Here is a 69,981-nt window from a genome sequence, read left to right as displayed (position 1 = left end):
GTGTGTAGTGGTGCATGCCTGTAATCTCAGCATTTGGGAGGCCAGGCAGGAGGATTGCTGTGAGTTCGAGGCCAGCTAAGGTTACACAAGTGATTTCAAGGCCAACCTGTGTACCACAGTGAGACTCTATCTCAAAACAAACAAAACAATGGAAATATCCATCATATTTTTTTGATCAGCCCTTGTATTAGGAAGCAGCTATTGGGCTCAGTGGAAGAGCACCTGCCTACCATGTGCAAAGTCTTGAGTTTGATCCTTAGTGATATATATATATATAAAAGGAGGAACAAAGCATGAATTTGCCTGTGTCTAGTTGCCACCAAATCATGCACATTAGTGCCTCAAGGATCTGCTAACCATTGAAGACTTGTTTGTGAAATCAGCACCCAGGCTTGCTGAATTTCTATGCAATGGGAACATAGCCCACTGTGAGAAGCGCTGAGGCCAGTCTGGTTCAGACGTTCAGTCAACGGCTTTTAACTGTCTTGATGCTGTTATCCCATGATATATGCTCCATCACACCCGGCAAATCCTTCTTCCCCTTTCAAAAGAGCAAAAGTGTAGGCCCTATTTCTAGCCCTTTAAATAAAGTTCCCTGTTCCTGGATTATTTATCATGGTTAGTGGTTGCCATCAGTCATGAAAAGTTAACAAAGACCTATTGGGTTTATCTATAGGCAGGGAAACAAACATATCTTGCTCTTCCGTTATCTTCTTGTTAACAAAGCCCTATCAGGATGTTCTAAACATCAGTGTTCACTGCCCAGTGGCCCTTTATCAGGGATGATATATAGAGAGCCCATCAATTAGTGGGGGGGTTGGAATACCTGCCATATATTCACGAGTATGGAGCCCCCTGGCCTCATCCTCTTGCCCATTGTGGACAACTTCCCAGTCTGGATCCCTGAGGAGTGTCCCTGATTACCTTTGGGGGCTTTGTTCAGCTCTGTGCCAATAACTAAACTGTCCCTGTAAAATGGTGACTTGGCAACAAGGCCAAAGAGCAGAGCTGCTCATCTCAACACCGCCCCCCCCCCCCACAGGAACTATCTTGAAGACACATGGAGAAATACCCATTTCATGCCAGTGTTGCTTTTACCCAAGCAATTTTGTAAAAAATTACTGTACACTTATTTGATAAACTTGGAGACAGACACCTTCATTCAGGGGATGTCCACGTGGGCAGAGGCAACCAGAATGGTGACTGTGCTCTCTTCACTCAGGCCCATGCTGGGGCTCCAGTATGTGAAGTTGTACCTGGTCCCCAAGGCCCACAGGACAATGCCATGTAGCATGACCTACAAGATGCCTCCCTGTGGCACAGACTTGCCTCTCCCACTCTGGGCACAAGGACTTTCTCAGGGGTTGTGCCACCCAGCCTGCCCTTGCCCTTCTGCAGTGGATCAGCTCTCTCCTCTGCTCCAAAAGCCCTGGGCAGCCACATCCAAGAGCCAGACCTAGCTGTCCCTTGACAGAAAATGCCCAGGTACTCTTTGGAACTCCCAGCTCCATGCTCACATACCCCCAGAGCCCTTCCTGCCTTCATCCTGTACTTCATTCCCCTCCCCCCTCCCTGCCCCTCCCCTCTCCTCCTCTCCCCTCCCCTCCCCTCCTTTGCTCTCTTCTTCTCTTTTCTCCTTTTCCCTCTTCTCCCTCTTCTTTCTTTTTCTTGTTTGTACCAAAGATAGTTTGAACATACCATCTTTGCACTGTTATATACTCAGCCCTTTAAACAAATTTTGCGTGTGTGTGTTTTTTGTTGATTTTTTTGAGATAGGGTCTCACAAAGTTACTAAGTTGCCCAGACTGAGCTCAAACTTCTGATTCTCCTGTCAGCCTCCCACAGTGCTGGTATAAGAGGCCTGCCCCGCTATGGCCTGCTATGGCCGCTAAGGCCATCTGTTGGCTTGCCTTCTCCCTCCTCTGTCTGTGGATAGAGAAAGCTTAGCAGGACACCAATCAGGAAGGCGCACAGGATGACTGGAGAGATCTAAGTGCCCTCAGCTCTATTGCTATGCCTCTGTGTGTACTGAGACGTGCTGAAAGGAGACAAGGAAGCATGGTGTCCAGGGTAACAGCTGGTGTCAGAGCCAGACAGTGTCATCTATAAAAAAAAGGGATCAAGTTGTCTTAGAAGATGTCCCATGCATTTAGTGAGATAATGCTTGTAACCTATTTAGTCTATGAGAGACAGGATTACTGTTATTCTATAATACCATTACTCTCTTTGGTGAGAGGGCTGCACTTCCAGTAATTTGAAACAGCTTTTGTCTTAGGACAGAATTTCCATCTGTTTGGTGATAGAGTGTGTGCCGCAGGGTGCCATAGACGGGGCACACTAGTCGGGAAGCTGCTGGGGCACCCTGGCCTGAGCACTGCTGCTCCCATCACCACTCCTGTGTGAGGCTCCCCGCACACCACCCAGCCTCCTTCTTGGACTTAGCCCTTCTCCAGCAGCCACTCACCCGAACTGGGCCTCCAGGTCCTGCTGTCTACAGTCCGGTCACCAGACACTGCATTGACCCTCCGACCTCCACAGTGGGCCAGGCCCAGACAAGAACTCTCTCTGCAGCCTCTGCCCCACCTGTGGTCCTTAGGGAGCATGACTCCCCTCCAAAGAGCTGGTTAGTCCTGCACATGCCCCACTCACCCCTGCCTCACTCCCCTTCTTGGTCTGTGCCCTGTCCCTGCCCTGGGGTGCTCTCGCAACCTGCAGGGTGATTTCCAGCTTACATCACTGAGAAGGGTTGTAGCTATAGAAAGGAGAGGACCACAAAGTTAGCTGGCATCCAGAGGGTCAGTCTCCTCTTTCCTTCTTTCTGAACCCCTCTGTGCCCACTGTCCTTGGTAGCATCCCCCAAGGGGATAACAGGTGACTGCCTGCCTGCAGTGGCCACGCAGTGGCTGCTCTCAGGATAGAGCGCATTCCTTTCTTTCTAGTGCCAGGCCACAGGTGACTTGGACCTTGGAGAAGGAGGGAGAAGCTCTGAGCCTTTTGGGCTGCCTTCCAACTGTCACTTATGGGTGCAACTCACACCTTGTAGACACCAGCCACTTTGGTCCTGATTAGTTAGGGACCCTACCCTAGTGTGGAGCCAGCTCCTTGGCTTGGTTCTGGCTTGTAGAGCCTGTGATGACAACATTGGGTGACCCAGAGATGGGTCTTTTTTTTTTTTTTAACTTTTTTTTTCTTGAATCAGGGTCTTGCGAGGCAGTTCAGGCTGTCCTTGAACTCATTACACAGTCCAGACTGGCCTCAAGCTCACAACAGTCTTCCAGCCTCAGCCTCCCAAGTGCTGGGATTACAGGTATGTAATCCCAACCAACCAGTCCTGGAGAGGGCATCTTTTGGGACATGCTTCTGGTTACATAAGATGGCACAAGGGCAGGACAGCCAGGGGGCAGTGATGTTCACTGGAGTAGAAGTTGGATGCTGACAGAACCAGACCAGACCACGGATGAGAGGTCCCCCACCCAGGGCCCAGGGGTCCACTGTTTTCATTCCAAAAAGGGAAGGAAAATAAAAAAGCTAGGCCGATGGCAGACACCTGTAATGTAATCCTAGAACCCTGATGTGAAATGATCAGGAATTCTAGCCCAGCCTGAGAAAAAAGGGTTGGAGATGAAGCTCAGTGCAATGGCCCGGGGTTCAGTTTCCAGGAAGGAGAGTGGGGGTGTTACAAAGTGTGGAAGGGAGGAGAGCAAAGGGGAAGAAGGGAAGACGGAAGGAACTGGGGACACTGAGGAGGAAACAGAGGTCTTGGCCATTAGTGACCTCTACTGGCCCCTCGATTTTGGTGGCCTTGCAGGTGGGCCATGTTTGTTTTAAGGTAGATGAGTTTCTTGCGATGACCCTAGTGGGTCCTGATCTTTCCACACTTCCCATCCACCAGCCTCACAGAGGCCCAATCCTTTGGCCAAGCCGCAGGTGGCTTATGGAGCTTCAGAGGGGGTCTGGTCCGCAGGGCAGAGCAGGGGGAGGTCTCAGGCAGGCAGGACTCCAGAAAGTGGGACTACAGGTGGCTTTAGTTTGGAAGGTAGACAGAAGCAGAGCTTCTTGAGGGGTGGCCCAGGAAGTCCTTTCCGTTCCCTCTTCTTATCCTGAGGGTTCAAGAGGCTCGGAAGTGAGCCGGACGGGATGGGCAGAGGAGTGAGCAGGGGGATCTTAGAGAAGCGCCTGCAGCTGCAGTCGGTCGAGGTGGGGCCGCACACTCCAGGGCAGTTGTTAGCCGTCCAGTGCAGGACAATGAGACCCCTGGTACAAGTGCAAACTAGTTTCTGTGTTGGGGGAAAAAAAGAATAAAAGTTTAATAAACGTGTGCTGTGTTGTGGATGACTTTGCGACGACCTCTGTTGCAAATGGCCTATGCATGCGGAATAATGGTCTCCTTGCAGAGAGGGAAATAGCTTAGTGCTATCATCGTTGCCTCGGTAACCATCAGAGTCCCCATCTAGCAAGAGAGAAATGAGTTATGAAAAGGCTTGAGTGAAGAAGGGATTAACACATGATCCCAGGGACAGTATGTCAATCAAAATCAACTGAGAAATTACACTGCTCTATTGGAGAATTTCTCCGGAACCCGAACGTAGTGTGGGTGCGTATTTCTCTCTCTTTTGGCTTTTTTTTTTTTTAATATAAGAAAGACAGGGGAATGTATCATCATGATTATTCCTCATGGCTATCACTAAGAATTACACTGAGGGGCGGGAAAAGGAAAAGCTCACCTAAAAACAGGGTTATAGAGGAGAGAGACGCCACCACTGCACCCTGCAGTCTGGACACCTGGCTCCGCGTCCCCTCTGTCGCTGTCCTTCCTGACTCCCGCACCCAGGCCCGCTCGCTCCGCAGCCCGGGTTCACCCGGCCGAGCCGCTGGCCTGGCGCCTCCGCCTGGCTTTGGCGCACCTCAGTGCCCCGGGTGTGGGAAGGGCAGGATGGAGCGGGATGGTGCGGCCTGCGTCCGGGCCCTGGGGACCCGACAGCAGCCTTCGAAGCCACCTCTCGCCGGCTGCCTACAGCTCTCCTTGGTCTTCGGCTCAGTGTCCAGGGCAACAGATCGAGTCTGGTGCCATCCCACCCCCCGGCTGGAGAGCCCCCCACCTCGCGTAGGCACACACGCCACGCAAGCAGACCGCACACGTGACACCCGGGGTTCGATCCAGAGAAAAGACCCCATACAAAGCGAAGGTGCGGGCTCGGGCTCAGCGATTTCAAACGCGGAGCGGGCGCCCCGCGCTCGCCCTCCGCCCAGCAGCTGCGTCTGCGTGGACTTCCGCCCTCAACTCCAGTGGGGAATTTTGAAATGAACCTCTATCTGCTCGCCAGCCCCAAAGCAGTGTTCTGTTTTGGATGCGCTTGAGGATCGGACGAGGGGGCGCCCAAGGCGCTGAGATCTGTCGCAATAGGGAAATTTGGACCTGGCGCGGATGGTGACCCCAGAATAATTTCCAGCGCTCGCGGCCACGGCACTGGGGTTTCAGTGAAGCCCTGGTGGCCGGGCTGTCTCTCCTGGGGGTCTGCCGGGCCAGCGTCTGCTGCCAGGCTCTGCCAGTTACCTGAGTACCAGGGTGACGCGCAGACACACCCCACGCCCCATTTCCCTCCCCAGGGGCCTTGCCATCCTCTTATCCAATCTCTCCATTAGAAGATGGGGAAACCGAGGCCTGGAGATGATACTGTTATTAAAGCTATGCATTGATAGGGCCGCACCACAGCGCAGCTTTCTATACTTGGGTTTAGAAAACTGGCCCTATTCAGGGTGGGGGGGGGGCAGTTTTAAGGGAACTTCCCTCCAACCGAGGGCTTTATCACTTTGCTGGGCTAGGAGCAGGCGCTGTGAGAGGCCAGCGCGGGGCTCAAGGCTGGCCCCTGGCTCAGCCCAGCTCTGTGTGCACCGCTTCGCTGTGCGCCCAGCGCGTCCGCCCTGCGCTCATTCATTCATTCGTTCACCGCGCGCCCTCCCCCGCGCGCCTCGCCTCCCCTCCCCCGCGGAGTCCCGAGCGCCCCAATGGTTAACTAAATCGCCTTGACCCCGGCGCTATTTGATATTTGCCTCCTTGACACTCATTTAGGAGCTCGCAGCGGTAACGCAGACATTGGACAAGTCCAGCCTGAAACCGAAGCCTCATGAAAGGGGGGAGACGGGGAGAACCTGATAGCTGGAAACTCGTTTTCTCCAAAGGCTTTCGGGACATTTTAGCCAGGCTCCAGGTCCGCGCAGCGCCAGGGCGCCGCCAGCGCGGGTGTAAACGTTAAATGTTAGCTATTTGTTCCAATGATTGGCATGAAAATCGACTCTTTCTTGTCTTCTTTTTTCTTCCTTCTCCCGCTTTCCTTTCCTTTCCCTCACTCCTCCCTCCGGATTCCCACAAATACCATCCAAACAGTGCGTCTTCCAGTCCACTGTCTCTCCTACATCTAACTAAGCCATCAAGTCAGAAAACTCCCATTTTGGAGAAAAATAACAATATTAACCAGGATGATGCCACAGCGTCGGTTTTTTTCTACTTCTGATGGTGACATTATTCGTTTGCCCCGGACTCACTGTCTCCTGGCCTTAATCTCTCGTGTCATGTTCTCTCTCTCTCTCTCTCTCTCTCTCTCTCTCTCTCTCTCTCTCTCTCTCTCTCTTCTTCTTCTTCTTCTTCTTCTTCTTCTTCTTCTTCTTCTTCTTCTTCTTCTTCTTTTATTTATTTTAAACTGTGCTGGAGAGAATGAAAAGTGTCAGTAGCATATTAGTAATGCAGGAGTACTGTGCTGTCTATGAACAAGAGACAGGCGGTTGGCCGGTAAGTTCCAGTTCCTGCTCAAGGAAATCAAGGGAGAAGTCTTAGGAGAAATTACTGCCCCTGCAGAAAGGGAGCAAGGTCCCACAGTTTAGGCTCCTGACTCCCCACTCTCCCCACACCCCTAAGCGCCACTCCTGGCGTTCGGAGCAGTAAGACCTGCAGACCCCCCCCCCCACGCCCTGCGGCAGCACCCCCCTCAGTTCCCCACTCACTGTATTTTCTGTCATTACCTACACCTTTTCCACTGTAACCTTTTCAAACTCTGATTAGTGGAACTTTCATTCTCCTCACTCACGATCTCCCCCACATCCCTTCCTTCCCTGCCTTCTTAAAAGATTTTGGAGCCGGGGAGATAAGATATGCAATCCTCTATCGGGAATCCTGTGATATTAAAGATCAAACGTGGCATCAATGGAAGACCAAATGCACAGGGAACAAAAGGGGGAGGCTGGGAGATGCTCATCAGCTAATTACAGCTGCAAATATTATGCAAATTTATCTTGGCACAGAAAGGAGAAAGCGAGTTTAAGTGCGGAGATAATGCCAGAAAATTGAATGTTCATCTGGGCATGGGAAACGGCCCAGTAGGCTCCACTGGTCTGTCTCATCTAGGGAAACCCCGTTCTTCTGCTCCTATCAGATCATCTGTATTTCACTGGTTGGGGCTAAGAAATTAATAGTACTTATAATTGATACTTAAAATTCTTGGAGTGATGTGTCTTGAAGAGAGAGAAGAGAAGCGAGGAAAAGGAAGAACAAGAAGAAGGGGAGAAAAGTAAAACAAGAGGGAGATGATTCAAAATTGGATTCAGAACTGAATCTAGAAGTCTGAAGTCCACTGTAAGAAGGCCAAAGTGAACTGAAAGAGGAAAGTAGCCCAGAGAATTAGATGTCTCTCTCTACCACCATCTAAAACCTGGTATATCTTTATAATCAGAATTCAAGCTTTTAAAGCAAGCTTTGCTCAAGAGTGTAGGACAGGCTCAGAAATTGAAATTTAAACTTGAGATAGATGGGAACCTTGGTGTTACCCAGAGGGAAACTGCAAGGTGGGAAGGGATGAGCACTCTAGGGCTCTTTGGTAGATCTAAGCCCAGGGAAAAATGTCTCTGCAGAGCCTCATCCCTGTTTCTGCCCCTCCTGCACCCCTGTTTCCTCCATGTTTATCTGCTCATGTTGACGCTCTTGTCTACTCAAGAATTGTCTAGGAAATTATGACCCCTGGGAACAAACTTTGAATTCTCACATTCTCAGCTCTTAAGTGGAGAGAAGGAAAATAATAAGAACAACAGTTAACAGAAAATAATTTTAAAAAATAACCAAGTTGTCTTCCTACCTCCCTGTACAAAAATGTACTGCAACCTAGAAGCATGTAGAGAAGTTCAGACAAGCAGTAGTCGGGTGCAAGCCGTCCAATTACTAAGAAATTATGATCTGACGTCAGGAGGAACAATTGGAGAGTGAATATGTATGAATTTGCTCTCACTGGTTTGCATATTTGCAACGATTGTTTAACCCAAGCAAGCAGAAAGTAATCAACAGGCACAAAAAGCCTACGGAGCGAATTATCAGCCTCTCCTGCCCCCTCTACTCCCCTCAACCCGGATGTTGCTAGTGTTGTCAAACGCTGGGAGGGGACTGCTGGTTTAGCCCAAGATTCTGAAATCTGTCCTGTAAAAGGCGAGAAAAGCCTGTTGCACTTAGATGGTTTTTGTTCTTTTGGCATTAGAACGAAAGACAAAAGAAACAAAAATGCCAATTATTGGAACTAATTAGCCATTAAATGAGATGTGTGTCCCCTTTAAAATGGAAGGAAGTTGATAGAGGAAAGGGGGCGGGGAGAACTCACACACCCCTTTTCTCTAAAAAAATTTAAACATATGCATAATCTTCATGTGTTAACAAAAAAAGCCAGGAAAGCTGAGAAATATATATCTAATGAATATCCAGAGGAATCTGGAATTGATTTTTTTTTCTTGTTTACTTGAAATGGTACTGGATGGGAGGCTGAGATGGGAGTTGTAAGTATGGGGGTGAGAGAGATGGTGAAGAGAAAGCTCAGAAAAATTAACATTATTGGTATCTTTCTATATAAAGATGCAAATGGCATTTTGTCTTAACTTGGCTCTGTGTTTTAGTCAGTGTTTATGATTAATTATCTCCTTTTTCATAAAAATAAATCATGGTAAAAATTAGGGTCTCTGGCACTGGGTAGAAAACTAAGAGCTACTTTCAGGTCGATCTTGTTAATTTCAGCCTGAAATTGACACACTAATTAAAGAGCAGCATGGTAAAGCAGGAGCAGGCAAGATTATACCCAGCTTCTTCTTCTTTTTTTTTTTTTTTTTTTTATTATCAGATCTACCTTATATTTTCCCAATTAAAAACTGCAAAAAGCAGTTTCATTGCCCCGGGATAAAAAATAAGGGCCCCCTTTTCACAACATTGGCCATCACTTTCTACCATCAGATTCATTGTGATGTATTAGATGCAATAAATTATCCCATGTAACAAAACATTGGGAGCTGAAAGGCAGATAATCTGGAAAGCAGAGATAAGGATTCATTATTCCAAATCATTATGAATCCAACGTTGCCTCTGACTTCTTTCTTAATCAGCTCCTCTGATCCTGGATATGTGAGCAGCACAGATAAGGAAAGAGTCGTTTATAATTCTCCACCTCGTCTAATATTTTAAAATAAAGTCAGAGGCAAGAAAACGCCATAAAACACTGGTGAGCAGGCAAGCGCCGAATGAAAAATCACTTCCATGTTATTATATCCACAGTAAGATTTAATTAAAATTCTCCACGTCCACGTGCTTTATTTTCAGATAGGATTTTTTCCCATCACGTAATAATTGATAGGAATTTGCAAACGGGGCTATTTATTTAGGGCGCCTGGGTGGAATAGGTCTGGATTTTTTTGTGTAATTTCCAATCGTTGCTTTTGAAACTCTCATTTGAGACATCGTTAGTTGCATACTACCGAGGCCCCCCCTGTCACCTGCTCCCCAGCCAGGCTGTAGTCTTTGGTCAGAAAACATCCTCAAAGTCACAGTCCTGGAAGTTGAGGTTAATAAAAATGTTTTACTTAAAAAAAAAAAAAGGAGAACAAAATGTAAGAACTGGGTTCCATGCCATTCCTCCTTTACATATTTACATATTACATTTCCCCTCCTCTTACATATTTACAATAAAATAAATTTCAGTGAATAGAATGAAAAGATTAGGACTTTTAAACCCAGGCTAATATTGAGTATGTTGTCCTCTGGCAGTGTACACTTTAAAGACCTAAGTCAATCTGAGAAGTAAATATAGAAAGGTTTAAAAAAAATTGATCAGGGGATGATGCTAAAGTCTGATGGGCAGAGTGAAAAATATTTCCTGTGAAAAGGAACACCCCAAAAGAAATACATAAGGAATATGGGACCCCGGCTCTACCTAGGAGATCTCCAAGGGACCTTCTTAGGAAGATTGGAGATGCTGCCAGTGGTTATCTCTTCCTGCCTCCTTTGTCCAACAGGTGAACTTTGTATCTCCGTAGCCATCACAGAGATCTGGATCCGCTGTTGCTGTTTTTGTTATCTGTTAGTCATTTACTGATCCATCCTGTACTTCCATGTACACAGTGACTTTCCCTTATTTTTAAAATCCAACCAATTGCCTTAGCCTGTGGCCTTGGCAAACTTACTAAATGTACCATGAGACTCATAACCATGTGTGCTGGTGCCAATTAAGACGACAATGTTTCTCCAGGAAGAGTCCTCAAGACAAGCTCTGTCTCAGGCCCAGAAACCATTGCATTTATTTCTCTGGCTGACTCAGCTGCACCTCTGAGAGGATACTCCCTGCTCAGGGTGAAGTGGCTGAAAGGCCAGCAGTGGGTGCTCCACAGAGGGAAAAGGGAACCAGGGAGACCTACAGCAGGGCTTGGGAGCGCGGGGTGCAGGCTGAAGTGACCAGTGCTAGAGTCTTCAGGTCTGAGTGGTCTCTGGCTGAGCCACACTTATGCCTTGAGCTGATGTTTCTGGTATCCTCAGATCACAAGGTTCATCAAAAAGATTCAGTGAAATCTTGGAAGTAGAACTGCCCTGTTTCCTCAAAGAGGTTAAATTAAGGGCAGGCTGAGAGCCACTGGGTCACCACCATCCCTTAGGGTGCCCCACACAGAACAGACAGTCACCCCATAGATAAGAGAGTGTTACTTTCCTAGTCCTCTCTCTCTCTCTCTCTCTCTCTCTCTCTCTCTCTCACACACACACACACACACACACACACACACACACACGTTGAGACTTCAGCCACAAATCAGCAAGCCAGAGTGGTAGCTTTTAAAATTCAGAAAGCACCTTATAGCTTCATTAAAGCAATATCTTTGCAGTGCACCGGGCTGATGTCCATGGATCGGGAATAAATCTTCAGTCCTTCTGCCCAGAAAGTGTGACTAAGCACCTGAGAGATTTCCCCTACTTTGTTTGCATCTCAGAATAAATTTTCTCCTTTTTTTAAAACCCCACTTCCTTCCTACCTTCAAAGCTCCCCCTGCTCTCCAAGAATAATTGCTCTCAATAGCATTTCCATCCCTAAGTCCACTCTCAGAGCCAGACAAGCCCAATGGGCTGAATCTTGCCTCTGTCTGACCATTACACTGGAAAATGATTCTATTTTTATGGACTCATTTGGATTTTCTTCTTAAGGCTGAGTCTCTTTGGCAGCCGAGTTGACTTCAGTTAAGGCTTCCTTTGCTAAAGGTAGAACTGGGGTGCTTGGGGGGACGGGTATATGCCAGTGTATGTCGAAGCTCCTTTGGAACTGGAGACAAGTTCCCGCATGGGCAGAAAAGAACTTGGAGCAAGGCCGTCAGACTGACCGGAACCAGGCAGAGCAAAGAGCACGGCAGGGATGGGGTGACATGGTGCGTATGGGAGGGAGCGGGAGCACAGAAAAGAAAGTCCGCCTAGGTCTCAGACTTTGCAGGATCCAGATCCTATGGGGGAAAGGCTTTTAACAGTCATAGGAGGAAAACTTGGGGTGGGGAGAGAACAGGATGAGGCCAAGGCGGATGGAAACTTGTAGAGAACCCGAGAGAGCGGCACAGGCTAAGGGAAATTTGGAAAGGACCTAAATGTCCCCGCAGGCCTAGTGGACTTTGAGTTGGGGTATAGCTAAACCTGGGCAGAGGAGGCAACTGGCGCCACCTGGGTGACAAATGCGCCCACCTCGGGTCTCGGTCCTGGTGCCTGCCCCGCGGCTTTCAAGGAGAGTGCTGGGAGCCTCTGTAGAGGTCCGGGAGGCCGGCGAGGTCCCCCTTCCTAGGTGCTGGGGCCCTGTGGCACTGCCCAGCCAGTCCCCACCCCATCCTAGGTGCGTCTGGGCAACAGGTTGAGCGCAAGCTAAGGAAAGTGGCCTTCTGCTCTGCGTCCTCGAGACCCGCGGAAGAGCGTGGCTCTGCCACTTGGTGGCGGCAGGCAGAAGGGACAAGGCAGGGACCAGGAGGAGGGGCTGCGATCGGAACCACGCGTGGGCTGGGGGCTTCCTAAAGGGCAGGCAGACCCACTTCTGTCCCCCGGCCAGGATGCTAAATGACAGGCTTCCCCAGTGGCCAAGAGAATGCGCAGACGGCGCAAAGCGGTTGGCAGACCCGCTGGCGCTGCTGAGCGGAGTGTTTCGGGCTTATGGGGCTACAAGCAGGCTGCGGCCCCAATCCGAGGGGCGAGAAGGCCCCTGGGGAAAGGCTCCTGTCCACTCTCCACTGCAGGCACTGCCCAGTACTCCCTGCGGGGCCCCACCATCCTGCAGCAGCTTTACCTCTGCGCTCCCTGACTCTCCCCCGGTTTCCAGGCTTCAGCCCCTACCTACCTCCCTCGCACCCCACCCCTCCAGCCGGAGGACCAATGGCCCGGTCTGCCCCCAGGGAGCTGCCGTCCCCCAAAGCTTGTCCTGCAGTACTGGGCAGCTCCTTCCTACCCAACCGGTTGGAGCACCTGAAAATTCTTGACTTCCTGGCCCAGTCATGAACAAATTTTGTTTTATTTCTCCCCAAAGATTGATTTATTTTAAAAGTCAGTTTCTATATTTTCATTATATAAATACTGCACAGAGAAAACTCTACCTGTCAAAACAAATGGACCCTGACCTTTCTACCCCAATGTTTATGGAGTTTCATTTTACTCTCGCCGAAATTTATTCAGGACAGATTCTCTCCATGATGATTTTGATCTCTGCCACTGGGGTAGGGATGGTAAGGGGTGGGGTGAGGCGATGAAGAGAGGAACAGCCGCACTGTACCCAGTCCTAGGTAACCAAAGCTATGTCATCGCTGGATGCTTTTGAGTCCTATGCCCTTATCTTGCTCTCTGTGAAAGGAGCTTTTCCCCTAGAATTGTTTTCAAAAGCATTGGGACCCTAGGGACCTCCCCACCTCTGTCTAACCTGTGTGGCCATGGACACCCCTACCCCCACTTTTAGCGAGGAAAGAGCAGCAGGTAGCAGTCAAGCCCTGTTTAGAGCCATCCCGCCTCTAACTTTTCAGCCAGCTTCAGCTGCAGAAAGATGAAGGTAGGTAGAGTCCACACATTCTGGAAACGTCCCCATAAACAGGACAGCGCAAGCGAGAAAGCCCTGAGGGGCGGAACAGGCGATGTTTGCTGCCTCTGCCAGCAATTGTCAGGGATTGTACTCCAAGGTGTTCCCCCTGGGTTCCCACCTATTCCAAAAATGGGGAGAAAGTGCTGAAAATGTGTTCATACCTACGGCAAACACCCTGCTGAACACTGATGACATTTATAGTGTTAATTCCAATGGTGCCAGAAGACAGTGGACTGGTTTGGTTGGCGCCAGGGACAGGTCACATTTCAGGCAGACTTTCTTGCCCCCCCCCCAGCACTCTCTCAGTTTCACACACCCCTGATGTGTGGCTTGCTTGTTTGCAGGGGGGGGGGGTGAAATCCATCCCTCCCTCCCTCTTTCTTCTTTCCTCCCTCCCTTTCCCCGTCGCAACCCGGAAGAGCTCCGCTCTCCACAGTGAGCGGGGGAAGGCGGAGGGGAGGGGGCTCCGGGGAAGGATGCGCAGCACCCAGGTTTTGCATCTCGCTGGAAGCCCGCCTGAGATGCGGTGAGCCTTCCAGCAGCGAGGACGCGGCGGCGGCCACTGGGAGAGCTCCGCCTGTCATTTTTGCCTTCAGATCTCTGCGGCAAGTGGGGGTAAAAATAAAAAACAGCTGGCCCTCAGGACCGAGCTGCCCAGGTCAGTGAATACACATCTCTTCCCTCTCTCACTCTGCACGCCTTCTCCCTGCTGCACGTGGAGAGAATTAGGAGGAGGTCTTGCTCCAAAGGGAAGGCTGCTTCTGGAAGAAAGTGAACTAGACCAGTCCTTATTGTGCTTTCCGGTCACTGGAAACGTTTGGCTTTCTGCAGTGACCTTGGGTGAGTGTGGTGTTTGAGTGTGTGGATGTCCTTGTTTGGGGGAAAGACTAGTAGAACCGAGAAAGCAAAGACAAACTGGGCAGATAGGATACAGCCGGTGGGAACGCTTGGGAGGGGCTGAACACACATTTCCCAAAGCAGGGAGGGCATAGGCTTGGCGAAAATAACCCATGTGCCCAGGAGCCTTCTCCTGGAGGTGGGTTCAGTGCTCAAGTGTCAATTTCATGTTTATTTTCCTTGCATAGGAGTGTGTGTTTAGCCTCATTGTCCCTGTATATAATTAAAGCAACAAATGTACACTGTAAGATAAAGTTGGAACGCAGATGTATAGGCATCTGGCCCCTTGGGCATGTGGTGGTTTGGAGGAGGCATCTTTACTTCCAGAAGCACCAGAGGTGGGTGAGAAAACCACAGAAGGTGGCCAGGGCTGTGAAGAGCTGAAGGGACAGTGGGAACAACATTTGGACTTTAAGGACACTGGACTCCAAACCTGGTGTGGAGGTAGTTCCTCCTATAGAGTGGTAATGTGAAACGTTGCTCGTATACACTTCTTCCTCTTAGTCACGACCACATGCCTGAGGAAACTGGTGTGGGTGATTCTGTCTAAAGCAGGGGTGGAAGTGAATCTATTTGCAGCATTTTTTCCCTCTGGATTTGCTTCCCATATTTTCTGGTCCTTCTCTCCTCCCTACACATCCCACATTCACCAGGACTCTGGGGTTGCAGATGGGAGAGGAAGAATCTGAAGGAACAAATAACACAGAAGCATTTTTCTGGTCCTTCTTGCTCATGTGTTGATCTCTGATGCCGGGCTGCAGGCCAGGAGTCCCAGCCGGGGAGGTTGAGTCCATTCAGGTGTCTGTAAATGAGATGTGTGCCACCCAAATTGCTCTTTGAGAGGGGGATGCTTACCCTTAAATGGCGTGCCACTGGAAGAATAGAACTGTTTTCTGCTAGTTTGAACTTGGGTCCAGATGTGGTGTCAGTTCAGACAGACCAAGCCCCAAGTGGGTGCCAGTTCGTGAGGGCTGTGATTACTGACTGACAGGGATAAAGCGGAGAGCTCAGCTTCCAGGTTCAAGCCAGTTGTATCATGAGGCCTGAGGTTTCTGGCCCAAGAAGGCAGCTGGGCTTGGAGGGTACAGTTAGTGGCTTAGGTCGTCAGCCCACCTTCCTTTCTATCCAAGCTACCTGTGCCAGCACCAGGATAGTGGTGCTGTGGCTGCTGTATCCCCACTAAAATACTGAATGCTGGGAGATCTGTATTTCTCCTTTTATTCTGTTCTCTTCCTCTTCTTCCTCCTCCTCATCTTGTTCTTCTGCCTCTTTTTTCACTCTGCCTTCTTGCAGAAGATCTGTGGAGTAGGGGTCAGGCAGGGGTGCACTGAAGGTGTGGGAGAGGAGCCCTGCACTCATGGCAGAGTTCTTCTGTTGGGATGCCAGGAACCACACAGAGTACCCGGGAAAGCCTGAGCACCCCCCTGACGGTTTGTCTCCTGAAACTATAAAAAGTGGCAGAGAGTTGGGGATCCTGATTACATTTGTGGGTCCAAGTGGAAGACAGTCTCTGTTCTCTAGTACTAGGTTATTTTAACGGTTTCTAGGCTGGGCCAAGGTAATGTCTCATTCTTGGTGTCTGAGCCATTTTACACATACACGTCTGTTTCTCTCCTGGACATTCTGTGTGCAGACCAAATACTTTTCAGCGTCTTTTTAAATGACTGGAATAAGGAGAGAGAGGTTTAGCAAATGTGGGGTGGGGAGCCAGGGGTCCATTCTGCTTGGCTACTGGGCCCATTTGACTTGCAGGTGTTCTTGGCTGGGTGCAATAGTCAGATAGGAAAAGGAAAAGGTTGCCAAGCCGCCCTGACTAAGTCCCCGGGATGTTCACGGCGGAGGGTCTGCAAGCGCTAGCGAAACAGAGGCAGATGCTTCTTCTTGGTGTTTTATTTTATGTAACAAATCACTAGAGATCCAGGAGGTGGCAGGCGATGGAGATGCTTCTCCCTGGCCGGAGAAGCAGCAGCCAGAGGACTGCCCCGCCGGCTGGATGGCCAAGCGAAGGGAATGCGCGAACGCTTCCGCTTTGCACCTCGGAGCCGCGCACACTGGCGGATTTTGTTGTGCGTCCTGCAGCGTGCTTAGAGACTGGCAAGATTCTTGCTTAGGAAAGCCCACCTGTCCTCTTTCCAGGATCTGCACAGCATTGCCCTCCTCACATCTCCCCGACCCCTGCTGCGAACACCCCCCACCAGACTCCAGATTCCTACGGTAGCAACAATCACATTCCTCTGGCTGATCTAGAAGAGTAAAAGCAAAGATACCCCCAAGACAGAGCCCACCTTTTCTGTCTGAGATGCCAAGTGAGAGCGGCTAAAGCTAGAGGCTAAGGCGAGCGCTAGAGGCCTTGAAGATGGGTAATCATGAAGTAGTGTGCTACAGCCTCGGAAGCTGGCAGGAGGTGTGTGGAGAGGCGGCCTCAGGTCCACGGGCACCTCCTTTCACCCGAAAAATGCTAGGACCTGGGCGCCAGGTCCACAGCCCAAGGTGCTCCCGCGGTTCGGCCTGACAGGCCTGCAGGAGAGGCCAGGTCTAGAAGAGCGAGTCCTGACTACTTGGAGAGGTGCGGCCGCCTGGATGAGGGAAGGCTCAGCATCCCACGGCTCGGGAGACAGGTGCCACTAGGACACCTCCATCCCTTCCTCTTCTTCTCAGGCTTCCACCTGTTCCCCAAACCTACAAGGCCGAGAGGGAAGGAGGGCAGGGAGGTGCAGCCTTCCTGCAGGGTGACTTGAATTCTTTTCAATCCACTCTCCAGGGGAGCTCTTTCCTACCCAACCCCGCCCTTCCCCCCCCACCCCCGCCCTTTCACGTGAGCATTGTTAAACCCTAAAGCAGAAATCCCCTGTCTTCTCTGGGTCCATCTCCCCCATTCTGCTATACCCCTACCTACCTAATTTTTTATCTCGCTATGATCAGGGGTTTTCTCAACCAGGGGGAAAAGGCGGTAGGGGAGGTGGGAGGGCCAGCATCCCTCGAAGCTGGGGACCCCCGCTGCGGCTGCGGCTGGGGGCGGAGTGCGAAGGGGTAATCTTCCAGCGCATCTCTTCTCTCTTTGACTCCACATAGCTCTCCGCTCCTCCTGGCCTGGGCGGGTTTCCTTCCGAGTTTTAAACGGTGACAGATGAATAAGCAAATAACAAAGAAAAAGGGGTAAATCAAACTACATTTCACTGCGAAAGTGGTGGCTCATTCCACACGGACGGAAGACCCCAGGCCCGAGCTGTTGCGCGTGGGAGACGGCAGGAGAATTGCGCATACGTATATAGCTCCTTTCCTCCGAGTTCCTACGGGTTCCCCTCTTGGACGCGTCCACCTCCAGCATCCTCCCGTTGACAGTGAGTTTTGGACACCTCCCCCCCCCCCCCCCCGCCTTCCATTTCCCCAAAGTCCTTGCTTGCTGTGTTTTATTTAAAAAGGATCAATCTTGCTGAGCCGGAGTCCTCAGCCATCACTAGGATTCTCATCACGCTGCGATTTCGCTCTCTGCATTTCAGTTCACGCGGGAAAGAGAAGGAGGGCACGGGTGGGAGCTGCAGGGATATATAATATGGTTTAATCTGTGCAGGTCGGGTCGCTGCGCCGGAGAGGGCTCCCCCGCGGTTCCGTCTGCGCAGCCTGGCCCGCTGGTGGCGCCTAGGGCCGTGTCCCCGGCGTAACCCTCCCGCCCGGCAGCCGGAGAGCTGTTTATACAGCTTTACCTGTGCTATTCCCGTAACCAGTAAAAATCCTTGCCCGGCCACGGTAACCTAATCCCGGGGCCGAGGAAAGGAGGGGGTAGTGGGACTCCGGAGGAGAGGGAGGTGTGTACGTGCAATAAACTAGGGTCTCTCTTTTGCACCTCTTTCCCTATTGGGAATGAAATTCGGACTTGGTCTGGGTGGTCGAGGAGGGATTCTGGGATAAGGAGAAAGGAAACTGGTTTCTATGCCGCGGTTCTCCGGTTTTTTCTCCCTCTAACAGGGGCGCGCTGCTAGAAGGCACCACGATTTTAGGGGCATCTGGCAGAGCTTTTGGAGGCCGGAACAGGTTTCTTGCCGTAGCCTGGCTCACGTTGCTCTCGTTCCAGTCGCCCTCCTTTTAACTCTCACACCTAAAACAAAAAGCGCAAGGAAAGAAACGGGCTTCTCTCCAGTTCTCCAGGGAAGCTGGTATCAGTCTTTCTAAGCGCCTGGCGGAGACTGCAGCAGGCGCACGGTATCGAATTAAACGCTTCTTGGTGCTTATTGTCTCCAGCTAATTGCCCTAACAATGGGCACTGTAAAAATGGAGACACCCAATTAAAGGCCTAGCCCTGCTGCGCTCGGTAGCCCACGAGAATCTGGGCCGGGTCTGAGGCTTGCAGACCGCGGGGGCGCGCGCCCGGCTGGCAAGGGGCTCCGGCGCCGGCCTCGACACCTCTGGCCTCCATTTCCTCCCCAGACGCTCTGCTACCACGACCGTTTCACACCATTTTTATTGACCGATCGCAGCCAAGGAAGATTGATCGAGCTGGAATGGGAAGGGACTTCTCCCCCAGCCCAGGCTCGCCAGGGCCGCGGGCCTTGCTCCCCTTTGCTGCCCTTTGGAGCTGCTCGGAGCCCTCCCCGCCCCCCAGCCCCGCAGGTTCCCGGCTTCATTTCAGTCCTTAACAGCACGGCTGGGTCCGCCCAGGCCGGCGCCGCGGCTCCAGGGGGAGGGACGCGGCGGCGCGGTCCGGCTCCGCTTCTTTCTCCCGCCTGCAAATATTTGCTGCCTCGCTGGAAATCCGACTATTTCGCGCGCGCTCGGCTTGCAAAGTCCTTAAGTAAACACGCTCAAATGACCGCCCCGGGCGGTCTGAGGCACGCTCTCTACCCCTGAGCCAGATTAGTAACTTTAGGACTTCAACCCCGAGGCTCCGCGTTCCTGGTTACCCTCGGCGGGCTGCGTTCGCGCCCCAAGGCAGCCTCTTCCCGCACCGCGGCCCCGCGGAGCTCGCCTGGTCGCGCCAGTCGCCAGGTTCGGGTGGGTGTTGCTGGCCGCGTGGGTTTCCGCTGAGTCCACGACGCCAGGGCTGAGGCTGCGGAACCCGCTCCACCTCCTTGCGCCAGGGACTCCGTTTCTGCGGGGACTAGGGGTTCCCCACTTCCACCGGATAGGGTCTCCGTGCCTCGGGGAGGGCAGGTGGGAGGGACCTGCACAGGGGCATGTGTTTGGGGGTGTGTGAGTGGGTGCCAGCTTGCCCTAATCGAGGAGGGGAAGTTAAGCCTCCATTTCTTACCCTTTCCCCAAGAGGGCACACATACCCCGCTCAACTTGAAGCCTAAAGCAGCCGCCTTGAGGCCTGGGGTTTCAGATAGGCCAAAGTGTCGCCAGTTGTCCCACACTCCGCACCAGAGCCCGCTCTTCGGAGGGCGGTGGCTGCACCTCGCTTGACTCCGGGGTGGAGGTCCCAGGCGTTCAGGGCCCTGGCCAGCCCCTTACCTAGAAAGGGGAGGCCTCGTGCGATACCCGAGCCCGTGCTCTACTGTTAGGGCGACGGCGGCAGCATCCTTCTCGGTGGCCTCCTCTGTCCCCCGGAGCTCTTCCCGCTGCTCCCAGGGAGGGGGCGTCTCTCTGGACCCTGCAGAGGCCCGGGTGCCTGAGAAGGGGCGCAGCAGGTCTGCGGGAGGGCGCAGAGGCGTCTCCGCGGGAGGTCAGGATAGTTTTGTGGGCTCTGGCCACGGGAGAATCAGGACCACCTTTCCCTCCTGCCCCGACCCGGAGTCCCCTCCCCTCCCCCGCCGCCCGCCGAGGAGGAGGAGGAAGCCCGGCCTGCATTTGCTAGCGAGGCGGGTCAGGCCGGCGCCGGGCCGGGCCCAGACCCCAGCCGCCCGCCCGGCTCTCCGCCTCAGGCCACGCGCCGCAGCCGCTCCGGCCGCGCTCCCTTCCCCCTTCCTTCCCCGTGGGTCCGGGGGCCGACCTCAGCCCACCCTCCCGGGCCTCCCCCTCCCCTTCTTGCCCTCCCCCCGCTCTGTGTTCCTGACTCTGGGGCTGGGCCCGTGACGTCAAACCCAGTGTGGCGTCGGCGAGACTGGCCGGCGCGGGCCATCAAAAGAGCAACGTCCTCTTTCCCAATTACCCACTGTCAGTCCGGGAAGAGGGGCGGACCGGCTGGGAATTACATGTTAAATACCCCCTACAGGCTGGCTCCGTTACCCTGGGCCTCCAGTCTCAGGCCCCCCACCCCTCTCCGCCTGCCCCAAACCACCCAGTCCGAGGAGCTTTCAAGACCTTTTATTTTTCTAGGGAGGGGTGCGAGTGTGCCTTTTCCACTCCACTGCGGTCCTACTTGGAGGTGACTGAGTTAAAACGAATAATCCCTGCTCCTGCCGCCACCAAGGTACCACATAGGCACCCTTTCAGCTGAAGACCACCTCTCACCAACATTTTCTTTTTGCCTTTTAACATCATTCTTAGATTCAGAAGTTAACATTTTCAAATCCTGGAGTCTATTTTTTGTTGTTGTTGGTTTGGAAGATGGCTCCTTTTTGCCCTTTCTGGGCTTCTCAGTCCATGTTCCCAGAACCAACACTCAACTCAACGCTTAGAATTTCTGGGGAGCTGCGAACTAGGGTCAGGGTGGTTGGTAGCCACAACCTGAAGGTCACGCACGAAGAAGCATTTCTCATTTTTTCTTACAATTTCCATCCTTAATCTTCATCCCTGGCCTTCTTTCCTTGTCTCTCCTTGTTTGTGGACTAGTTTCCGGAGAATGTTAGACAGCAGCTGAATAATTAAAACGTTTTGAGAGCGCCGTGAGCTGGAGGAGAGGCTGGCAGTTTGGCCCAGGAGAGATGCGTGGTCAAAGAGTGAAAGGAAAATCGATGCTCCTTTACCGGGAGCCCTTTCCGGAGACCGACTAGGTGCACGAGCAACGCGGGTGGAAGAATTTATTTTTAAATTTAGGGATTTTTTTTCCTGTTTTATATGTAGAAAATCAACTTTAATTTCAAAAAAGCATCAGATTTTTAAAAAGAAGGGCCAAATCCAAGACTAGAGGGACCCATTCTGCCAAACACATCTCCCAGTCTTTCTATAAGGACTGCGTTTTTAAAAAAGGGCCTTTTCCACGCACACAGCTGAAGCTGACTACTGATGTTTTCTCTTCATCGTTTGAGGACTCCTTCAGAACTGACGAGGGATGGCTTCTCCTGTACAGTATAGAGAATTCGTGAGGAATTTTATGAGTAGAGGAGTAAAAGAGAGGAAATAACGTCTTTCAAATGATCTTCCAACTCTAGTTCTCAGACCAGTCAAATAGGAAAGCGTCAAGGAGAACCCACATCCGCTCCTCGCAAGTACTGCCCTGCGCTAGACCTAGTCTTCTTTTCCCGCCTGACCCGGCAGCACAGGCCGCACTTTTGGGCTGCTGGTTGCAGGAGCCTCAGCGCCGCTAGGGGATGCAGTGGCTCAAAAGACCGAACGCGGCCGCAGAGGTTGCAGCCCGCGGGGCGGACCCATCGAGGCCTGGTCACAGCCCCGCCCGATGATTGGTTCTCCCTTGGCCCCGCCCCACTCAGCCCCGCCCTCCCTTGGGCGTCCCGGAGCCGCGCTCCCTTCGCCCGGGGCTGCGCACTGGGCAGACCCTGTCCGCGAGACCTGGATTCCTGCAGGGGTCCCCGCCGCGTCCCACCCGGGAGCCTAGGGTGAAGGTCGGTGGAGGGGACCAGCTTCCTAGGCCAGGGGAGAAACGCCAGGAGCCGGAGGAAGGGGGGGAACCAGGCAGGGCGAAGGGTAAAGTTTGGTAACTGGAGTTTCACCTACCTACTTGGGTCGTATTTTGGCGCAGGCTCGAGCGAGGCTCCATCTCCCCTCCCCGCTGTCATCCATCACTATTGTCACTCAAGTTGAAAGCACACATCGATTACAAATATTATTAGGGCTGCAAAGGACAGCTGCAACAGCTGAGACATTTTCACAGTAGAGACTTGTGAAAACTAAAAGCCGAAGGGAAAAAGAGTGACGACAACAACAAAAAAAGATTCCTGATTCCTCAACATTTTAAGAAACTGGGCCAGGGCCGGGGGAGGGGTGCCGAACTTAACCTGAGCATGAAACATTTATTTTTTTTTTCTGATTACTTTAACATGCACATAACCCCCAGTTGATAAACTCTCCCAAATTCCTCAGATTGACTAATAGTAATAATAATAAACGTCTGTCCATTTAAAAATCTAAAAAGGAAAAGTCTGCCTGGTGGAAATTAACTTTATGAATGGGGCAGGACAGTTTCAACGGGATGGAATTGTCTCCCTAGCTAGAATGAATCGGCAGGAGCCGAGGCCACATTTAAAGGGCCAGAGCGCGAATTCCCTCGTGCGCGCCCCTCCGCCCTTCGCCCCAGCCGGCCTCGCCCACCCTGCCCGCCGCCCCTCCGCCCGCGGCCGCCCTCCGCGGCGCCCCTTTCCGGTCAGTGGCGGGGCGGGAGGAGGGGCGGTGGGGTGGGGGTGAAGTCCTGGAGCGGGTTTGGGTTGCTGTTTCCTTGTGCCGGGGATCCTGTCCCCTCCTCGCCAGCGCCAGGCTCCTCCCCCTCGGCGCGGATGACACTAGAACCTCCTTAAGTTGCGTCGCGCCACAGCTGTCTGTGAACACTGAGCTGCCTGGCGCCGTCCTGATACTTTCAGAAAGAATGCATTCCCTGTAAAAAAAAAAAAAATACTGAGAGAGGGAGAGAGAGAGGAAAAGAGAGAGAGACGGAGAGAGCGCGAGACAGAGCGAACTACGCAATCTGACCGAGCAGGTCACACGCCTCCTCCTCCTCCTCCTCTCCGCTCCTGGCTACCCAGGTTAGTACTGTGACTTTTTTTTTTTTTTTTAAGTTTGATTCAACCCTCCTCTCCCTCAACTCGGGAGGACTTTTTTTTTTTTTAAATTAAAACGCAGGTCTGCCTTTTTTGGGACGGTTTCTAGTGGCTGGAAGGAAGATCGGGAGACTGGGGTCCCCGAGGGAGGGACTTGTTCTCCCAGTTATAACCATTGGATCCGTCCTGGGATGTCCTCGGAAGGCCAGCTGTCCCTCTGGCGGTGTCCTCGCGCGCTTGTGCGTGTTCCTGTCCCCGTGCGCTGGCGGGCGGATCCAGGGGCGGTGGTCACCACCAAAACTCAGGTGCTCAAGTGCTTACCAACTTGTTCAGATCTCTCCTTCTTTCCTTGCAGGTGACTCTGGGCGCTGAGGAGCCCTGGTGCAGAGAGGAACCCTACTCGCAGAATTCCAGCATCTCACTCCCCATATATATATATATATTTTTTCAATTTGGTCCTAGTTTTTAGATTTGTTTCCCCTTCCTCTTCTTTTTGTGAAACTATTCCTTAGAGATTCCCTGTACTCTCCAAAGCTTCTCCTTTGCTCACCTTTCCTTCCCAGTCTTTCTAATCCCTCCTGAAAGCAGACCGTTAAACGACCCCCCAGCCCGGCCCTCCGACGGCCGGAGCCCGCGGACCTCCCAGGCCGACCGCCCTCCCTCTCCGCGCGCGGGTTCCGGGCCCGGCGAGAGGGCGCGAGCGCAGCCGAGGACATGGAGGTGACTGCGGACCAGCCGCGCTGGGTGAGCCACCACCACCCCGCGGTCCTCAACGGGCAGCATCCGGACGCGCACCACCCCGGCCTCGGCCACTCCTACATGGACCCGGCGCAGTACCCCCTGCCCGAGGAGGTGGATGTACTTTTTAACATCGACGGTCAAGGCAACCACGTCCCGTCTTACTACGGCAACTCGGTCCGGGCCACGGTGCAGAGGTACCCTCCGACCCACCACGGTGAGTGCGCTCGCTCGCTCGGGTGCGGGACCCTCGCTCCCTAGCGCGCCCGCCGGCTCGGTCGGGGAGGTTGGGAGGACTAGGTTTGGGGAAACTCAGCGAAAGCCCCTCAGTGCAGTTACTAGTTATTTTACTGAAAAAAAGAAAAGAAAAACTGGGGCCCGGAAATGGGCGAGGAAGCCGCCTCGCTCGTTGCGAGAGTGTGTTTTTAAGTCTCGGCAGACGTTTCTCCTGGCTGAGGTCCCTTGGCCCGGCGCTCACCTGGCACGCCCGGCGATGCAGCCCTCTGTCCCCGCAGGTTAAGCGCCCTGGAGGTCCCAGGCGCGGGAAAGCCAGGCTCTGCCTCCGCGGGCCGGAGGCTCCGGGCTGGGCAGCCGACGCCGACCCAGCCGGCTTCAGACTCCGCACTTCCACAGGTTTCGCGCTCCCAGATTGCCTGCAATTTCCTTAGTGGAGCTTCTGCCCGGTGACCCCGTTTTTGTTTCTCCCGGCACATTTTTCAGAGAGGCCCAAGAGACGTTATTTACTTCCCAGTTCACTCCTTGAGTTTTCCCCGCCAGCTAGTGCATTTGATTTTTAGGTTCCTCACCTAAAAATAGCCAGAAATGGAATTCTGGTGCTTGACTCGGTTTAGGGGCAAAGCCTTGAATTTGAGGAATTTTAGGTTTCCTAGTTTCCCGGCTGCACAGAAATTTTCCTGCGTCTTTGATTTCAGGTTGTCTCATGCCTGCCACAGCTCTCGCCTTATTCTCTGCTCTGGCCTACCACAGCCCTCTTACTTTACTACGGAACACTTAGGATATAATAGGTTTCTTTTTAAGAAAGAGCATTCTAGATCTGTTTGCCCCCTTCACCCTGACTTTAGGAGTTTGGAAATGTAAAGAGAGCAACCTAACTCGGTAGTTAGGAGTGAAAAGCTCTAACACTTTCCAGCTGCAAATTTGTTTCTAAAGAAGAAATAGTAAAAATTCAGAAGGAGAAACTATGAGGTTTTCAGTCTGGCCAGGGTAAACCTGGTTCCCTTACTCAGAGCTGGCTTTGGCGTGGATAACACGGCCCCTCCGGCAGCAGGAGTCCCCTGCCCTACAGTCACCAGGTTTTAAACAATTGTTTTTGCGGATGGGGCGCTCTTTGCCCATATTCTGTGCTGATCAGCAGTTAAGTGGCAATGCGTAGATGTAGACCTAATATTATTTACTATACTACTTCCTGCATAAGCTGAATCTTAACCCTTGGTGTTCAGCGAACTCTTCATTCGCCTCTACTCCCCTCCCCTTCCTCTCAAGATGTTAGTTTCAGTATTGTTCTCAGTGGTTGAATAGAGTGTTAACTGGTAGGCAGGTACTGGATTAAAAGATCAATAAGTGCTTGGATTTGCACTTCCAATTTAAACAAACCTCTTTCAGAGATTGTAGACATGCATGTTATGACTGCCTTAAAATTGTGTGCTTTAAAGGAAGGCTAAATATACATGGCATGAATCAGCTTCAGTTTAAAATGCACACATAAACTGAAATTTTGTATCTCAGGGCTCAGGTGGAAATTCACATTTAGCACTGGCAGAATCATTGCTTTGAGAGCTTATGGTATATTTTCTTCTCCTGTTCAATTTGGAAGGGTGAGAAAAGCAGGGAAACTCCCATCCAAGTTTCCAACCTTGGAAACTTTCTCTCAATTGCTTGAGCAATGAAAATTTCCTTGCACCCATTTCAGGCCTCTTTGAAACAGCCTTGTCAGTTCTGAGCAAGTACTGAAATTGGGTTTCTTGGGGCTAACTCTGCAATACTCCCTGTATTTCTCTGGAGCCTGGAGTTCACAGTGGGAGCTGAGCCTCCCAAAGATGGGGAGTCTGTCCTGGTGCTGAGCCTCGGTGTGGTCAGGCTGCATCCTTCAGGCCTCATCATTCACAGCTGACCCTTATCAGGCTGCATGGGATTAAGTCTGGGATGGGAGACTTTGGCCATTGAAAGAAACCAATAAATCAAGTCAGGTTCTAAGAGGGACCTTAGGGAATGTGATTTAGACCGTGTATCTGGAGAGGCCAGATAAACCAAGGGACCTTTTCCCACTCCTTCACAGTGCTAGTCTGGTGTCAGGCACAGACTCTTAGTTCTGCTGGGTTTAATGGGACCTGGGCCTGGAAGAGAGCCGTGGATTGACTGTCAGGACACCAAGATGTGTGGCCAGGTGGTGGACCGCAGGGATTGTCAGAGAGCTGGCCTGATCCAGGTCCTGGTGGGTGCTGGGGGCAGCAGGGCAAGAGTCCTCAGGTGTGTGCAAAGGCTGCTCTCACCTGGATTTCTCTCTCCTGTCCTTTCCTGCCTTGGCCATCACGGTGCAGGGAGCCAGGTGTGCCGCCCGCCTCTTCTGCATGGATCCCTGCCCTGGCTGGACGGCGGCAAAGCCTTGGGCAGCCACCACACTGCTTCGCCCTGGAACCTCAGTCCCTTCTCCAAGACGTCCATTCACCACGGCTCCCCGGGGCCACTCTCCGTGTACCCTCCAGCCTCATCTTCGTCTCTGGCGGCAGGCCACTCCAGCCCGCACCTCTTCACCTTCCCGCCCACCCCGCCGAAGGATGTCTCCCCGGACCCGTCGCTGTCCACCCCGGGCTCAGCCGGCTCGGCCCGCCAGGATGAGAAAGAGTGCCTCAAGTACCAGGTGCCGCTGCCCGACAGCATGAAGCTGGAAGCATCGCACTCGCGCGGCAGCATGACCACCCTGGGCGGCGCCTCCTCGTCTGCCCACCATCCCATCACCACCTACCCGCCCTACGTGCCCGAGTACAGCTCCGGACTCTTCCCGCCCAGCAGCCTGCTGGGGGGCTCCCCTACGGGATTCGGATGTAAGTCGAGGCCCAAAGCAAGATCCAGCACAGGTAGGAACCACCTCTGCCCTCCTTCTCTTAAATTAGGGCAGGGCAAAGGCAGCTACCAAAGGGGCCCCTGGGGGAGCTGGGGGACTGGGATCCAAGCCCTTCTGAGATTGCTTTCTCCCCATTGTTCCAGCCTGGGGAGAATGAGGTGTGTCCTCCTATCTCACTCCTGTTTTGGGAGGTGGAGGGGAAGGCGGATCTGATTTAAAGCCCTTCAGTAAGCTGGGAAGGGAAAGAGAGGAACTAGCAAAGAGAGAAACAAAAACACTGCAAAACTCTCCTGCCTGTTGCAGGACTTCTGGATTCTGCTGGTAACCTTTAGTCTTGTTTCCAAGACCAAATGGAAGGCGGCGGGAATAAATCTTTAGTGTTTAATGCTAAAACGAAACCTCCTCAAACCTAAACAAACACGGGTCCCCGTGACCCCTGTGGCCCCTGTTAGTCTGAGACTATTCCTCTCTCTCAGCTCAAAGGGGCTCATTCTGTCTATGGCAGAGGACAGTTCTTTAGAGGACAGGTATAAATAAAATGTATGAGTGTGTCACTGAAATTTTGGGGAAGAGACAGGAGCAAAAACAACCCATTTTCTTTGGTGGAAAGGAAAGCCTGAGTTGAACTTTTGAGAGCTGGAGGTGGCTGCACGATGGGGAAGCAGAGTTGAATGGAAGTCAAATGTCGCAAGGCTCAGTTACCTGCACCGTCTTTCAGGGCTTTCAGTGTGGTCAGGACCAGGAAGCTGTATTAGGGCGTATTCCCTCTGTTGATCACAACCTGGAAGACGTAGAGAGGGCAGAAAAAGGTTCTCCAGGTGTATGTTTCTGTTAAGTCTGGTTGTTATTTTTCCAAAGAGCAGCTCTGTCTAATGGCATAGTGTGTATTTATTCTGTTGCTGCAGTCACTTGCATTAAAAGGCACATACACACATAAGAGCAGAATAACCCATCATTGATTTTGTTTCTGGCGGAAGCAGTCAGGGAATCTCTGAGATAAGGCTTACGTGTATTTTGGGGTATGATTTTATGAAGATTGTATTCATTTTAGGGTGAGCCTTTACCTCCTGGTCTACTCCAATTGTCTTGCCTCTGCCCTCTGTCTGTTTGGGTGTTACAAAAAACGTGGTGGTGAAAGTCAGTTGTCTTTTAAGGGTGAGATGAGCAGTCTTGAAAGGGTGCTCCCAGAGCTCTGGGTTGAAACACTTCAGAGGGGAGGGTTCTGGGAGCCCAGTGACCATGAGATCAGTTTTCAGGGTTTTTTCCTAGGGTGACATTCACTCCGACTGCCTGAGCAGGACTGTCTCTATTTAGTTGATATGTTTTAGCTAATCCAATTATTTTCAGACTGCTGCACGCGACAGTTGCATTGTTTATCCCGAGCCAGGAACTTTAATAGAGTCCGGATGCGGTTAGGCTGACAGAAAAGCTCAGACCTGCATGTTCAGTACATGAAAGTAGGCAGGAGGGAGAAGGAGGTAGGCTGGTGGTGGAGTCTGAGAGAGAGAGAGAGAGAGAGAGAGAGAGAGAGAGAGAGAGAGAGAGAGAACAGAGGAAGGAGAGCTGTGGAGCAGAGCAGCCTTGGTGCCTGGCCCGGGACTGGCTGCTTGGGGTGCAGAGGACTGGAGAGAAATGGGGGACAGCTCAGCTTCAGAACAGTGGGCTGGAGGGCTGCATGTGAGGAGCAGACCAGGTCAAAGTGGGATTTTTTTTTTTTTTTTAAAGTTCTCTTTACTGATAGGACCATGAGGTTTGGGGAAGATCCAGGTCTCTGAGGCCAGTGCGGTGGTTTGTGTGTGGGGAGGGGACAGAGTGACTTTTCCAAAAGCCTCTGGTTTCTTTGACCTCATTTCCCTGTTTGATTTCTACCACCCCTGACTGTGCACTCTTTCTGTCTTCAGTTTGGGCTCTCATTTCTTTCCTTAAGACTGAGCAGGAGGCAGGGGGATAGAGCTGGGGTTTCCCTAAAGCTGAGCTGAGAATACCTACAATTTTAATGTTTTGCCAAGGGAGAGAGGAGGCCATTGAAATTTGGGTCTTTACTTCCTCCTTCTTATTCCTTTCTCACAGTCACAAAAAACCAAGAACAGCACACCTGGCCAGTGAGGGAGTTGGGACTTTTGGAGTGTGGAGGGGAACTTTTGAGAAGCTCTGTGTGGAAGAACTGGTGGGAATTCTTTTGGAAGGGATTCTCCTGGGGCTCTCTCTCTCTCTCTCTCTCTCTCTCTCTCTCTTTCTCTGTCTGTCTGTCTGTCTCTCTCTCTGCTCTTTCTCTTGCCAGAGGAGACAGAGAAGAGGGGTTTGTTAGTGTTGCTGCGGCTGCACTTTGGAGAACTGGTAGAAGCTGTGGTGTGGGCATCATGGCTGTCTTACTGCTAGGACTTTCTGAGCTGGGAGATGTCTTTGCAAACAAAAGACAAAAGCCCGTTTTTTTGACTGTAGGCATCTTCCTCAGGGCTCCTCTGAAATCTCCTGTCCTGGACCCTGTTTGCACAGCATAGCACAGCGCAGCACAGCATAGCATCAGGCTTGTCAAGGTTTCAGTCCGAAGCCCAGGGGACGTTTGAAAATGGCTGTTGAATGTCAAAAAGCCTCACAGTTCTGTGGTTCTTGTCACCTAACAGAGAGGTGTCTGCCCAAGCAACTCACTACACACAGGCAGGGGCTAGGAGAGGGGAAGACACACAGTAGTGGCGAGGCGGCCTCCACTAGGAAAATTGGCTGTGGGCTGAAGTCACAGACTGGAGGCAACCAGGAAAAAAGAAAAAGAAAAAGCCCACGCAAGGCAATCGCAAACTTGTGGAGTGAATCAAGACAGAGAATTGCTCCAGTGTGCAGAGCCTGCTGAAGAGCAGCCGTAGCTCTCTGGTACTTTCAAGGGCTTCTGAAAAGGAAGCTGTCATCCTGCCTCTTGACTGACAGAGGAAAGGAGATCCGGAGGTCCAGGCAGACGGGAGATTCCCCTCATGCCAGGGTGCCCAGGAGCTGGCGGCCATCCGTGCTGCTCCTCACAGGGGCCACCCCAGCCTGAGTGGCTGCTGGTGACAGTACTCTGCCGTTTTGCCCCCTAGCAAGGCAGGAACCTAAGAGGCTGTGTCAGAGCAGGATGGGGCCAAGGCTGCTGCCCCCAGAAAGGGGCCGACCCAGGGCCACACTTGCAGCCTCTTGGCTGGGCTGGAGTCAGCACGCCCCCTTTCCTCTCTCCTTCACGCCTCCCCCACATCCAGTCTGCCACATCCCCCAGCTTCTGACCCCAAGTGAAAAGTATGGGGTGTGAGGTACTCCAAGGTTTTTTTTTTTTAGAGAACCAAGAAGAGTTGCTGAGTGCAAAGTTCTTAGATACAAGGAGAGCTTTCTCTAGATCCTGGGTTCAGAAGCTTTTTAAAATCCAGAGATGGGGGAAATCATCACTTAGAAATTGTTGGAAAAAACAAATAAAACAAAAACTACCATCCTGGGCTCAGAGAGAAAGGACTCAGACTGTCTTCCATTTTCTAAGGATTTAAACTTTCCTGCCAAATTTGCCCCTGGAGAAAATCAGAGCCCTTTAAGTGTGAGTGCTATGAGTCCCCTCATTCTTGATCTGGGGCTTTCCAAAGGCCCAGTAGGTCTCAGGCTTGCCAAGGCAGACTTTTCTTCCTTTCCTTTTAAAAGCTTCAGAATTGCCAGGTACCTTTCTAGGTTCTCTGCTCCCATTTCAACCTTCCTGGTGGACTGCTGTTAATTACTAATCTCAAGACAAAGCACCTGTCAGGTTCATCCTTGCCCACCTGCTCTGTGGCCCTCCCACATCTGGGCCTGCCCCAGTGGACCAGCATGGACTAAGCCTGCTTCCAGGTCCCTTCTGAGCACTGAGAGCACCAGGAGCCCCAGGGCATCAGCTGTACCCCAGTGTGGAGGATATTCTCCTGGAAGCTGTCATTCTTTTCCTCCACCAGATATTAGCTAAAAATCACTTAAATTCTCCCAGGGTAACTTAAGGGCTTCTTCTGTGTACTTCCTGGGGGTGGAAATGTGTCCCTCTTTAGCTCCGGTTCTAGGAGAAATTGCTCCTAGAACAAACCCGGGCTGTTTTCTGTTCATCTGGTTTGTGTCACTGGAAGAAGAGAAACTGCACAGCCCATGGCGGGTGAGCCCACCAAGGCCCCGCTGCCTTTGGCTGGCTTGTCTCTTCTGATCTTCAAGCCATCTTCATCCTGTCCCTCTCAGCCCTTCTTTCCCGCCCCTTCTCTGCCTCCTAGTCTCTCTTCCAGGTTCCCCACCCCAAGCCTGCTCTGTTTCCTTTGAGCAACCCCTGGCTGGTCAGGCTGGGGTCAGACTCAACTTTAGTTTCTCGGCTAGTGGCTGGAAAGCTATGGGAAACCTTAGCATTTGTCTAGGTAGAAAAGAAGGTGGGGGATGGGTAGGCCCTGCTTATTCTTAATCTATTACTTTGTGATCAGAAGCATTAACAAGTCTATCAAAAGTAAAACCGAGAGCCCCAGCTATTGATCAGTCAGCCAATTGATTAATTTATACATCTATTTATTATCTGTTTACCTGTTGAGTCACTGATTAATGTTTCCTTTTCACTCATCCTAATCTTCATTATTTAATCGAGCTATACAGACAGAGCTAGTGATGTAATGGGTCACCTTTGTATTTTGTTTTCCTTTGAGGAAAATGTAAGGAATGCTTGGCTTTTGCCACTTTTGGGGCTCAGAATTTTCTCAGGGGAGTATTTTAAGTTGAAATCTGCCTTCCTCCTTTTTATTGTCTGCTTGATTTCCCCACCAAATGAAGTGGGCCAGGAACAAGGTTGTGCTGCTATTTACTAATCTTCCACTTCTTTGGACACAGTGGTTTGTGTCCTGAGAGCAGGTAAACCAGGAATGAAGGGCAGTAACAGCAACTCTGGAGTTTAGCAAAGAGGAAGTGCAGATGGAAATGGCCCCCAAAAGAGGGGGAAGAGAGAGGAGTTTTTAGCTTAACTTCTTTTCTGCTAATTCTAAATGCTGTCTGCCTTCCTGTGTGTTTGCCTTCCATAAGTGACTTATCTGTCTTCTTGTTTCCAGAAGGCAGGGAGTGTGTGAACTGTGGGGCAACCTCAACCCCATTATGGCGGCGAGATGGTACTGGTCACTACCTTTGCAATGCCTGCGGGCTCTACCACAAAATGAATGGACAGAACCGGCCGCTCATCAAGCCTAAGCGAAGACTGGTAAGTCCTTATTGGAAGAACTGATCCCATGTTAAGTGTTTTGTGTTTGTATTTCCTCTGTCCAGGAGGGAGGATTCTCTGCAGGAAATTGGCAGGGCTACTCCAATCATGTCAACTTGCTCAGGACAGCTTTTCTTTTTCAAATTAGTTATACAGCTGGGCATTGTGGTGCATGCCTGTCATCCTAGGACCTGAGGGACAGAGGCAGGAGAATCATGACTCCCAGACCAGCCTGCGGTATATAGCATAACCTTGTCTTGAAAAATAATATAAACAATTAGTAATGCAGAAAAACTATTTTTTTCCCTTATGTTCCTTAAATAACTTCTCAAATTTTCAAGGCTGCAATTCTAGATTATTGCATCTGAAATGTATTCTCCAATAGAACAGTTAGATTTTAATAGAAACAGGTTGACTGATTTAAAGTACAGCAGTAATCACTGTGTCTCAGAGAAATTTAGTATAAGGATGGAATGTCCCAGGGAGCACTGGGAACATGCTCCGGAAGTAGTTCAAGGTGGGCACTGCGGAAGTAATCAAACTCATTTCTGTGGGTAACTCTCTTAAGCTACTGCTTTAAGATTAATGGGGCCAGCTACCTAAATTTAAGAAGCAGCAAGCACTAAGGTGATTGCAGTTTTTTCTTTCCTTGGTCTTAGGAATTGAGAATTTCTACAAGTTAATTCCTGTGAGACAAGTTTGTGATTCCTCTCTTGCTTGTTGGGCTCACATAGCGTTTGGTCTTATTTTCTGTTTGAGCTAATATCAGTAGAGTGATAGTCCCCCCGCCCTCTAGCCATCCTGTTCCTCTTTCTCCTTTCTTTTTTAAATTTCTTGATCATTAGGAATACCTGAGAAAACCTGGCACTGTCAAGTAGGAGGGGTCTATTTGTAAGCTTATCTTTGGAACCTTAGGGCAAATAGAATATTGAGTGTACGGAACAGTGACAAATAAAGCAGGCTTGGCAGATGACAGCTAACCACAGTCAGGGATCAAAATGCTTTTTGTGGTGCTGAAATTCACCAAGTGCAGAGAGGAGGAGGGGAATTTCCCTTTGCAGACTAATGGATGAATTAGCAACCATCAAATTCTAAAGAAGAAAATAGCCTCTGTATTTTTTTTTTAAGCATTATTTGTCTGCTCCATCAGATTGTAGTGCAATTTAACACCTTTTACATCCTCTTTAGAGAAAGGAAAAACTTTCTAGGGATGGAAGTACCCACATGACTTTAATTTTTGGCAATCCTAGATCTCTAGACATTATTCTTTCTGATCTTTGCCCCTTCTCCAACTTTCTCAGCCTCCCCCACTTCTCTTGCAGTTTTTTTTTTTTTTTCCTTTCCCTCATGTACAAAGCTAACTTCCTAGGAAAAAGCTGCCGGATATCTGAGCACTAGAGATAACTCATAAACAACAACTCAGCTTCCCCAACCTAAACATCAAGATGTTTGGACGGATCAGAACAAGAAGTGTTTAAAAAAAATGACTGGAGGTGTAGCACAGAATGAATGTGATCACACCATGAAAGAATGTTCTGAATCACTCAAAACCTGGCCTTAGGAGGGAGGAAAGAAAGAAAGAAAGAAAGGAAGAAAGAAAGAAGAAAGAGTTGTTAAAAATAACTCATAGTACTATAATGGTATTTTTTTAAGGTAAAGATAAGAAAAATGAGGGGTAAACATCTCGTACTGTAGACTGATATATGAGCAAAGTTTGTTTGACTGCAGAGGAGGGTTTGCTTCCGTTTTATATAATTTTGTCTCCGCTCACCTTTCCTAGGAAATCTGTAGAACTCTGGGTAAGAATTGCTTTTAACTCTAGAGTTCAGTGACTGTCACATTTTAAGCTGTCTTTTCTATCTTAATCATCTGTCCTGAGTGGTTTGATATTTTTAGTTCCACAGAATTCATAAACTGTGGAGAGACATTAAGAGGCTTTTTTGTTGTTGTTGCTAATTAGCTCTTACGTATATTTGACTTCTGCCCGCATAGGCTTTCATTTTCTGCTTTTTTCTTGGTGAACTTGTGCATGCTAAGCATATGCTCTCCCCCCGGGCTACACCCTGAGCCCCAGAGCCTCTCATTTCCTATACTTTTTGTGTCTTTGGGTCCATCTTTCCATTTTGGTGTTTTTGTTTCACACCTTTAAGAAGTCACTTAAGACCACCCAATCCCTAATGTGACTAACTCTTCTGTGAGATGTGTACTGGACACTGATACATTAATGCAGGGAATAGGAGAGATGATTGAAGGCCAAATCCACAAACGCCTCCACCCCTCCAGTATTACCAGGGTTTTCATAAGTCTCATATCTTGCACAAAGCTGAGCAATCTGCTTTATTAATATACTCTGCTCCTGCTAGAGAACCAAGCAGCATGGCCTTGAGAGACCCTGTGTAAGTTTGCATAAAGTCTGTAGCACTGAAAACACATTCTGAGCCTGTTTGTATTTGTTACTTTCTCTTTTTAAAATATTTATGTTATTTTCAATCTTGCAAAGGATTACATACTGAACCTTATTGTTCAGAAGTCTTTACTTTTAGCGACTGGCATTATGTTTGTGTTATATATTCAGAATTGTGTGGGGAGAGCTGAGTGCCTGAGTAGATATTAGTCTGTTAAATCTGAACTTTTTCTTTTCAGAAAAACAGAACTGCAGGAACATAATAATAATCACATGTGACATTTGTTAAAAATCATTAAGCATTAATTTATGTAGCACTTTCTTCCTAAGAGTACACAAGTGAAACAGTTATTTAAGTACTTTCTGCCTGGCAAGTGCAAGGTCTTGAGTTTGATTCCTGATACCAAAAACAAAAACAAAACCCAAGTACCATCACATTTCATAAAGGCAGGTGGCCATTGGCCTGCGGAATTAGACTTTGCATTCTCAGATTTTGGTGAATTATGTTCAAAACGGACAGCCCCAAAGATAGCACTTTCTCCATTATGAGAGATAAAGCCCGTTTTTAATTCCCATTTCTTTAGAGTACAGAAAAAAGAATTTCTTCAAAATAAAAGAAGTTAGTGCACTGCTACTTAAAGCCTGAAAAGACATATCTATGGAACAATATAGTGGCTGTGGTAGTCTGGTTAATTCAAAATTGCTCCTGGGGCTTTTATATCTGGCAGCTCTGTGTGCTTGGTCCAGCTTTTTGTTTGGCAAAATTTTGATAGAAAAGAGCATCAGGATCCCTGTAGTTTTTGCTCCATGATCTTGTATCAAGATTTCCTTGTTTCCGCTTTTCTCTCTTGCTGCCCCCTTTCTTTCTTCCCTTCCCTCCTGCAGATCAAACCCAAGATCTCCTCCACACTAAGCACTGAGTTTAACACTTAGCTACTCCACCAGCCCACACACCAGAACGTTCTTGACCTCAGATAAAGACTAGTCTTTTCTTTGACAGTAATTTGCATCCAGAAGCAAAAGTAATTTTGGAGTTAAAGGTTTTGTTTCGTGGTAGATGATGAGGCTGGGGAGGAAGGAATATGTTAGAAGCAATTCAACTCCATTTTCTTTCAATAGTATTAAGTTTGACTTTTGTTTAAAGTGTGGATATCACATATAGTCTCCTGATAAACTTAAATCAAAAAGTGAGGGATAAAAAAATCCCATTTTAAAGAAAATGAAGGTAGTAGGTGGCGCCTAAGGAATTAAAATGTAAATCAAGGCTGACCTTTGTATTTTAGGGGTAGACTAGAGATTAAACTCAGGGTCTTTGCACTGAGCTACATTCCTATCTTTTAAAAATTTTTTTTCTTTTGAGACAAGATCTTACTCACTATTTTAGGGTGAGTTTGAATTTCCAGATCTCCTGCCCCAGCCTCTCAGAGTGGTGGGATTATAAGCATTTGCCACCATGCCTGAAGCTTTTCTCCTTGGTAAGAAGCAAATAGGAAATTCCTAATTTCATGAAGGTGATATGAGATTAAAGCAAGAGGAGGTCCAGAATTTTGGCTGAAGAGAAAAATTACTTATTTTTTTGAGTTCATCTCGTTAAATGATGGTCACTTAATCCAGGGGGCCAGGGTGACTATCCTAGGAAAGGTCAGTGATCAAGGTCTTAATTGTGGAGTGTGTGAATTTAGGCCAGCTGCAAATTGGATGAGGTCTTGTTGACATCAACTGTCTAGTTGGGTGCCTCCTAGATCCTGTCACCGATTAGTGTCACGTACACATACAGACATCTCAAAATGCTGGTACTATGCTGTACCACGCTGTTTTCTCTCTTTATACTCCAGTCTCTTGGTCTGGGATTTAGCAAGTATTTGCTTTCCTTGTTTGGATTTCCTCTCCCTTTGCTGTTCTTATATCCTGATGGCTAATTGAAGATTGATGTTCTCAGAACTTGTATTAGAAAAAGATCTCTTATTGGCCTAGGTTTGAAGAATAAAATGACTAAAAGCCAGACAGTAAAGTTAGTCTGGCAAATTCAGAATTGCTGCTCGTAAATCGGTGTGCTTCATGGGGTGGAGGGAAGGGGTGATACAGGCAAGAGGTTAAGTTGCTATCACCCTGTACGCTCGCTCCTATCCAGTGGCTTGGCTGCATTTTTCTTCTCAAGACAATTTGGGGATCTTTATTACTTTCATGTGGGCCACTTGCTAGTTTTGATTTCAGTGATAGTTCTGTCTTTTCTTCTCTTTTTTTTCCAAGCTCATCTGTCTGCATGTTTCTGACAGCATGTTTAACGTTTGTTTTGATTTTTCTCCTCCCCTCCTCCCCACCCCCAGTCAGCAGCAAGGAGGGCTGGAACGTCCTGTGCAAACTGTCAGACCACCACTACCACCCTCTGGAGGAGGAACGCCAACGGGGACCCCGTCTGCAATGCCTGTGGGCTCTACTACAAGCTGCACAATGTAAGTGGGCCCGGAAGCAGCAGGAACAGGCTCCCTCTCCAGCAATGCCCGATAAATCATGTCCCAGGTCCCTTTGCAGAGCTCCTGATGCACCTAAATCACCTTCCTTTGGGCTGAGTCATGGGCCTCAGTTAACTAAGGCGGGAGGGAACTACTTTGTGTTAGCCTCGCCAAGACCAAAAGGGCTCAAAGACAACCCACTTAGTATGTGTGGAACGCACTATCCGCGATGCAAGGAATCCGATATGCTGTGTGGACCTGTCTATTTTTTTAAGGGGGGGGGGGGAATCTTTCTCTTGGAAAAAACACAAAAGTCACCAGTTCTGTGTTGATCTTTCCTTGCATTTTAAACTTCTTTGCAAAGAAAGCGAGAAAGAGAGAAGAGGGGCTCGCTTGAGGGAGAAAGTAAAAGAGAAAGGTAAATAGAATTGTCATGCGTGGCACAGTGATTCCTGAACACAGAGGGCCCATTCAGTGACTGTGGTGGTAAAGAGTCTTGGCTGAACCTGCGCCGTGCAGTTCCGGTGGGCTCTGTGTGACAGATGTGAGATGAGACGTCTGTGAGATTCCATCTGATGTCTGTCCTACCAGATTTCCCAGGCTGAGAACTCCTGAGGGCCACGTGGGTGAGATCTTCTCACGGCAGCCACGGAACTCCTGCTCTTTTCTTCCCTAGCACCTTAGCAGAATGACAAAATGATCACCCAGCTGTGTTTAGTGGTACTATTTCTAATCTTTTAACTCAGGGGCCAAAATTTTTTCCCCCATCAATTTTGTTATGTCTTTACTTTAAATTATTTCCCTAGAGTTTTTCTTTGTTTGGAAGCAGTTCCAGCTTATAGGCCATGATCTGAATAAGGCCTTGAGTTTACATTAATCCCAAAGCAGAAACTGGCCTTTTTCTTTCTGTCTTTCTCTGCTTCCTTTAGCTTTTTTTTTTTTTTTTGTCTTTTTCGTTTTTATCGGTACCAGGGATCGAACTCACGACCGCCTGCTTATAAGGCAGGTGCTTACGCCGCTGAGCTAAATCCCCAGCCCTTCCTTTAGCTTTTTCTGGTTCTCCAAAAATCTCCTTTCTAACCTCACGTTGGCAAAGTCTGGGATTGAGGGGGAGAGGTAGAAATTTCTTGCTTGGGGCCCTTCTGGCAGTAAATTCATCTTACCTGGGAACTGGGGCGGAAGCTTTTCTGTTTAGATATTTTGAGTCATGGAGAATTTCTCAGCGTAAGCACTAGCACACCACTCCTTTTTCATTTATTGGAAACCAGTTGTCGAGATTCCCAGGGATCTTAGAAACTCTTCTGCCTACCTTCAGTGTCATTATCTCCTGACATGGTCTCTGTGTAGTGCCCAACATAACGATCTGTTGTGCTCCCACAGATCCTGGAGCTGTGGTATCGTACGCACGTTTATCAGCAATGAAACCCGTACTTTAGTTTCACTTTGGGGAATTTACTTGCTCATTGTAATATAGATAGAAGGATTCGTGATTAAAAACACTGGCAGACTGGGGTATTAGTGTTTATTTGTAATCCAGTCACCAGTGTAGCCTCGGAAGTTATTTTTTGAGTTCAATTTATGACTTTCTAAGAACTTTCATGTTACTGGGTCACATTTGAGCCTCAAAGAGTTCCATGATGTAACAGAGGAGAAATTCTTTTTACTTCAGTTTTACTTGAAGAACTTATGACTCAGAAAAGCAAGTTGCCTGTGCAAGATAATGTGGGTGACACAGGAGAAGCGTCAGGATGGATTTCAGAGCGGCATTCTTCTTTCCGGGGGGACCAGGAGCATCGGGAGTAGAAGGAGGGGTCTGGAAAGTCAATACTGTTTTAGTAACGCCATAAGGAATCAGGCGTGTGTGTATGTTTCTTGCTGTTGCCATGAAAGTGTAGTTATTATGAGAAATTAATTAGCTCTACTTTTGTTGAACAGTCAGGATATGACTTGACTTGTATCCAATTTAGTATCTGTATGTTTCTGAGAAATATGATTTTTTTCCCCGGTGGTGCTGAGGGACAAACCTAGACAATTGCTCTACACCTCCAACACACTGAATTTTTCAAATTAAAGAAAAACCAAGACATCTCCAATGCTCACGGCCCACCTTACCCTTCCTTAGCTCTGTCTGCAGGGCTGAGCTCCAGTGACTGGGAGACTGTCCTCTTTATGCTTTTGCTGTCTGTAGTGATTCGTCAGAGGAAGCGATTTAAATGTGTGTTTTTAACAATATGAGATAATAATCTATTACCGTTTTCACGGTGTCACGTTCTGTTCTGCCCATGCAAATGTCTACACAGGCTTGCCACAAGCTGCTTTCTTATCGGGGAGTCCAGATAATTGTCTATCTCAGCATCAGCGTATCTAGGTGGTGTTGTGCCTAGTTATCTGGGGCTGTGTGGCTATCTGTGTAACTAGATATTATATTTAGATATCTGGCAGTGTGTATCTAGCTATCAGCGTACAGAACAGTGTATCTGGACATTATCTCGGGGAAGACTTGATGTGGGAGTAGATTCCTGTCATCTGTGTAGCCTGCATCTTTATCTTGATGATGACTTGAAGAAGGAACCCTGAGCCTCTCTCCTGGCAGTGACTTTCCTTGGCTCTTCTGCTGCTATGCATGTCAGCTTCATGGCACAAGGATGGGGTACTAAGGTCTCAGCTCTAGTGTAGGGCTCTGTCCCCCTCTCAGGTATCATCTCCCCAGCTTCAGGAAGCTGGTGTTACGGAGTCTGGGAGTTAGGTCCTTCATGGACATTTGGGATTCTTTTTTCCTTAACTGGAATTTTCTAGTAGACAGGTGGAACTTTTCTTCATCCTGGAAGTCTGGCGGAAGGGCTGTTTCCCCGTAGGAAGTGTGGACTGACTGGGCCTCCAACAATCACTCCTTGCGTCTCTGCCGCATTTCCCTGGGAACATGGCCAGATGTGCAGTTGGCTCTTGGCGGCAGATGTGTGCTCTTGAGGTTGACTTGACTGTGGCTCTGTGGGAGGAGAAGCTTCTGCTTGCTTTGTAAAGTTCCAGATCTGGCTTCTGAGCCCCTGGAGCCGATATATTTACAGAGGACAAATGAAGTTTATCAGAAAGCCACAGACAGCAAATTGTGACAGAGAGAAGCCTGTCATCTTTAGTGTGGGGTCTTGCTACTGAATCTTCACTTTGTTGAATCCTTGGGCTGAAATCCTTAGGATGATGCACTTTTATGCTAACAAAGTGCCCTATATCCCAGAAGAGGGTATAAGCTACATGTTGATTGGTTGTTTAGCTCTTGGTCTAGTTAGACCTGGGGAGAAGTAGAAACTTCTAACCACTGAAGTTTCTGTCTGGTGATACAGTCAAAGGATTACCTTTGGGGAAGCAATGTTGTACTAAAACAGGCCCTAGAGCATACACATTCGAGGAAAATTTTTAGGATACTTGTCACTGCAAAAAGGAGAGGTGGAAGAAAAGCAACCAAAAACTTCTTTGTAAAGAGGTGCACCCCAGTTTCTCCAGGGCAGTTAGACTTCAACACCTGAAGACTGATTACTTTGGCAGTGCTTTTCAGGTCATGGAATTTTCAGACTAATAGGCAAAAAGAATTTCCTTTTGGAAGTTTCCACAACAGTCTGTATTCTTATGAAATATTCTGGGGAAATGGTAATGAAATAAGGCAAGTTATTCTATTTTAGTTACATGAGAAACATAATCATGCTAAGTGGGTCCCTGAAGATGCCAGATGTCCCCAAGCTCTTGATGTGATGAACTTGATAAGCTGTGCTTGCAGCTTAGGCTCTCTGGTCTCTGTAGGCTATCAAAGCTGTCAGAACCCCCTCCCCGTGAGACCTAGCACAGCTCCTCAGAGTCCTGGAAAGGAGGAAGGAATAGGTGGGGAGAGGAGGGAAGGAAGGAGTCCCTGAACCGAAACAGACCCCTGGCCCGAGCCAGCTGCAGGGCCTGCCCGCTTTGCTGTGTGAAAACCTGTACCATTTCAGAGGCAGCATAAAAGTAAAAAAAAAAAAAAAAATTGATCTTTGTTTAGATTAACAGACCCCTGACTATGAAGAAAGAAGGCATCCAGACCAGAAACCGGAAGATGTCTAGCAAATCCAAAAAGTGCAAAAAGGTGCACGACACGCTGGAGGACTTCCCCAAGAGCAGCTCGTTCAACCCGGCCGCCCTCTCCAGACACATGTCCTCCCTGAGCCACATCTCCCCCTTCAGCCACTCCAGCCACATGCTGACCACGCCCACGCCCATGCACCCACCGTCCGGCCTCTCCTTCGGACCTCATCATCCTTCCAGTATGGTCACCGCCATGGGCTAGAGCCCTGCTCAAGGTGCACAGGTCTCCGAGCGAGTGAGCAAGCGAGAGTCCCTCCAACCCCTTCTACTTGCGTTTTTGCAGGAGCAGTATCATGAAGCCTAAAAGAGATGGATATATGTTTTTGAAGGCAGAAAGCAAAATGATGATTGCCACTTTTGCAAAGGAGCTCACTGGGGTGTCTGTGTTCCAACTGCTGAATCTGGATCCCATTTGTGAATAAGCCATTCAGACTCATATTCCCTATTTAACAGGGTTTCTAGTGCTGTGAAAAAAATTGCTGAACATTGCTTATAACTTATATTGTAAGAAACACTGTACATTTGAGGAAGACTTTATTGCACCTGAGTAGCTGTAAGAAAGGCATGAAGGACGCCAAGAATTTTAAGGAATATAGGGGAAATAAAGTATGGAAATTCAGAAGAAAATAGATCTGACATCCAGGTGGACAAACTGCCAGTTTTGTTTCCTTTCACTGGCCACAGTTGTTTGATGCATTAAAAGAAAAAGTATATATAGAGAGAAAAACAAAAAAAGAAAAAAGAAAAAAAAGAAAAAAGAAAAAAAAAAAAAAAAAAGAAAAAAATCGTAGCAAATCATTCATTCAAAGCTGTGGACCTCTGCAAAGGAAATACCAGTCCGGGCAATCCGTGTTAAAGCTCACAGATTGCTGCAGAGGGTTTTGAGGTGTCACTTCTAGGCCTACGTGCTTTGTGAACCAGTCTCTGTAATTGTTGTTTGTATGTATAATTCAAAGCACCAAAATAAGAAAAGATGTAGATTTATTTCATCATATTATACAGACTGAATTATTGTACAAATTTATTTACTGCTAGTGTTAAGAATTGCTTTTTTTTTCTTCTGATTTTAATGTTTTCCTTCTCTCAATTTTCAGTTGAATAAACTAGATTACATTCAGTTGACCTAAGGTGGTTGTGCTCTGGAGGGTTTATTTTTCCCTTTTGCTTTGGATGATATTTATTAAATAGCTTCTATGGCCCAGCAGTATCTGCCCTCTCCCTCGTTCCTCCTGCAGCCTGAGCTATAAGGGTAGCAGCGTGTGAGCTACCAATGTGTGCATATGTGACCCTGGCCGATGGGTTGTGTCCCCGAGCAGCCCGGCTCACTGTTAGCCCCTGCCGTGTTCCGTGTTAGTGGTCACTGCCTTTACACAGTCTGTTGGAATAATACAGAAATAATAAAGTTAAACTATTTTAAAACAGCAAAATAACATCATATCAAAGCAATGGCCAAGCTCTTACAGAATCTGGTAGCTCCAGCTAATTTAAGAGATAGGAATTTTTCTAAAAAAACAAACAAACCCAAAAACAAGAAACAGCACAATCAAACAGACATGTTAAGTTATTCACTAGGAGCCAGTGCTTATCTCAGACAGGTAACATCTATTCCTCTGGGAAGAGAAACCCCAAGTAGCCCAGAGGAAATTATTCTAGGGCGGAGCAACTTCTGGGGTCTCCCTGTGAGCTACAGTTTCTCTGCTGGTTCTCCACTCTTCTCCAAGAAGGGAGAATTTCCTGGCTGGGAGAGTCACAGGCAGAAACTGCAGCCGGTGGATTGCTCTTTGGATTGTAGAGGAGCTGGGCTGCCCTTGATTTCTGTTCTGCTTTTCCACTGTGGAACAACACCACAGTGAAAGGTTTATTGGAATGTTTGCGAAACATGAAATAACCATTTTGTAACTTATACTGTATAGTTTCCTTTTACTCTGTTGACAGAATGTGTAACTATGGCACACATTTAAAAATCTCTGTTAATCGCCTCTCTGCTTTCTTAGTAAATATTTTAAACCTAAAGCTAAATGTTGAAATAAAGGAGTAGAGAATTACTGAGATGCAAATGGCGATCTCACTGACTCCTAATTCATGACCTGTAATTCAAACGTTGTTTCCAATTCCTTTCGAAGCACCAAAGGAAATAATCACGTCTTGCCATATTAAGCCTGGGAGATTTTATTGTATAGTTCCATGTCTCAGGATTCCCCACCTCTTTCTTCATGAACAGATTGAGTTAATGCCCTTTCACCTTAAGAACAGGGAGTTCAAATTCTTGACATTCTTGGAGTGGAGAGAGAAGGGGCACACGGAAAAATCCCGAAGCCAGTACCTCTCCTAAGTTTCGTTTTAGGTGCCACAGCCATAATGGCACATTTCACTTTATTCATTCTTCAGAGAGATGTGAATACATTCTTCATCACTGTGCACATTGATTTAACCTTCTACATGTTCCTAAAAGACGATGCAAAAACTTTAAAACATATTATGTATCTACAGTGAGAACAGTGATCCCATTTCTTTAGAATTTATGTTTTTCTGGCTTCAACAGTTTTGGTCCTTTAAATGTTCTTTCTCTTTTAAATATAAAACAGTGGAAGAGCAATATTAGCAAGGGGTTAAGCTAGCAAAGTAGGACAAGATTGTCGATCTAAAGCAGTTAATGTATTTTTCAGTAAACTTCCCCAATTAATTTTCTATGTTTTATTTTACTTTTGAAATAGTTGCATTACTTTATTCACAGAAGAATATTTGAAAAAAAAAAGTGGGATGTTTTTGAGAATACATCATAATATGAGTTCGTTCTGTAAAATATTTTAAAAGCTAATAGAAAAACTAGCTCTGCTATTTATGAGCTCATGTATCTAAAGGTAGAAGTTCCTAAAGTAAAAGTTTCAAATTTAAACACTTCTTTCCTTTATTTGAATATCTTTTGAGTGTCTAGGTTGAAGTTGATTTAAAACCACTTTTTAAATTCATATATATATTTTAAAGGAATATCAGGCAATAGAAAAACTAAGACTTTGTAATTGTTACCCTGCCGTTTACATTATTATTCCCCTATAGAATGAAGCTCTGAGTGTGTCCCCAAGCAGGAAGCTTGTGATGAAATTGGGGAGACCCAGAATCTACTTTCTGAGATCAGTGTCTGTGTTCTAAGGTTTAAGAATGATTTTTACAGCAGATCCTCACCATGAGATTTCATTATAGGATTTCATAAGCCTAAAACTGTGTGAAAGGGAATGAATTGTTTCCAGGGATTGCCTGGCTGGAGTTTAGTAAACACCTGCTCCCAAAATTCAAACTAACTCAGATGCAATCCATCGCCTACCCTTGAAGTTTCTTCTCACAGTGGTAAATAGTCCTATTTACATTTCAAAGATTTAGCAGCATTATTATTGCATTTTCTCTTTTGTTCTAGTCCCTTGTCCCATATCCTTAGCCCCAAATCCACCTCATATCCTAGAGCCATTTTTGTGATCCTTCCAGGACAAAAGCTACTGCTGAACCCTCAACGTTTCCAAGCTAAGGAGAGATTAAAAGACACAAGGAAAAATCTGAATGAGGGCCTGTTCGTTCTTTCATTCGTGGGACAAAAATTTTAGCCATTTTTAAATTAGCTGAGTACCCCTGACCATTCTCCTGCACTCTGAACTGAACTGTAAAATATTTTCATTTGGTTGATATGGTTTAGCTCGAATAGTGTGAATATATCCTTACATTTGACCTCGTCCCAGGGCCCTGGGCAACCTTTGTAGAGTCCAGGACAGGGAATTCCTTGGAATTCAGGGGAACTTGGAGCATGTTGTGACAACTATGCCGGAAGTCTAGAAAGCAGGGCTTCATGCTTGGCTCTGCTGATAATTTGTAGAAAGATCTGAGGCCACCGTTTGATATTTCTGGAAGTGGGAGGCTTATCTATATGTTTATGATCTGTAAGACCTATTTGAGAGAAAAAAAATACCATGATGCCATTGGCGTTTTTTTGTTTGTTTTTGAGAATATTGTTTATTAGGAAAGATGAGAATTTGGAAAGTGGTGTTTGAAAGGTCTGTAGTAATAGCAGGTCATCCATAAGGTTCCAGTCAGGTCAGGGTACACCTCCTCCTATCTGTCCCTGCTGCTATCTTGTGAAATACAAATTAACTTGTATTTTCTGATTGTCATCCCCAGACTAGAGTCAGCGCCTCCGTCTTTGGATTCTCTGTGCTTTCTGAAATGAGTCCAGGCTCCTCTCGAGTTGAATACACAGGACTTGCTTGTCCTGCTGATTTTGGCAGCCTGGTCCATAGTTCTCTCATCCATTGTGTAAAGAAATTCTGCCTGAATTGCTTACAGGCTATTCTCGGGATATAGCCAGAGTCCACCCTTTCTTCTTCCTTGTCCTCTTTCTCTTTCCCTTTGCAGAAAGGGATGAACAGAGGAAGTGGATCAATGCTCAAAAGCAGTGTTCCTTTCAGGGTGCTCTATTAGATCCAGATATCCCCAGTCCCTTCCTGAGCCCCTTTGCAGGGGACCCTGGTCCATTAGCTACATTGTCTGTGGCGCATTTTCGCAATCCCCTGTCATGTCTGGGTGCACAGTTTGGCAGGCTATGCGCTGGCCTGGGGATTTGGACCGGGGGCCACTCCTCCACCCTGCCCCCCACTGATCTCAGGCTAAGCAGAGGTCCTGCACTCTGAAGCTCATCTTCCTGCCCCTGGGGAGGGGCCTGGTCCCCAGCCAGAGCCCACAAAGTGCTGCGTAAACACCTGGAGGGGAGGTTGTGTTTCTCAGGAAGTAGCTTTGGGCCTAGAAGGGTACATACAGTTTAGGGGTGTAGACTAGAGATACCAAGCCCCTGGCTCCCAGAACTGCATCCTAATTCAGTGACTTGGTTTCATTTGCAGTGAAAGGGGACCTCACTGCAGAGCCTTGTTAACTACCAGGTAATCTGGGAGGAAACCAGTCTATCTGGGTTATTCTAGGGTGGGGAGTGGGAGGTGTGAAGGAAGACCTGTGGGCATAAGAAACTTCTAGAAAATGAAAGTTTTGTTTTCTTTCTTTCTTCTATTTTTTTTCTGGTGATGAAATTAGTGAACACTGCTGGGTGTGGTGGTACATCCGTGCAATCTCAGCACTTTGGGAGGCTGAGACAGAAGGATGAAAAGTTTGAATGCAGTCTGGGCAACTTGGTGACTTAGTGAGACCCTGTCTCAAAATAAAAAATATAAAAACAGATGGGGGTGTAGCTCAATGCAAAGACTCTGGGTTCAATTACTAGTACCTGTGGGGGATCGGGAGAGAGAAAAAAGAAAGAATTTAATACTCACCAATCAAATTTGTAAATTTCCAAAAGTTCTTTTACATTTTTTTTTTTTTTTTAAGAAACCGGAGGAAATAGATTTTCCTCATTTCTATTGAATTGGCCATGAGTACTCAGTCTAACAAGAATCTTCACGAATCTGACAGACGGGTGGGAGTAGGTTTGGGGGTGGCTTGAGGACAGCTTTGCTTTTGTAAGGGTCATTAAAACTCCATTTCATGAACTGGAAGCGGTAGTTAAATAAAAGTCACCTTGTAAAAGGCAGCCCCTCCCCCGCCCCAGTCGTTAAGGACGGCTCTGCCCCTCCTGTTGGGACCAAGTCCCCAGGCAGACCAGGGCCTGACAGCAAGCAGCTCACTGGGCTTCAAAGGTGTCCCCAGCTCTGGCCACTGCTGCAGCCCTCGCAGCAGGACCGCCCGGTCCGGCTCCCGTGATACCCTGACAATCCGAGTCTGGTATAGAGGTCCCTCCACTATGGCTTGCCTGTACACCTGAGCTGACATGGGACACGCACGACCACCTTGCTGGCCTCTTTGACCAGCTCTGGGGTCCCCCCCTGCTGCTCAGCAACCCCGAGGACTTTACAGGAGAATTCTAGTTTCCCAGTGGTGACTGCCTGGCTTCACGCTTCCAAAGTCTTGGGGTCCCTGCCAACCTCCTGGAAGTATGGGGACTTCAACAAAGGCAGGGTGCCTACTGTTTGTTTGGTCAATCCTTGGGACCAGCTTAGACCTGACAAAAAAGGCCCTCAATGGAAACCCCAACTTTATGGAACCTGGCCGGCTTGCCCAGCCTGCCACATACTGGACAGGCACAAGTAAGAGCCACACATTCTGTTGAGCTGTGCCAGGCTGCCAGGCTGTTGGGCACAGTGCTCATCCCTTTGGTCGGCATTTCTCATTCTGCTCTGGGAAAAGCTCTGTAAAGTAGGAAGATTATTACCTCTATTTTATGGTTTAAGACAGTTTGAGGCCAGGCGCGATAATGCACACACTAGTAACCCCAGGACTCTGGAAGGCTGAGGCAGGAGGATTGCAAGTTCCATCCCAGCCTCGGGCAACTCAGTGATGTAGTGAAACCCTGTTTAAAACAAAAGGCTAGGGGCATAGCTCAGTGAGAATGAGCTCCCCTGCCCCAGCCAACTGTGAGGTAGAAAAGGCTGGCAACTTGCCCAAAGTCACACATCTGCTGAGTGGCAAAGTGGAGCCCTGTGCCCGCCAGAGCCCAGAGCTTGCCCTACCTGACAAGGTTGAGACATGAATAAGGGATCCTTGCTGAATGCTGTGACTAGCACATTGCGCCTGGCTTATCGGATGTCCCTATATATTTTGTTAAATATGCTAATGTTTTTCTGTTCTGAACATAAATAGCCCCCTTTCTCTGCAAGCAATCAAACTCATCTGCTAGATATAGTGGCTTCCAAACTGACCCAATTTTTTTAAAGTACTGGAGATTGATTCCCAGACCTTCACACTGAGCTACAAACTTAGGACCCCACTTCCGCCCCTTTTAATTCTTTAGAGACAGGGTCTTTCTAAGTCACTGCATTGCCCAAACTGGGCTCACACTTGCATCTTCCTGCCTCAGCCTCTTACAGTACTGTGATTCCAGGTGTGCCCCTCTGTTCCCTGCCTACCCTGGCCCAGTCACGTTAGGTGGTAGGCTGTGAAGGGTGTGTCAGGCAGACAGAGGTGGGACAACTGATCCCCTGGGCCCCCAAGATCTTTTTCTCCTAGGCAACTCTTCACAAATAATCGAGCTCCATCCCTCTGGCCCCATCTGCTGTGTTAGTTTCCTGTTGCCACTATGACAAGTTGTCACGCAGTTGGGGCACTGCAAAGATGCAGCTGTTCCTCTCCCACTCAGGAGGTCGGGAGCGGAAGTCAGCTCCTGTGGGCAACGCCAGGGCACTGGCAGTACTGCTTTCCACGCAGCTTCTCTGGAGTCTTCTTTCCTTAACTTGGGACTCCACCTGCACTCCTTGGCTTGTGACACCTTCACTCGTCATCCCACACCCTTGGTTCCACATCATGTCCCGACTCATCTTTTGTCAAGGCTTAGGAGACAGCCAAAGTTGGAGATGCTCTGGTCGGGGAGGGATTCGTTCCCCCTCCATGGGCAGTGTGCAAAGTGAAGTAGAAGATTTTCTGCTTTGCAGAGTTAACAAGGCCCAACTGGAGATGGGGCCCGCCATTTCACCTTTATTGTCCTCAGTACAAATCGGTTGAACTTGGCATCCCTGAGCATTGGTCTACCTGATTCCAAGGTATTGGTAAAGAAATAAGCACATGAAGAAATTCTTTTACCCAAGCTCAAGGAAAAGTTATACCTGGCTTCTGATCATTCAGGTGACTCTGGTTCCTAGGTTCCCGAAGTGTGAGCCTTTCATTTTGTTTTGTTTTTTTATTTTTTGGTACTGGCAGTTGAATCTAGGGTCTTTGCAAATGGCTACATCCTTAGAAGTGTTTTTTTTTAATTTTGAAGCAAGATCTTGCTAAGTTGCCCAGGCTGGACTTTCAGTCTTCCTGCCTCAGACTCTCACAGTGTAGGGATTGCAGGCATCTGCCACTTCACCCAACTTTTTTCCTTTTTTGACAAATGTCTTAAGATAATGTTGACTATATGACTTCAAGCAAAATCTCTCAATAGTGCAGGTAGAAAGCCTGCTTTCTATATCTCCCTGCTGCTGGGAACCTTTGTATAAAGGTGGTGTGTAACAAATGACACAGACTCCTGTTATTCGGGTTTTTGGTTTTTTGTTTTTGCGGGAGTGGTGGCGGTGGTACTGAAGATTTGAGCAAGGACTGGTACATACTAGACAGGTGCTCTACTGCTGAGGTGCATCTTCAGCCCATTTTGTTTGGAGACAGGGTCTCTACACTGCCCAGACATCATGAGCTTGTGATCCTCCTATCTCAGCCTCCTGAGCAGCTGACAGCTTCCCTATCTTTTTAAACTATGTAAGTGAAGGCATTTTCATGACAAAATTTCACTTAAACCAAAACTTAATCTTTCTTTCTTTGTCTCCTTTCTTTTTTTCTTTCTGTTTTATAGAATGGAATTTTGGAAGTGATAGAGAGTGAGTAGCAGGACCTATCTGGGTTAGTAGACAGTCTCCTTTCAGCTCCTGATAAATTGCTCATAGTAAATGAGCATTTAGTCCAACTGTGCCTGGAGTTAACCCTCCCTTAAGAGGTCACCATCACTATGGATGACAAGATGTGCTTGAGGACAATTAAATTGCAGAGAAGGCTCATGGACCAAGCAAGTTGATGCTCAGTCCTGTACTTCTCTGATCAGGGGCCCTGGAGCTGCCACTTCGACTCTAAATACAATTGCAATGACATGAAGGGAGTTTTGGCTGCCCTGTCTGGCACGCCATGCCCTGCACCCACCAGTGGCAGACTATCGGTTTGTGGCTCGCACGGTGTCTTTACCTCTGTGGCTGTGCGCTGTGATTCCTGACGAGCAGCTCGCCTCACCTGAGCCATCCTGAGCTGGGTAATCGAGGCCACAGCGTTCACACTGCCCGTCTGCTAATCACTAGCAGCTCTGCTGGAGGAGGAGGTTTTAAACTACAGTCCTGTCTAAGGTGAAGTTTGGGGATTAGGTGTCCTGCTTTCCATTACCCCAGATAGAAGAGCCCCGGCGGAATGTCTGCCCTCGCAGCCAGCTGGCTGGCCCAAGGTGAAAGGGGAGGAGGAAAACAGAGGCGTGTATCAATCCACTTTTTCCATCTACTCGGCCTCTAAGGTAGATTGCTGGCCTGTGTTCTCTGTCTGTCGCGACCTGGGAAATTGAAGCTCTGAGGATATATGTGAGTTACCCAAGGACACAGAAAGACTTGTCTCCTAGGACCTGCCCTAGATTGTGGGAGTGTGGTTTATCTGTTCTCAGCATTAACAATAAAAAAATTAAAAAGACCTGGATGTGTAGTGCATGTCTGTAATCCCAACACTCTTGGAGGCTGAGGCAGGACAGTCATGAGTTTGAGCCCAGGCTGGGCAACTTAATGAGACCCTGACTCAAACAATAAAAATAATTCTGGAGATGTAGCTCAGTGTTAAGGCCCTGGGTTTAATTCCCAAATACTATGCCCTACTCCCAATAACCTACAATCTAAGTCTTAAATTAGGGAAAATACTATACTAGCTTACCACTGAGAAAGGAATGTTTGATATCTAGATAAAGACATTCCTGTCTTAATTTCACACTTTAAAAAAAAAAGACATCCCATTCTTGTTAATAAATGTCCTATTGCATGTCTTTGAGTGAGCTTTGCACTCCATCAGCCACTGAATTTAATGTCTGCTGAGGTTTTGACAAAAAAAAGTCCCAGGCTGGTCCTCCAGTCTGAACAGCAAACTTGAACTTTTTCTGGAGACAGACAGCCCTAATTCACTGCTAAAGGATACACAAGTTGGGTCGAAGTCTGCAAATGAGTACAGCGTGTTGGCTTGCTGGGAACTTGCCACATTTTGTTAAGGATTACATTTCTACATGGTTTGCAGCTGAGATGTTAATCAGCAGCTGTTGGTCAGAGAGGGCAAACCCTACCGGTGAATAAAGGCATTTAAGACGTTAGTGAGTGACCAGAGAGGACTATGCATGCAGAGACCTAAAAACATGAAACCAGTTAAGAATGCAAAGTTCATTTTGTTTAGGGCAACGTTCTCGGGCATGGTGCTGACAGTTTGCCCTTTGGGTGTTTTCAGAGCTTAAGGGGTCAAACTCGTCTACATGGAATATGGAATGTCTGATATGGAAGTTTCGTGTCCAACCCGAGCTTTCTGCCCTGTAATTACCCTGGCTCCAGGTTCAGGTTGGGTACCCCCCGCCTGGAGTTACAGCATAGGCATAGCCACCCTCCAGTTATTGGCTGGTGGGTCTGGAGGCCACTTTGGAGGAATCTTAGGTAATTAAACAATAGAGAGTACACAACAGTCCACGTTTACCTGCTGGTATTTGAAGGTGGAGCAAAGTCATTTGCTTCTTGTCTGAGATCAGTTCTGAGGGATGATAATGCTTCTTGCCACAATGCAGACATCTTACCAATGCTTCTAATGCTACTGCCATGCTGACATGTGTGTGGGGGTGGGGTGGGGTGGTGTGAACTGTGATCTCCCATTTTGAAAAGAATTGTTTATGTTCTTTCAAATTGACAGGAAATGCTAGGTATTTATTTTGTGGGATGGTGGGCATGATGGTACATGCTTATAATCCCAGCACTCTGGGAGGCTGAGGCAGGATGATCTGGATTTCAAATACAGTTTAGGCAGTTTAGTGACTTACCAAGACTCTGTCTCAAAATAAAACATAAAAAGGGCTGGGGATGGAGCTCAGTGTGAAAATTCTGGGTTCAGTCTTCAGCACCCCGGCATACCCCACATGAGCCTGGGGTAGCATGCATTAGAAAGAGGTGACTGACTCAGAAAGGTAAAGGTACAGTTTGCTTCAGATCCACTTTCACCCTCGGTTTTCAGGCTCCCTTTCAGCATTTGTCACAATAATGCTGAGCCCGGCATGGTCCCTCACTCAGCCGCAGCACTGCTCCTTCTCTCTCAGCACAGCCCCAGCTAAGTCGCCCCAGTCCTCCCCGGCTAAGTCGCTGAAGCACTCGCCGAGCTGAAGTATTGATGACTCTTAATGGCTTAATGTTATCCTTCTTTGTTGAGCTTTGCATGTAAAAGAGGCCCTAATGCCTGTGAATTTGAACTAAGCAAGTGAATCTTGTAGGAATAGGGACCTAGGGAAACACAGTGGTTTGAGGCCTGACCCTCTAGCGTGGAGACATCTGTTGGGTAACTTACCAGGCACAGGGACCCCGGCAGGTCTAGAAATGTGCAAGTCATCTTATCACGTAAGAAGTGAGTATCAATAAACCATTTCTGTGTCTCCTGCATCTAGATGCAGGGGCCATGCAGAATGCTGAGCACTTACAAACCTGAGATCCAGAGACCCTCATCCCTGTTATTTATTTTATTTTTCCAGTACTGGGGCCTCACCAAGGCCAGGCAAATGCTGTAGTTTTAAGCCACAACTCCAATTCACACCCTCTTTTTTCTGGCAATGTACATGGAACTCCAAGATGCTCTTCCCTGAGTCACATCCCCAGCCCTCTGTGTGTGTGTTTTATTTTATTTTATTTTGAGACTGGTATTGTGAATGCTTTATAATAGTAAGGTGTGGACAGATTGGACAACCACAGACAGGTGGTGTTTTTCGAAGGCATGATTTATTCACGTGTCAATTCCCACAGCAAATGGTTGCTCTGTAAGGGACCCACAGATAGACACAAGGACCCCATCCCAGTAACTCATATGAATAGGATATCCAGTCAAGTTCGGGTTCCTCACTAACAAAAGTTTGCATCCAATTCCAGACACACTAAGAGAGCACACTGTTCTGCCTGCAGAGGGTAGAGGCCAGGATACACGGGTCAGGACCAAAGCTTTTGTTAGAGATGATCTTGTCTGATCAACTGCTCTTCTGTTTTTCCTTGTATGTGGTTTTTGTGATAATTTCCATCCACCCATTATCTGTCACTTTACCTATTAATAGTCAGGTGATCTGTTCTTGGGTATAACAGTTTTTTTTTTTTTAAATTAAAAAACATTTTTTTTTTTTTTTTTTGACAGGGTCTCACTGTGTAGTTCATGCTAGCCTTGAACGCACAGCCATCCGCCTGCCTGAGCTTCTTGAGTGCTGGGATTATAGGCGTGTGCCACACTGCTGGTTAACCAATCATTTTTTGGGAGGTGCTACTTTTTTAGGGTTCTTAAAACCTCTTCACCTCAATTGCCAGTATGCTGTGATGTCTCTGTGACCTTGACATGACCGATTCCATGTTCTTTACCACTGGGTCTTGCTAATTGGACAGGCTGGCTTCAAACTTGCGACCCTCTGGTCTTAGCCTCTGAGTAGCTGGGATTATCAGCTCCCTATTTTCTATATAAAGACAAAGAACCTGAGAGAGCCTAACCTGATTGATTAACTCACACTGTCTCTACTGTACTGCTGCTCTCTGCACAACATGAGACACCAACCCTCTTCAATGCACAGAAGCCAAAAGAAGGATCTTGAGCCCTTACGTCCTCTGGCTTCTGGCTTCTGGATTTTAAGTTTTAATTTTTTTTTTTTTTTCTCCAGTGAATGCCAGGTAAGAGTTTGACCACCAAGCTGCACCTCCAGCCTCTGAATGTTTCTCATAGAGGTCTTTTCATTGGTTCTCTCCTTTGAGCAACTGTCTTGCAGTTTCGTCTTGCAAGGCAGTCTGACCATTTAACCCTTCCTTCCGGAAGGTTAAGTTATTGCCCGACATCTCACAGCAGGCAAAGGTCAGCACTCGGTGAAGACTCACAGCCTAAGTGCTCAGGGCCAGGGGTCCCAGGGCAATGTTCTTGGCAGAGGGAGGTTATGTTTAGATTTGACTGCTTGGTGGTCATTAACAGTTTGAGAGACTCAGCATAATCGCTAATGGTGATGTTCTGATTTTAAAACCCCCTTCCTCTGCCAGATGCTGAGATTACTGGCATATACTGGAATCCCAGCATTCTAGGAGGCTGAGGCAGGAGGATCGAAAGTTTGAGACCAGCCTAGGCATTTTAGTAAATTAGCGAGACTATCTCAAAACAAAAAATACCAAAGGGGTGGGGATGTAGCTCAAAGTGAAGGCTCTGTGTTCCATCCTCAGTCCTGAAGAAAGCAAAAAATCTTCCTAGACTGAAGAAGGATGTGTTTTCCTACTGGGCAACTCTGAGTGGTCATCTCCCTTTAGATCACTCACCTGCTCTCCCACAGGATAGATAACGGACTTCAGGCACTGCATGAAGACGTGCCACCTTAATTATGTCTAGGCTGGTAAATCCCAACCAAACTAATCACAAAACACTTGGCCCAATAAAAGAAACCTCTTTATATAGTGGAGAAATTAATCCGGGTTGAGCAGTAGAGGTTAGGGAAACTGCCATAAAATATAATTATAATAATAATAATATTAATAGTGCTAGACTCTGCATGGCCTCTTGCCTTTCATCCCAGATCTGACAGTGACTGGCTACTGTTAATTAATATGGTTTGGCCCTGTTGGAACTATACATGGGCAGAGAAAATAAAGCAGGGATTTTGTTTGTTTTTGTTTCGGGTCGGGTCCTCTTTCTGTCTGGGGTGCCAGGAGGTGAATGTGATGGGCTTTGCGTGGTTCTCTCCCTGGGGCTTTGCTTTGCATAATTACTAGGAAGACAGGCTCTTAGAAGCCTGTTTTCATCTTACAGGGCTGCGTGCTTCACTGCTGGGTGTTTTTGTTTCTGTCCCAAGGATTGTTGGCTTTGGCCAAGGAGCCGGGTTGGTTTCATGTTTGAAATGGCTCTCCGGGACCCTGATTGTGGATGGAAGGTGGGAGGCGGGAAGATGCATGTGAGGCTTATTTTCAGCAAGTGTCCTGTTGGGCTCCCTGTCTTTAATTTTTCTAAGTTTGGGGACTGTACTCTCGAGAGTCTCCTATCAGATGAGGGACTTGGGAAGAGTCAAGGGTAGAGAGGCCTGAATAGATCTCCTTGGTGTGCAAACTGGGCTGCCCAGCTCGAGGTCAGCCTTGAAACAGGTGGTCACCGGTCATCTCACCTTTCTGGCTGTTACAGAGATGAGGAAGAGCAGGCATTCCAGAACCAAGAGGCCTGGATGCAGGTGCTGGCTCCATCATCTCAGAACAATATATAGGCTTCATTTGTTTCATCTCAGGCAAAAAGAGTAGATTTAGTCACTGTAAGGATCAAGTAAAATACGACTAGTATATGCAGTGTCTTTAGAATTATGCAGCTTGGTTGTGGTGCTATAATCCTAGCATCTGGGAGGCTGAGGCAGGAGGATCACAAATTCAGGTCCAGCCTGGGAAATTGAGATCCTGTCTCAAATTCAAAAATAAAAATTGGACCAAGAATATAGCTCTGTGCAGAGGCCCTGAGTCCAGTCTTCAGTACCAGGGGTGGGGAGGAGGAGCTATGCCAGGTGTCAGTGCAGTCTATGAAAGCTCTGTTATTCTCCATTTCACTCTGAAGTCTCCTCCAGGCTTTCCAGTGTTCAGTTACCAGGGAATTACCAAGCAAGAATTAGTTACCAAGAGGTCACAGGAAAGGTGTCCTCAGTGGTCCAGGGTCAGTTCAGCAGCAAGAACAGAGGCCTCCATGGCACAGATACTTGGCCCCAGCTCTGCCTTTAGGCCTTGGTTGGAGACCTCTAGAGTCCTCGAGCGACAGAGATGGCAACAGCTCTCCCATATTCCTGGGCAACTGTGGGAGTGCAGAGGTTAAGATGCTGAGTAGCCCAAAAGTCAACTCTTTGAAGATGAAGTCCAAGAAGTTCATTTGCAATAAACGTCCCAGACTGGGAGACCTACCCAGCACCTGCATGGATGCTGGAAGCGTGAAGGATGGGAGGGTGCCATGCTGGAAGGAGATGCTGAGAAGCACCCACTCAGGAGGGCACTGTGGGGCAGGCTCAGCAGTGCTTCTGTTTCCAGGTGTGTTAGATCCACAGGTGTTGTTAGAAAGCCTCAACTGAAGAGTAGTCTTCTTGTGCTCAGAAGGCTTTCACTGTTTTCCCAGGGTTGTGCGTGTACTTGTGTTACATGCAAAGGTTTGCGGAGTATGATTTGCTGTCATGCATTACTCTTCAAGCCAGAGCACCTCCAAATTTGAATAATCCAAGGGGCTCCACTTGGCATTCATGTAAATAATCTCTGTCAGAGGACAATGGAACACACTGAGGCATTCATAAGAATCCTAAACCATTGGATCCAAGTGAATATTGAAAAAAAAAAAACCTAAACTAAGAAGCCAGGCATGGTGGCTCATGCCTGTAATCCCAGCACTGGAGAGGCTGAGGCAGGAGGAATGCTGCAAGTTTGGGGCAGCCTAGACTACATGTAAGGCCCTGTCCCAAAACAAACAAAAAGCCAACAAACCAACACATAAACTAAGCCATGAGAAAACTGAAAGAACTTGCCTTCTGAAAGGTGACTATGGGGTTTAAAGAGTTGTGCTGGGAAAAAATAAGCAATTCAAAGGCAATTGGCAGGAATAAGGAGGCTGCTGTATTCTAGGAATGGGCTGGTAAAGCACGTTTCAAAATGTTAACTCTGTGTCTACTGGGTGTGGTTATGCATGCCTGTAATTCCAGCATTTGGGAGGCTGAGGCAGGAGGATTGCCATGAGTTTGAGGTCAGTGTAGAGCTACATTTTTGACTTCAAGACCAGCCTTATTACATAGTGAGACCCTTTCTTCCTCCTTTCTCTGTAAGGTCAATGCTTTGAAATTCCTTTTCTGTTTTTATTTATGTATTTATTTTTGTCTTTTTGAGACAGGGTCTCCCTATGGAGTTTAGGCTGGTCTTAAGCTCACTTTGTAGCCCAGGCTGGCCTTGAACTCACAACAATCCTGTTTCAACTTCCTGAATGCTGGGATTCCAGGCATGTGCCACCACGCCCAGCTGAAATTCCTTTTTTTCTTAAAAAAGTTTTAAAATCTTCAAAGTGCTAAGGATTAGTACTACAATGGGAAGTACAATTCAGATTTTCATTTGTATTTTTTTCTGTCAGTGCTGTGAAAAGCAAGAGTCGAGACTATCAGCCTGAGGAGAGTGGATGTCTGCCAGGGCCTGGACTCGATCTTTTGACTTTCTCCTGTTTCCTCTTGGAATCACTGGGGTTATGAAAGAAAGTGATGAAAACTGTGCAGAATGTTAGCAATTCTTTGTCTCACTTTCCCTTGTCATGGGATACCAGTCGAGGGCTCATTTCCTTCATCCAGTTTCCTCATTTTGGGACCGTGGAATAGCATGGTAGTGAGGGCTTATGGGCCCTTTGGTGCAGGGTATACAGATAAGAAAGTGCACTCAGCTCCAGCAAGACCTATTTTGTTACTCTCAAGGGCTGTTAATCTACCCCAGAATGAGGTAAATATTTGGATGACGTTGAAAGATGTTATAATACGATGTGCAATTTGACCCAATGTCTAAATGTCCTGTTCCCTCCAGAGGAAAACATTGGCGGCACCGACGTCATCCTGGAATAAACCCCACGTATAGTCGGGGTATCCTCAGAAAAGGAAAATGTAAAGCTTCATACAGGCAGGGTGTGGCCTCAGAGGCAAGTTTTACGGAGGATAGTTACAAAAGTGGGTGTTTACATCTGAGAGTATGGGTGTCTACATCTTTCTCAATAAATGTGCCTGTGTTTGCTTGCTCGTGTGCTCATCTCAACATTCCAAATCCACATGTAAATTAGGATAGGTTTATTCATGATCTTGAAATGTTGTGCCTATATTTTTTTCTTCTTCTATGAGAGAAAATGGAGGCTCAGGCATTTGGAGAGAGAAGAATGCTTTTTAGGGTTGCCTTCTCTTCAATTGTGTCTAGGCTGGGCACCAGCTTGGACAACACCTCAGAGCATGCAGGGCCTTCTTTCTGTCCATGGGGCAACAAAAGGGCTGTGTGGCTCTCCCTGTGGGTTGATATCTGCTCTCCAGCGTTGCTGCCTCCTGCTTCGTATGGAGCACCGGGAGACGAGCCCTTGCCGCTGTGTGCAAGAGCTGAGCAACCCCTGAACTCCTGCTTAACCCACTTTTATGAAGCATCCAGCCTGCACTGCAGTCAGCTCTTGTATGGAACTCAGATCCCTGACCCTCCCAAATATGGAAGTCTTAAGATCTCATACTTTCTCTTCGCCCTGTAGGAAGATACCCTTCCCTGAGCAAGGCGAATTTGTGTGGTTGTGTGTTATGGCTGCATATGTACATTGGATCCCTAAAAAGGAAGAAAAAATGCAGTGAAAGTATTAGATGCCCGTGCTGTCTGGATATGGTGCTGTGCATTCAGTGGTGACCTGATGGTATGAAATATGCATAAAACTTCAACTCTGAGCAAGAAGTGATTCAGGCACACGAAGACAAACAGGTTCCACAGCTTTTCCTGCCGCTGATAGCTATTGACTGGTGGTGCATGCTGATTAATGGCACTGGCAGATTCCGTACCAGTGGCTCTTCATAAAGAGAGTGAGTGGCTGTATAAACTCAGACGTTCTGAAAGTTGGGCACAGAGGTAAATTGCCATGTAGCTTTTTGGGTTTCTAGAGTGTAAGGTGAGCTCAGAAGGGTAGAGTAGAGGTGAAAAATCACAGAATCACATATTTTTGGACAATAGGAAGTATATTTTCTCATGCATCCAATGGAGGTTTCTATGAAGAAGAAATGAGATAACAGCCCTGTGCATGGTATATGACAGATGTCAGCCGATGACGACTACTACTATTAATTACTACTAGAAAGGCCCAATTATCAATACAGGAGTTGAATACTTTTGAGACTGGTGCTGCTGTGGAAATTCCTCCAAAGAAAAGCTGTCTGTGACCTGGATGTTGGAGTCATGGACTCTGTGAACACAGTTAGAGAAGGAAATGCTCTCCACCTGTGGAATCATTGAGCACCCTGGTATGAAGATCACAGAAGACATGTCACTGGTTCCCAGGAGGGATGTGAGAGGCAGAGCCCTGGCCTTTGCCCACAGAAAGGCTGAAATCCATGAGGGAAAGTGAATCATGCAATGAATAACAATATTATTCGAGACGATGAGGGAGGGAGGCCGAGGAAGATTCGGGAGAGTGAATGTTGCCTGATTTGGAGGTTGGGAGGACTGCAGTAGACAGAATGGTGTATGGAGGTGAGGAAAGCACCACATTTCAGGTATGAGTCCGGGTTTGCAAGGGAAGAGGATGTGTAAGAGCTGGAAAGAGAAGTTGGGCTTAGATGATGAACTACAGTCAAAGGTGGGGCTTTCTTCAGTATTCAGTAGAAAGCTGTGAAATGTATGTTAGCAGACAGGTGACAGTTATACAGTGACAGGAAATACAGGAAGGGTTCCTAGGGACAGAGAGATCAAAAGAAGAGAAAGATGTCAGGGAACCATGCAGGAGCCCACTTAGGAGGTAATAGATGAGGTCCAACCAAGGTGGGGGTGGGTGGGACAGAGGTTCAGAAGGAAGAATGAGAAGAACCTGGAAACAGATTAGATGAAGTCAGGGTCTATGTTGGATCATGGTGAAAATGACTCTACTGGTCTCATTTGTTCTGCTTTCCCAAACGCCACACAAGCTGCTTAGAAGTTCATGCCAGTTTCCAAGGAAGCAGTGATTGGAGAAAACATGACAAACCTATGTTCCAGCATATTGTCAACATGGGGTATTTTGAGCAAGTTGATCAACAGGCCAAGATTAAAAGAAGAGATGAACATGTGCAGGGGGTATCTGTGTAGGGTTTCCACTGCAGTCCTGATATGATAGAGGTCATAAAAGAAAAGCTGTGCCCATACAGAATATCAACCCAGGAATTCAGACCAAGCTGAAGTTCACTCCCATTTAAAAGGTGGAAGATGGAACAGGAGGTGGGGAGGCAGAGGGCTGTCTGAGAGGTAGGTGAGAGGGGAAAGAGTTGCCACCTGGAAACCAGGGGAAGAGATGTTTCAAGAAGGGAAGTGGCCAGAGGTGGTGGTGTGGTGTACGCTGGCAATCCTGGCATACTGGGAAGCCAAGACAGGAGGATCATGAGTTCAAGCTCAGAGTGGGCAATTCAGTAATTCACTGAAACCCTGTATCAAAATGAGAGAGAGAGAGAGAGAGAGAGAGAGAGAGAGAGAGAGAGAGAGAGAGAGAGAAAGGAAGAAAAGAAGGAGAGAAAAAGAAAAGAAGAGTTGCAGAAATCAAGGTTAAAGACTGTGAGTTCTTGGAGCTGGGCACCTCTTGTGCCTGGGAAGAGAATGTCAGTTAATATTGGTGGTGGCTATGGCGTTAGCAGAGGCCAAACTGTGGCTGGAGGAGGGGAGGAAGCCCCAGACCTGCAGATTCTTTCCTGGAGATTCTGTCAGGTGAAGACTGCAGTGTTAAACTGGAGAACACAATTGAGACAGGTAAGCCAGGAGAGAACCAGTCAGGTTACTAAGCAGAAGAGATGTGGTAATTGTAAGTAGATGGGATTGAAATGTGTAAGACTTGGCAGGAAAATTGGAAGTTTGAGGCCAGTGTGGACCACCTTATCTCAAAATAAAAATATAAAAGGGATGGGGATGTAGCTCAGCAATACAAGGGTTCAGTCCTAGTTTAAAAAAATTAAAAGTGCAAAACTGATAAGGCTGAGTGGAGAAAACCCTAGGCTGTGTGAGAGGAGGTGGCTTGGAAACAAAGGCCTTCGGAAAGGAGGTAGAATCAAAGGAGATAGGAAATGTTTCAGAGATCAGAAAAGGAGGGTAGCAAAGCTGGGCCCCATGCAAATGTAGCCTGGCCAGCTCTTTGAGAGGCAGACAGAGAAGAATTCGGAGAGAGATCAAGGCAGGAACCTGGTTTCAGGAAGAGGAGAAGCCAGGCTGTCCTCAGGGAGGAAGGGGTTTAGAATGCCAAGGGATTCCCTTGGGAACTGTGTGTGGCTTCCGCAGGGAAGGAAGGACTCTGGAGGCAGTGACTAATGGTTTGCCACCCAGCAGGACAGGTGGGGTGAAGCCAGGGTCTCTCTATAGCAATGTTAAGCAGGTTGGGGACCAGCATGGGGAAATACACTGGGACTGTGGACTGGTCCCAGCAGTGCTGGGACACAGGGACCTCCACTTTCAAGGGCAAGCAAGAATACAAACCAGGAAGATGCTAAGAATTTGGAAGAAATAAAATTGTTTTCCACTTCTTAGCTTGAAGCAGGACCATGGCAGCCAGCATGGCATGCAGACCACCTCTCCTGACCTGTCCTCCTGTCCTCTAGGTTATCCTGCGAGGTTCCCCTTGCATGATTTTTTTAACCTCTCTGAAAGATGAGAGCGCAACTTCCCTGGGGGACAGGAAAATCTGGCCCATTGTTTGTGCTCCCCACTACTCACGTGAGCAGGATGTCTGGCATCTTTATGGCTCCCTTAATAGGCAATGTTTAATCATCACGGTCAGGCCATGAGGGACGGCCAACAGCAGCAGTGGCTTAGTGGCAGTTTACAGTCCTGGGGCCATATGTCCCAGAGTGGCATTCAGTGTTACAAAGCTATGATGACAAGGAATAGCACAACACTAACACCAGGAGCCGTGATTGATGACGGGTTATTTGAATCCACCCAGCAGGGGTGAACCTATACCTAAGTGGTGAGTTCATTTAGAGCTACGGCCAGCATTGGGTGGTCTGAGTGACCTGCAGAAAGCCACAGAGACTTTGGTGGATCTTTTGAGAGAGGAATGAGGGAGAAAAAAGGGATGGGGAGATGGTGAATGTGAACTAAGTACAGCAGTTGGGCTCAAAAAACCAGGCTGCAAATCCACAGGTGACCTCCAGTCCTCAGACTCATCCACCTATAAAGCAGGTACAGTAGTATTTACCTGGCAGCATTATTGGGAAGAGGTGCGAGATACTTTACAAGGGGTGACTGCAATACACACCTCCAAGGCACAATCACATGCTGGGATCATCGTTTGTTTTTGACATTTGTCTCTCCCACTGGCCTGTAAAGTCCTTGAGGGTGCAAATCACTGGTCATGAGAGGTGAGCCGGCCATGATTGTTCTGGTAACAAGGACCAGACCACTCACTAAGTGTAGATGTGCAGGGAGTGGGGGTGTGTGTGTGGAGGGGTGTGGGGGTGAGTTGGGGGTGAGTGGGGGGTGGGGGTGGTGTGGGTGTTCCCTTGTGTGTCATTTCACCAAGTCTTCATAACAACTTCCAGAGAAATTGTTACCATTTACAGATAAGGATTCAGAGGTGTCAAGAGGCACAATTACCTGCCTAAGTTCACACAGCTGCTTAGGGAGCAGCAAGTGCAGCCACCTCTTCCCCTGTCTTCCCAAATGTTCCTAGAGAGAAACACAATGGGGACTGGTGACTCAGTGACACATCTGCCAGCCAGCGTGAACCCAGATGGTGAAGAGGGCTGGTCAGGGACTTAATAGTCTTCATGCTATTTCTCCTACTGAAACTGTTTAGAGAGATAAGGCCACTCAGCCTGCCATGCAGCTTGTATGTTAGGTAAAAAATATTTCAAAACTCTTAACACAAATGAACACCCATTCGGGTGGATACGGTGCTGGGCGATTCCACTGGGGACTCCATGGCTGATGATGGGACCAGATCCTCTGAAGACGGGAACTTGCTCCAAGCCTGAAATTCTTCTGATTAATGGACCAGTGGAAAATTCCTCTTGGTTTATTTCCTCCCTTGAATTGAGAGCTCAGTCAGGAGCTACCAGCGCCCCAGGGTGATGTCAGTAGTGACGTGTCCCACCCTCCCCTGGAGGGCAGTGGCGTTACAGGAGGACCAGGTGGAAATGGGGGTCAGCAAGGCTCCTGGCTTCGCCCAGCACTGGGGGAAGGGACCTTGGGAATGTAGAGTTGCTGTTTCCCAGGTCCCTAAGTTTCCGGCTTTTTAGCACATGGCATGCAAAGTCTTGCATGGCAAGCAGGCAGGGTTCCTTGATAAGCAAGTACTGTAAAAATGGACTGCCTGGCAATAGAATGGATGTCATTTCATTTTTTAAATTTAAATTTAAATTTTATTAGTACATGTGTGTGGTACAAAATGATCACATTCATCATGTGGAGCTGGTACATGGCCACAAGACATCTTGATTCTTTTTATGCCCACCCCCATCTCTTGGTCCACTTCCCATTTACAGAAGATCTATGACCCTGTTTCCTATACTTGTCTTTTATTTCTGTCTTTAATTTATTTATACTTCGGGTCTCTCTCTCTCTCTTTTTAAATTACTTTTTGAAACAGGATCTCACTCTGCAGATCAAGCTGTCCTTGAACTCACTTTGTAGCCCAGACTGACCTCAAACTTGAAGTGATCCTCTTGCCTCAGCAAGAGGATTATAGACATGCTGCACCACCCAGCTGGATTCCTTGTGTAAAAGAAACCATGCAACATTTAAGCTTGTGTCTGATTTATTTCACTTAACATTACTGTCTCAAGGTACGTTCATTTTCCTATGAATGACTTGAATTTACCATTCTTTATAGCAGAGTAACACCTCATTGTGTATAGTCATTTCTACCATTTCAAAAAACAAAGTCTATATTCTGCCCTCAAAAGTCTAGAATGATGCCCTGAAACTAACCATGGTTACCTGTGTGGTGCAATTACAGGCATCCTACTTTATACTTCCTACATTTTCTGCCCTGTGCATGCAATTGCTTTAATGATCAGAAAAAGGGAAATGCTGGCATAATAGAAGCCTTTCTTCTTGCTCGCTATTCTTCACTGCCATCCTGAGCAGGATGGGAACTGCTTGTGCCTTTCCCAGGAATGTGTCCTGCCCCATTGTACCCTTGAAGCAATTCCTGGTCCTTTAAGTTTTCTTTATAGATTTCACTTAAAACAACAAGCAACAAATAAACAACAGCAAGCGACTCAACCAGCCAACCACTAACCAAACTGATCTTCAATCTAAACATGTTATTCAGCTCCTATAAAGGGTCTAAGCTCTTAATCAATTTTTGATTTCTTTTTCATCTTTTACCCTTGTCTCAAATCCTTCCTCTCTTTGGAGTGATGTTGCTGAGAGTCAGTGAATAGTTGCCTTTAGATATTATCTATTTTTCTCTGTAAGATAGGCTTCCTTGTGTACCCCGTTAATAATACTTTTCCTCCTGTAAAATTCTTCTGAAGTCCTCATTTGGGGCATTGTAGCTGGGGCTTTGCTCTGGTAATGAGATAGGAGAAAATGGGAGAAATGGGAATGAAGTGGGTGTATCTGATTCATCTCCTTCTCAAATGCTTTCTTCCTGAGCTGCTCCCAAAGTAAGTCCTTTATGACTCTGAGCTGTGCTTAGAATAATGTGAGGATTAGCTCTCAGTACAGATACACACTCCAGTTTAAGTAAAACTGATTTATGAACATTGGGAGGAATTCTTTGCTTTGCAAAAAAGATGCTTTGCTACTAAAAGGATTCACCATAGGATTACTTTATTCAGCCAACTCCCCAGTGCATTCAAATGGGATCATTATAAATATGAAATATAAATTCAGTATCATAGTAGCCTTCCCAGGGAGTAAGGCACCTGCTATTATTATGAACCCAATCTCGTGCTTTCTTTTGAAACTTTGGGACCACTATCTTGTACCCCAAAGGTGATGTTGCTGACAATATTCTTTTTCTTTTGCTGCCCTGAAGTTGAAGCTAGAACTGTTGCAACCGAGCTATGTCCTCGGGCCTTTTACATATTTAAAATTTTTAAGACAGTGTCTTGCTGTATCCCTAAATTGCCCAGACTGGACTTGAGCTTGTGATCCTTCTGCCTCAACCTTCCAGATTGCTGGGATTGCAAACATGTACCACCAGGCCTGGCTGCTGACAGTTAAATAACTCAAGCTGTGGTTGTGAGGTTAAACTAATAAGCATGGTTCACATCCTTGTACCATATAAACCAAAACGGAGGGGCTACCTAGTTACTGTGATGCTCATTTCCCCTTCTACTGACTGGGAAGTCGGAGCCTGAGACTGGGGCCACTCACTTGATCCCTAGGGTGCAGTCTCTAAGTCACATAGCCCTGGGACACTCTTTGTCTCCTGCCCTAGAAGCAGGGCCTGGAAGTCTTCAAGGCCCTCATAGGTCTAGCTGACTTCTTCCATCCTGTGAAGCTGTGTGGGTTAAGGAGGTAGGAATCGCCTGGGAATTACACAGTGATTTGGGGATTTTACTTCATCTGACTGTAGTTCTATTGGTTTTAAGTAACTTCATTTGAAGTTATAGAGTTAAGAGTTCATAGTTCAAGTCAGACATAGCGGCACACACCTGTAATCCCAGCACTCTGGAGACTGAGGCGGGGGATCACTGCAAATTTGAGGTCAGCCTGGGCTATAGTGAGGTCAAGGCCATCCTGCACTACCTAGCTAGACCCTGTCTCAAACAAAACAAAACAAACAACCCACAGAAGAGAATGGTGTTTGCTAGCAACGTACTTTTAGGAGACATATTGAAAACAACTTGATTGTCCCAAGATGAGAGATGGACCATTTTAGATGCCCCATTCTCCTAGCAGGGGTTAGGAGGAAACAGAAGGTATCCTCCCCCAGACACAGGTCCGTGAAGACTCCTGGGGTCACAGATTCCTGAAGATGAGGAGTCTTTGCTTTGCTAGGGCTCCAACTATACCCAAGGTGCAACGTTTCTGTATTCAGAGCCTCAGTCTCCCTATCTACTGTGTGTGTTTGTCAATTGTCAACTTGACTCATTCAACATTTGTGCAAAGTATAAGATGATCATCAGCTACTGTGGGCTAAGAAAGATCCATTGGATGAAATAAAAAAGAGACAGCACTTCCATAATGGAGTCGTTTCAACTGCTGCACAGACTGATCTTTGACAACAGGATGCAGGCAGTGGCTTAGTAAAGAGAGACTGTTTTGAAGAGTAATCCCCAAGCCCCCGTTTGACTGCTTCTGGGAAGGTCCCCCCCTGGCCTAACTGTCTAGCAATGGGAATTCTAGCAAAAAAGAGTGAGGCCTGGATTCTCAGCTCAAGCTGGGCTTCCTGAGTGAGCCTGAGCTTATTCCTGCCCGGGATGGAACGAACCTCTGCTCATCATATCTGTCTCCTTCTTCTGTTCTGTGTTCTGCCGAAGCCCTGTCCTGTCCCTTGGTGGCTTGCTTTCCTGTTCCTGTGCCCTCCTTTTCCTTTGCTCTGGTTTGCCTGTGTAATCAGCCAGAATCAAATTTGCTTTAAATTTGCTTCTGGTGTCAATGGGTAAAACGTCACCAATTCTTGGATTAGGACACTGATCTTTCAAAACTGTAATTCCTTTTAAGCTTTAAGGTCCTTTCCAGAGGGGTACTTTTGCCATCACGACTGACTCCTTCTCACCTTCCTAAGCTGCTCACTGCCACCCTTCAGGGAGTCTTTGCAGGGAGCATTTTCTCCCTGCCATTTGCCCTTGCTCACCAGGAATCCTTGTAAAGCAAATGTTGGGGTTTGGATCTTTGGGGTTTCCCTTAGTGCATCAGGATGCTTCCTGGTAAGGCTCTGTGCACTGTCCCGGAGCAGGAGGTCCTTTGTGGAGTGGCTGGGGCTTGGGGTTCTTGAGTGTCTTGGGAGAATTTCCTTCAGTCCACCTGGGGGTTTCTCTGGGCTAAGAGATGAGGAATGAGGCCAGGGTCCAGGTCCACAGCAGCTATTTCCTGGGAGGGTTCTCTGTATTTCATTTCCTCATTTCTCTGCTATCACCCTTCGTGAGTGTGTGTGTGTGTGTGTGTGTGTGTGTGTGTGTGTGTGTAAACTCCAAACCGGAAGTCCTTTCTTTGTGGAAGGCTTGGGAGAAAGGGTGGCTCAGCACCCTCTACCTTTGACTTCATGCCCATGGGGAATTCTTTCTCTTCATTCTTCCCAGTGTACAGAACGGTAGATGGGGGGAAGAAGAGGTCACTTCTTCCAAAGTCCTGCCCTGGTTCCAGCAGACTCTGAGAGTTTGTCAGGCCACAGCAGTGGGTGGGGTGAAATCTAGCTCCCTAGACTGTGAGCTCCTGGGACAACTGTCAGCTTCTGGAGACAGAGCTGCTCCTGCCTTTAACCTATTGTCCTGTCCCAGCTGCCAGGTGGTGCTGGCCACCAGGCCTCAGGGGGCACTGAAGGCACGGGTGGGTGTGGGGCTGGTGGAGGTAGAGACAGCATCCTTGGAGAATCCAGAGCTGCACCGAGGTGGTTGGGAGGAGTCCGTGCAGGGCAGAGCTGGTGGGAAAGTGGTGAGGGAGGGTGTGGTTGGGTTTATGGACTCCAGACTTTTCCTGGGGAAGAGAGTTGGTAGCAGAGGGCCCTCCCTAATCCACCAGCCCTGGGGGGCCGGAGGGAGTGGCAGGGTGCCTCCCTAGCCACCCACTCCCACTAGGAAGAAAAAGGGAGTGGTAGGAGGCACCTGCATCTGCCTCTTGCCCCAGGAGAAAAGCCAGTGACACCTGCTGGGCCCGCCTCCTCCCTCCCTGGGGAAGAGGGTGGGAGCTGCTACCTCGAGCTGCTGCATGCCCGCCCCGGGGGAGAGCTGGCAGCGGGAGATGTTTGCCAAGGTTTCAAGCAGCCCGGAGCAGATCTCAGGATGCTGGCTAGTTCCCTGGAGACTCTTGTCTAGAATTTTCTAGGCCACTGGGGTTGTCCCTCACTTAGAAGGTTCAGAATGGGGAAGAATGTCATTGGGGAAAAAGGAATCAAAAGCAGAAGACTCCTGCCCTTCCCACTGTAGGATTCTTGCCTGTTGGAATTTGCCCTGTGGCCTAGCTTGTTCTGGCTCCCACCCCACCTTCGTTCTTAGTGGGGGAGCAGTAGAGTGCAGAGGACCCATCCTGCTGGCCCGCCTGACCTCCCTGACCTTCCCACAGGCGGCCACGTCCCAGTTTCGGGGAAGTCAGGTCCCTTGTTTGAGGAGAGTTAGGACAGCTCAGAGCAGCAGGATGACTCCTGGCTGCTATTTGATGCCCATCTCTGCCACTCACTCCCCGCTGGCTTATCAGACAGGCCCTGCCATCTCATCTTATTATTGTAGAACCTGCCAGTTGTTCTAGGCGTGTCAGGGTTTTGATGTGTATGTGTGTGTGTGTGTGAATTTTACTAGTACGGATGTTTTTGTCTAGAAATCCACACTTTGGAGCAAGTACTGATATCCCCCACAACAGCTGCAAACAACAGTACATGATTGGCCAAAGAAGGGAAGAGTTGGCTACCTAAAGACCTTATGGTTCCTAACTCAGAGTGCAACTTTGGGGGTTTTCAGCATTTGACAAGCAGGATGACAAGCTCCAGCCCCACCAGCCAATACCCCTTCTCAAGAGGGCCAGCCAACTTCCATTTATTGGCCAGAGATAGACACAGAGGCCTCCAGCTTGGCCAACTCATAAATATTTGTGATTAAATATTAAGTAGGGTATTGAGTTCATCTCCTAGGCCACACGATGCCACCCAGTCAGTGAGAGCCACCAACAACAGAACAGAAATTCTCTTCAGAGCAAAACAAGAGGGCCAAGCCATGGACAGAGTCTCAACATTTCACCTCTGACTTTTTATGAAAACGGACTCTTGTGAAGACTCGTCGTCCTTAGCAGAGACAAACAGAAAAATTCTCCTTGGTGTTTCCATTAGAAAATGGCTTGGTGCACTTCCTTGTGGCGCCCTGGCAGGAGGCTGCTTGACGCACCGCCATCAGGATGAGGGGAACTTCTGAGGGTACAGCCGAGATGGAGCCAGGCAGGGTGCGATCTGGACAGGAGAGAAGAGTCACCTCTGAGGACTCCTTATCCTCGGGGGAATCGCAGACATCAAAGAGGACTCACATTAGAGGGAATCAGATGCCCTGGATCAAATAGTGGAGGAGGCTCCAGCCCAGGTAGCTGAAACTTCTCATCTCGCCATTATCTGATGCTGGCAAAGGGGAACCCGAGCCGACTTCCCTGAGAATGACCAGGGGGCATCCCACATGGTGACTGTCCAGGGCTGTGTAACCTGCTGATTGTGCAGTTGGCCTTTCTGCAAATAATAATCATCGCGATTAGCCACAGAACCCACTGTCCCTCCCGCCCCCGTCATGATGCCCTGTCTTTCCAGCCTTGGATCTGCGACATTGCAGAAGGAGGAAGCAGGATTCTGACATCCCTCCCCCAGCCTGGATCTGAGCAGATGACTTCCTGGGCTCCTTGTGTTCCCCTGTGACTTGGGTGGAACAGAAGCCCAGATGAGAGCCGTTCATGCCAGTGGCAGCTGTAGGTGCCTAGGTGGTCTCCAAGGCTGCGAGGCCCTGGGCTTGCTTTCTCTAGAAGTACACTGAGGAACCCACCCGGGCCCAGGGCAGCAAGCTCGGCCTTCTCCTCTCCCTCGGCTGTGAGCTGTCACCTACTTGAACCCCACCCCCACACTCCATGTTCCCTGGCGACCCTCACATCTCCTTTCCTGGTGCCTTCTGCCAGGACTGTGAAGGAAATGGATGCAGGCCAGGTTTTGTGCCTCCTTGGCGATGTTTCCAGACTTCCTCGGAGAGGATCACTGCGAGGCAAACCTCCGAGTGACGCACAGCCCCCTCTGCCCACGGTGGGACACACTTGGGGTGGCTCAGGTAGAGCCTTGTGGAAGTGGCCCGATGTGCGCTTCCTTCCTGGATAGGCTCGTCACCAATCCCAAGATCCAAAGAACCAGTGTCACAGGCCACCTGAGCCCCACTGCTTCCCCTGCTACCACAGAAGCCTCAGGTGCCTCGCAGGGAAAGCCAGGTCTCTTTCTAGACACCTGGTTTTGAAGACTTGCAGAACTCGGACCCTGAGTTCCAGCTGGGACTTTGTCGGAGTCTGGGGCCCCGCATCAACTCTGGGGAAAGGAGGGGTATTTTGGCTCGGTACAGTGAGTCAGGGGTGACAGCTCCCCTAATACCAGCAAGGCATGTCCAGCAAGTCCTCCAACTTCAGTGGCCTCCGTTCTGCTCTGCAAACGAAGACGGCAACAGGTCACTCTCACCCATGTGGGGGAGGGCTGGGTGAGCACGTGATCCACTTCTGGTTGTGCTCAGTGGTCAGTAAGGGCTCAACCATTAGCAGCTAAACCTTCAGTCGCCCACTGCTCTGAAGGCAGTGTAGTTCCCAAACA

The 69,981-nt window shown here is 48.3% G+C and overlaps 1 protein-coding gene and 2 long non-coding RNA genes across 6 annotated transcripts; 1 reads left to right on the top strand and 2 right to left on the bottom strand.

Moving 5' to 3' along the window:
* Positions 1 to 18,714: 18,714 nt before the first annotated feature.
* LOC134478550 (uncharacterized) lies at positions 18,715 to 20,169 on the bottom strand. The gene is made up of 2 exons (XR_010051258.1): positions 19,544 to 20,169; positions 18,715 to 19,432 (listed from the first exon to the last, which is right to left on the bottom strand). It is a non-coding gene; the product is annotated as an uncharacterized LOC134478550 (long non-coding RNA).
* A 328-nt stretch (positions 20,170 to 20,497) lies between these two features.
* LOC134478551 (uncharacterized) lies at positions 20,498 to 23,560 on the bottom strand. The gene is made up of 3 exons (XR_010051259.1): positions 23,402 to 23,560; positions 22,044 to 22,917; positions 20,498 to 21,430 (listed from the first exon to the last, which is right to left on the bottom strand). It is a non-coding gene; the product is annotated as an uncharacterized LOC134478551 (long non-coding RNA).
* A 234-nt stretch (positions 23,561 to 23,794) lies between these two features.
* On the top strand, positions 23,795 to 43,121 carry Gata3 (GATA binding protein 3). Of its 4 annotated transcripts, none has more exons than XM_063260154.1 (5): positions 23,795 to 24,035; positions 26,377 to 26,913; positions 31,958 to 32,100; positions 36,832 to 36,957; positions 40,982 to 43,121. In XM_063260154.1, the coding sequence occupies exons 1-5, from the start codon at positions 23,795 to 23,797 to the stop codon at positions 41,264 to 41,266; spliced, it is 1,332 nt and encodes a 443-aa protein (XP_063116224.1). In that variant the 3' UTR covers positions 41,267 to 43,121. The 4 variants fall into 4 exon arrangements, with proteins under 4 accessions (XP_063116224.1, XP_003473462.2, XP_063116226.1 ...); XM_003473414.4 differs by having other exon boundaries at positions 31,955 to 32,100; XM_063260156.1 differs by having other exon boundaries at positions 40,990 to 41,055.
* Positions 43,122 to 69,981: the final 26,860 nt, after the last annotated feature.

Source organism: Cavia porcellus, unplaced genomic scaffold (assembly GCF_034190915.1).
Source record: "Cavia porcellus strain 051 isolate PalLab524CR breed Dunkin Hartley unplaced genomic scaffold, mCavPor4.1 scaffold_13, whole genome shotgun sequence".
NCBI lineage: Eukaryota > Metazoa > Chordata > Mammalia > Rodentia > Caviidae > Cavia > Cavia porcellus.
This window is presented reverse-complemented; position numbering and strand designations above follow the sequence as displayed.

Excerpts from the sequence above, each read along its gene's own strand:
- Gata3 (XM_003473414.4), top strand. The coding sequence starts at position 23,795 with ATGGAGGTGACTGCGGACCAGCCGCGCTGGGTGAGCCACCACCACCCC. Across the intron at positions 32,101-36,831 it reads TCAAGCCTAAGCGAAGACTG|TCAGCAGCAAGGAGGGCTGG; the intron begins GTAAGTCCTTAT and ends CCCCACCCCCAG. Across the intron at positions 36,958-40,981 it reads TCTACTACAAGCTGCACAAT|ATTAACAGACCCCTGACTAT; the intron begins GTAAGTGGGCCC and ends ATCTTTGTTTAG.